This window comes from Daucus carota, chromosome 5 (genome assembly GCF_001625215.2).
Source record: "Daucus carota subsp. sativus chromosome 5, DH1 v3.0, whole genome shotgun sequence".
Lineage (NCBI taxonomy): Eukaryota > Viridiplantae > Streptophyta > Magnoliopsida > Apiales > Apiaceae > Daucus > Daucus carota.
Window position 1 is genome coordinate 4,040,001 of NC_030385.2, and position 65,443 is coordinate 4,105,443.

Consider the following 65,443-nt stretch of genomic DNA (forward strand, 5'->3'; position numbering starts at 1 on the left):
CTAGGCTCCCTGGGAGGACTGGTGTGCCCCCAACCCGGATTGACTGTCTTGATGGAGTTATGGGACTCTTCCCGAGTTGAGCATGTCTCCAGGATTGTATTCTTACAATATATCCTATCAGTTGGGATTATATTCTATCAGTGAAAATAAAATTTCGGATATCTGCTGGAACCAAAGAGCTGGGATGGAGGTACAACGACAGCAGCAGGGATACTTACCCAACTGCATTCTATACATATATAATAAGTTTAAAGTTAATTATGTTCAAATCTCTCCTATTTCTTGTTAAAGGCTAGAGTTTCATTCTTTCTAGAAGTATATTTTATCTGTGTTTTCCTATTTTGTAAAAAAATTATCTAATATTCTATCATGGTCAAATCTCTTAATTTCTCGATGGCGACTAGATTTCCATTTCTTCCAGTTCATAGAGAAATATATTTTACATGTATTTTGTAAAAAATCTATTTATAGTCTCATCAACTACTTCCTTAATTTTTTTTATCCCACTATCATAAATTACTTGACGAGAGCAAGCACACTTTAAGACAAAAAGATACAATTAGTAAATACTTAAACTAAGTGGGAGAGGCATAACCTCGCATAGTCATATCGCAGGGCGCAGGCTATGGACTTGGGAAGTAGTTTAAGTAGCACCCCACCAGGCACTTTACAACGCTTCCTTCGTTGTAAAGAAATGTACTAACTGGAAAGGGGGATAAATTTGAAGAACATGCGTTCAATTTCGAGAATTTAGAAGATCGACAAAAATGAAAGGTGATTTACTTAGGGTGACCATGCACAAATCAGAATTAAGATACTTTATCTGCATATTCATGTACATGTTTGCAGTGGCGGAACCAGAGGGGGCTAGGGGATGCTAGAGCCCCCCTAACCTCGAAAAAACAATGTATTTTTTTTCAGCCCCCGCTGAATTAGTGTGATGTTAGTATAATGTTTTTTAGCCCCCGCTGAATAGAGGGACTTATTGGAAAAAAGGGAAAAAAAAGCACTTAGTCTGAAAAGAGTCTAATTAACAAATACATTCAAACTGAGAGCAACTCCAACAAACTCCTTAACTTTTCTCTCTAAAAATAATATAAACAATCAACTCTTAAATATTTAAGAAGTAAATTACTTAAATACTTTATATATGCTCTTTGGATCCAAAGGATTTCTCTTTACTAGACCTGGAGTTGTTATCAAATGAGTTAGAGAAGTTTATCTATGATGTGAGAGCGGATAATGATTAATTTGGACTTCAAAGTATAGAGAATCTTTCTGTCATGATGGTTAAGACACACAGAGACCGTGCTTATCTCTTTAGTTTATCTTCTAGTTGAGTTAGCTCTAGTTTTACTCGTTGTCATTGCTATTGTTGAGAGAGTTTTTTCTGCTATAAAAACAATCTAGACTTATCAGCGTAATAGGATGGGAGATGCATGACTGAATGATAGTATGATGATATATATTGAGAAAGTTATTTATGCAAGTATAGATGAAAAAATATTTCAGCCCCCTAACTTTTAATCCTGGTTCCGCCACTGCATGTTTGACTTAATTTCAAAAGCACCGCTTGGATGTATAGGTCAAGAATACGTGTGAGTAAAGAAATTAATTATAAGTCTTTTAGTTTGTATAAGTTTTGGTAAGTTTAAAATTCCAATTACTTTTATAAATTATTTTTATATTTCAAAATTGATTTTAATATATAAGATCATTTTAAGAAATAATTGATTCTATTTATTAATATTAATAGTTATTTTATATCTAATATATAGATTATGAATTATCTTTCACTCATAAATAACTTGGCTTTTATAAAATATAAATACATTATTTTGAATGTTATAAAATGACTACATAAATTAGAAACTATTATTGGGCCACAAAATTTAGCCGTCGACAACCCCAAAAATCAATACAACTCTCTCCCCTCTCTGTTTTGTAAATACTACAACAAAACGGTATTTACGATCCAAATTAAGCCTAAAATCAGTAGCAAGTTTTAAAACAGGTTCCTACACTAGTCGTCCACTGGTCGAGGGCTCCCTTTTGTTGATGCTTTTCCAAATAAACATCCTCCCTTCGTCAGGTTTGTCAGGTTTGTTGACGTACTTATTTTTGCGGATTATTAGTTATTTCTAAGATTTTGGATTTATATTTTGTTGTGTTTTGTTTTGTTGTCATGTTATTTAACAATGGTTTCCATGGTGTACGAAAATTTTGTAAAGGTGGACTCGATGGTGGAATTACGGTGGATAAGAGCTCATCTTTCAAAATAAAAGATTGTTCGATTTTTAAGAGTACATGAAATTTTTTGTTGGTGAAACTGATATTTCTTGAATATTGTTGTTACGTGCTAAGGTCGATTGAAATGTTATTATTTCAGAAAAGTTAAGATGGATTGGGATATTATTATTTTTCAGAAAAATGTTCGATCAATCTTTGTAATCATTTTTAGTTTCAAGAATATTTATGGTCAATTTGAAACGCAATTGAAAACAGTACTACAATTCTTTATTTAAATTGTTTATTTATTTTTAAACAAGGTTATATTGTCAGTCGAGAGTTTGTCCTCATTGAATTTCAAATATTTTAATAAGTTGTTCTATTTATTTGTAAAAAACGAGAGCTAAAATGACACTTAATCTTAAAATCAATGTACCAAATTAAATGAACTTTTGCAGGTATTTATAAAACACGGCATGCCTCTTATTTGATGATTCACAATTTCAAAAATATGTGAACGGTGTATTTTGCAGGTTTTTACAAAGTGTAGCATGCTCCTTGTTCGATGACTCAGTTTCAAAAATATATGAACCGTGCATGACCAATGACGAATATTTATTTATTGTTTCTCTCGAATTATTGATTCTTCCTATAAAATTTTAAAATGGTTGGACGACCCGTTTAGCAATATCTTATTGTATTATAGTATTTTTCTCGAATGCTCTTTTTCAAGAGAGTCTCCCGCCTGTCTGGATTTTAATTTAATATTAAATGATCTGTTTTTCTAAATTCTCAAATTATGAGAGGACGACTACGGTATATTACTTCCTACATTGAACATTTAATAATAGATTTGAAATAGTGGAAGAGATTAATGGGTTTAATAGTATTTTATATTATTATAAAATAGATATAGTTGAACAAAATAATGAGCATGATAATGTTTTATATTATTTAAAATTATTATTTTTGAGAAGTATAGAAATAAGAAAAACATCCTAATATAGGAATTATATAGATTTGAAGGGGACGGAGGAATTAACTTTTATATAGACCATGATCAAAGTGAGGAGCAAATTTTAAAAGGAACAGAGTCGAATTATACAAGGGAGGAGCAAATTTTAAAAGAAGATTATATAAATAAATGCATCCTCCGGATGAAGTTGTAAGGTCTATATGCAAAAATCCAACACTCGTAACTTTTTTTGGGATGATCATCAAAATATATTAGGAAACTGAAAAAACTGTATAATCACCCCATGCACCCTCTCTATCCGAATTTCGGTGTCCCGTGGTCCCCTGTTTTGAATATATCTATTAAAATTATAAAGCCTACTGCGTTTTTGGATACCAATTGTCTACTTTGTCCCTCTGTTTTTTTGGGTATTTTCAGTATATTGCCACTCTATACAGCCTCATTATACTGTATAAACACGTGGCTGCCGCACCCAATCTCTCATCTATACAGCTCATCTACACAGCAGTACCAATGTACCACTAGGTTTCAAAATTCAAAAACATTATGCCCCAGCCTCTCCCGCGTGAGATCCGATTAATTTCGCCTCCTTTTCACGATTATTGGGAGCTGTTCTTCATCTTCTTCTCCGAGTCTTGGTTTTGGCTATAAAAGAGGTTTCTTCTATGCCCTTTATTACACAGAAGAGAATCTTGGTTCTTGATTTTATTCAAATCTGAATCCCACTGTGTGTATCTATATCCATCTCTCCTTCTTACTCTCATATATTCGTCTCTCATATTTTGATATATAGCGATTGATGATTGATTGTTCGTTCTTGCAGAAGCTTGATTCGAGAGTATTTAGAGGAGTATAGATCTATGATTTGAAGCGCAGCTGGTAAATCAATTCTCCGATTAGATTTTGTACAATTTATACATAGATTTTGTACAATTTTGAGACTACTGTTGCTGAGTATTGTACTACTGTTGCAGAGCTTTTTCGAGAAACTGTTACCATTCCCCAAATGCATCCCAATCCAATTTCAATTTTTAATTCAAATTCTCAAGTCTCGACAAGGTAAATTGTACTCTCTTTCTCTCATGTATGAAACATAATTTAAATTTCAGAAATAGTAATCTTTTATATTTTTAATCTAGGCCTTTCTCAGTTTTTTTGGTTGATAATGTAGTGTTGCTTCGTCTTGCAGATGTAATTATAATTCGACTAATATACATGTTATTACTAATATTCATTGTTTTGTTTTTTCATGGAATTAATGAGTATAGTAGTATTCATTTATTTGTCTTTGTGACGTGGAATGTGTTTTGTTAGTCATAAATTGTCTTTTAATTATTTGAAAAAGGATATTAGATATGATTCTTATATTTGTATATGCTTTGTGAAATGAGAATCATAATAATAAAGGTCATAATGTAAGTTTTTGAAATCTGCCCATTTTTACATATCATCTCGAAGCTGTTGTAGTCCGATAATGTTATCAACAACTTATATGTGTATCGACTTTTTTTCAGTTGATTATGACTCATGGTTGAGGAGGGAGCGGATTCGAAACCACAAATCAAATTTTGCAGATGCCCAATGTATTGTTGTTGGCTGTGTGTGATTTTATAAGAATAAATGTGTTCAGTTAAGTATGTTCTGTTATTAGTTTTGGACTCATGTTTCGTTTTAATGTTCCGTTCAGTTTCACACATTGCTCAACTTGGTCCAGTGGAACTCAGTGGAAGTACTGTTGGACAAGGTAACAAGTCATCCTGCTGTTATTGCTCTGTCTTTCTTCTCAACTAATGTCCTGAGCATCGAGGTCTCCCTTAATTTGCAGTTTCTCGGAAATCATCCAATACATGTCAAACTTTCAAAATTAATTGAAATTGTGGCAGGTAAAGCTTCTTTCCTGTTTAGTTCTTTGCGGCTCTTTAATTAGTCTAATCCAAATGACTCCGTTCATTGTATTAATTCTTCGTTTTAGAAATGCCCTGCACTTCCTGTTGTAATGTTTTGCAATTCGTTTAAGAAATCAACTATACTGTATCATATGCTATTTATTACCTAATTTATAAACATAATAATGTATGGCGGTTTTTTAGAAGAAATTATTAATTCATTGAATTATTTTAAGACAAGCTATTGATGCATTTATACATCTCTTTCTGTGTATCTGCAGATAGTGCAAGGATCGGAAACAAATAAATCTTGGCTTCCAAAACAAAGAATTGACGAGGTGTTTAGTTACCTTCAATTTATAGCTTTCTTTATTTGGCATGCTGAAATAGTTTTTTGGTTATATATGTATCAAGCACTGATTAACCAAGCACAAAATTTTCCTTTAAGGTATTACTTGATTCCACGAAGGTCAAGAAATGGTTGGAGGAGAAAGTGGCTAAACAGGCTAGGTAAGTTCCACCAATTTGAGAGTAATAATTTTGAAATGGCTGATTCTTCTGCAGTCGAGAAGCAGTGGGGAAATCAATTCAGTTTCTTAAATGTCTCAGTTCCAGAATTAAATTGAAAAGAATGTTCTAACCTGATTCAGTTTGTCTACAAGGCACAGAAAATCATCAAAAAAAAGAGAGAATCTGCAGCTGTCTTTCTCACTGGCAGATTATTAGAAACAATGAGGAGATATAGATGATGATGAATGTAGAGGTAGAATGAACACGTTTGCTTGGAAATACTCTTTTGTGTCATTTATTAAAAGGCTGAGTATTCTTCAGTGTCCTGCTTCTTTCTTACTAGAATTAGAACTGTTTTTGTGTGTTAATGTGCAGGATACTTCACATTTTAAAAACTGAGCCAGCGCAAGAAGAGTCTTTGATGGAGAGGGTGGATTCCTAGAGAATGCTGGATTATTATTGGCGTATAAGTGGCTAATTATAGGTGATATTTAGTAGAAAAGTGATCAACATGGTTCCAGTGTTGGTATACATACAATGACAAGTATATTTTCAGTTAATGACTCTAATCACTTGGAAAGTCCTTTCACATATACAGGCTTTTCATTTCTCTACATATAATGTTTGATTCCCTGGAAAATATAGTGACCGTTGAACAATGAATCTAATCATGAATGCTAATAATCACACAGTTTTAGTCCAAATATTCCTTTTATATTGTTACTCATCTTCACTTAACATCACCTGCAGATGGTCATTAGCAACGTATAATCAATCGGCTTGATGGGGCAGGGCAGCATTTGGATGCCTTTGATTTGGCAAAGGAAAGGAATTTTTTAGGTAAAAATTGAGTCTTTCTAACATGAGCTATGCATGCAGTGTCTTACTAAATTTTATTATCTACAGTTCTATGTTTGATGACAAAATCTCCAACTAAAGTTGCTCGACTTTACATTAATGAATGTGTGTGATCTTGACATTGCTACAGGTAGCATGCTCCCGGATCAAAACCACGGAAACATATGAGGAGTTTCCAGTCACATGTTGGAAACTCACGTGGTAAATATTCATGCTTATGTACACGTCGTGTGTTCGGTTTCTGCAGTGAGATGTTCCAGAATAGCTTTTGATCATGTGTTGTTTACATACATACAGGTACCGTTGGTACCTCAATAAAGTATAGGAAAGAAAGTAGATAAAATAGCAAGAATGGAGACATTTTCATAAAAAAAATATTATTCCCCCATAATTTTAATATTATTCCTTCTTCTACGACAGAAAGGCTATATGTGCAACAATGTCTTTTTTTTGAAAACAAATTCAAGCTGTATGACCGTAAAATCTCTAATTATTATTGTTCTTTTTTTTCATAGAAATTTGGCAGATAATCAGCCAAGTGGAAGCATATTACTGGAAATAGGAAGTGGTCAGGATTTTCTCTGCGAGTTTGATCATGCTTTTTTCGGTACAGCACTGCATTCTTTCTCAAATATTAATGGTTGAAAAAATAATCGCATTTGATCATGTTGTGTTCCTTCAGACTTGGAATTCTTCAGCACATTAACAATGCTGAGTTTTCGTAAATAATTAACTTTATCTATATGCAAAGCATCCCTAGCATTTGTGCTGAGTTTATAGCTTTTAAAGCTAATGTGATGTTGTCAAATTGTTTGAAGTGTACTTAAATTAATGACTTACACACTCTTCTATGCTATATGTTTTTTTTTTACTAAATAAAATATATTAAAACTGAACCGGAAGGTTACAAATCAAGGGGCATACCCCGCGAGAGAAAAACAACCTCAACATAGAAAAGAAACACAAAAGCACCGACAATAAAAGAGCAATAAGACTACAGAGGCTACAACAGGACAGCACAATAACTCAGAGAGCTTACATATTAAAATATAAAACTATGAAGTTCATAATCAAGTCTAGCAGACCTAATGAATATGGCATTTGTACTCAATTTGCTATGCATCTCCAGCCTGATTTGCTTGATTAAACTGGCAGACATAAGACATCTGATTGCTGACGCTTAAATTGTAATACAGGTACCCCTTTATGGTGCAATGGACATCGCCCTTAAACTATACACCTCTTCATTCAAAGGGAAAACCAGATGAGTTGGAGTACATGGTTCAGAGAATGAAGATCATGTCCTTAAAACATAAAGAAGCAAAAATGCCAAACGAAAGCAGAATCATGGTGTGGAAGTAGTCTTTATAAATTTTATTACAAGTATTTTATTTGTGATTTTATTTCTGGATGTTAGAAAATTAGTCAAAATATTAGTGAGATGAATATGTGAAATAGATATCTAAGAAGATGAAGCCAGTTTGGCTTTTGCCTATTTGTATTGTTTTGTTATAATTTTAATTGATTCTAATTTTCAAGTCCACGTATCACACCGATATCTAAGATGAAGCCAGTTTAAGATATATGTTTTTGTTAATTCTTAGCTCTTTGTATTGTTTTTTTATAATTTTAATTGGTTATAATTTTCAAGTCCACGCATCACGAAAGTCCTCTAAAGGATACACTATATACATCAAACTATGTAAAATATAACCAGTTGGGTAAAGAAAGTGAAAAACTTAAATTATCATTACCAATGAAGATTATTAAATTATATTACTATTAAATATCAAGATTATTAAATTATATTTTAGAAATAGGTTATATTCAATAAAGCAATTAAAATAATACTAATATTTTTTAAGCTATTTTTTTTAATTCTTTGTATTTCAAAACTCACAGGATATTATAAAATTTTGTAAAAAAATTATTTACATTTACTAATTTCTTTCATGTACTTACACAAACATATATAAAAAAATATTAATAGATCACATACTTTAAAATACAAAATCAAGTAGTGAAAAAAAAGAGAGTAAATAAATGCGTAGCGGACTAACATACTAAGTTTTGTGCCCGAGAGGAAAACAAATGGTTGTGCAAGAAGAAACAAAAAATGGGGATGTAATGGTTACCGCTCTTCGATTTTAATTAAAGTATAATTAGTTGGGAGGTACCATAAAAATACAAAGTCAATATAACAGATATGTATAAATAATTTTACTAATTAAAAAAAATCAAATTTCTCTTCACTCATACAAATTTTAATTTTATTTTTAAAATTAAAAGATCTATACTGTATAAAGTAAATCCTCCACACATATATATATATATATATATATATATATATATATATATATATATATATATAAAATTACTGAATTGGTATTAAATGATCTATGTCCATACATCATAATTAGATCAAAACTTAATATTTTAAAAATGACATACTTACAACATTACAATTTAATTTACACTTAGAAATACATTACTTTTGAAGAGTAATATTGTTACTCTAACTATAAAAATAATTTGTACGTTATATTTGTATTTAAATACGCACAATCAACAACAAACAAGAAAATTATATCAAAAACCTTATTATTTACAAAATCGAAAAAACATTTTTTTTCTTTATTAATCAAATGCAAAATTAAGTAAACATATAAATTTTAAAAGAATAATTTTTATAGGCCCATGCGGAGCGGGCAAACATACTAGTAACCGTAACTTCTGATCGGAAATCTTGCATTCAAAGGAGAATGTACGAAGTAGAAACTGCTCAAATATAATTATGCAATATAATCATGCAAGACATGATATCCGTGGAAAAGGTGGTACAAATTGTTGAATGTTGACCATTTCCATCCCCATTGACCATTCGCTCTCCAGAACGCAAATGCCTGTTAGAACTCACCACAAACGAAAGCAAAGCATTAACAATAAAATAGAACCTTCCCGATGGTCTTTGCCATTTTCCAAAACCTACAACTTAGGGGGTGTTTGGTTTATGGTTAATGAGCCCGGTTAACATGAATCGGAACCTCAATCACATGCATAATTATTTGGATTAGTTATGTGGTGGTATGGAATGGAAACCTCAATCCTTTTAGGTGGTTAAATCATATCCTTCTCACCTCTTTGAGTTTCCATATCATTCCCATTCCCATTGAACCCCATTCCCATACCCTCCATTCTCATTCCCGATTCCCATTCTCAACCTTAATCCAAACGTCCCCTTAGTTTCCTGTAGTTCTTGTTTTATCCTATAAATAAATCTCTAACAAGCTAGGCAGAGGCAAGCATAAATTATTTCATACGAGTGCATGTATGGATCGAAACGGATCTCACGACAAATCATGGGCGGATCAGTGGGACTCGAATCCAGACCGGTTTCTGAATAATAGTAACGTGAGTCATGACAGCAGAGGCAGCAAGTATGGGAAGAAAGTTAATGAAGGGCTGGGGAAGACTAAAGCTGCGGCGTACGTTGGTTTTAAGAAAATGAAGGCTGCAACTTTTGTTTGCAGCAGGTGGATCAAGCAGAAGTATCAGGCCAGAGCCAATAAGTCATCACCCAAGTGATATGATTCTTGTTCTGCAGAAAATCTGTCGTGGTTACGGGCTCTGATTGCAGAGTAGTTGTCATTTCATTGTAGATCATGGTTAGTGCTACAAATTGGATGAATTGAAGCAGCTGAGTTTAATTCTGATCCCTCGAGTTGTTACCTATTTTCGTAAATTTTATTATAAAATGCAAAGTGATGACTGAATTTTATCCGGTTTTGGCGGATTTTTTTTTTATGTTTCAAAAAAATACTTGGAACAGGAAAGTGTCCTTGAGCACCTTTTTGATGAATTAAAACAGTATATGATCACTCTATTACAAATTTGAAACTTCTGCTAACAAACTTTGCTCGTTATTTTAGAATCCATATTAGATTTCACATTATCACAATTTTCTATTTAGTTTGCCTGAATAAAATTATCATTTCATTCCATTGCTAAACCGTCTGATCGGCTTGGGAAAAGCTGTTTACTTTCTGGAATTGAGATGTATAGTAAAATCACCAGCTTTATAAAAGATTTTAACCAATTCCTTTTATATATTTTGAAAGAACCTGATTTGCAGTTGCTTGTTATCGGTCGTGAGCTAGTATTGCAACAACAAGAAGTGTGATCGCAAGAAGTGTGATTAGAAAACCAGTAAGGTCCTAGCTCCTTTCAAGAGGTGTAATTGCAAAGTTATTTAAAATTTTCGATAATCATGTCCGGCCAGTTTAATAATTACTTGCATCCAAGTTATCTTACTTGTGAATACCAGAATTACACCTAACTAATGTTGTCCATCATTATTGTAGAAGGCATATTATGATCCTCGTTGGACGATATGTGCTGGGGAGGTATATGTTTGGGTGAGGGGCCAGACTTTGAATTAGAAATCGGGTTATTATTTTGATATCATATTTTTATTGAATGATGAAATAGATATATTTAATATTAAAAAGTTGTGTTATCAGTTTTGAATTATTGAAATATTAATTTAATTGTAATTATAATATATACATATTCATTATTCTAATATTGTATTAAACATTTATAATTGATTTTTAAATAGATATGAAATATTATAGATGAAATTAATCTCCATTTTATATTAAAATGAGTAAATTGCACTTTGATGGCCTGTACTATTATTTTAATAGATAGTGATGATGAAAATCTAATGACCATGTGTGAGCTTATACCTAAGAATAGGTAAATGGAGCTTTATGTTACCAGTTGACCCCTTTTAAGTAGTTCACCCTTTGATGAGCCTCATGAGCATTTTTTTGAACCAACTCCTGATAAAAAACACCTCCAAAGACTATGCCAACACCTCCGAGGAACATTCCAACACCTCCAACAACTATCCCTACTGAGGAAAACCTGAAAAAAAGCTACTTATATGCTAGACGAGTTGAGCATAGGCAGCTACAGAATTGGGCAAGTATTATAGGATGCTCAGTGGGGAGTTCCCCTTTCACATACTTGGGAGAGCCAATAGGAGGAACCCCGAAGCGCAGAAATTTTTGGCAACCACTATTGGATAAGGTGGATAAGAGACTAGCAAGTTGGAAAGATAGGTGTCTCAATACAACATGAAGTGCTAAATTGATTAAAGCCACAGTAAATAACCTTCCTTCTTATTGGTTCAATCTGTATAAAAAATTTAAAAGAATTTGTGCGCAGATGGAAAGGAGAGATTTCTTATGGGCAAACAAGAAATTGCACCTTATGAAATGGAGCAAAGTTTGCTTGCCAAAAAACAGAGGAGGATTAGGGTTGACAGATATTAAAAGATATAACCAAGCAATGTTGGGGAAGTGGGGGTGGAAGTGGCAGACTAAAAGAGGAAAACTTTAGAGATCATTGTTCAAAATAAATATAAGCTATCAACATACAAAGTAACTGAACAGTGCTGACTCAGGACAGCTCTCAGAGGTTATGAAGGGAATTACCTCTATCAACAAAGATCCTCTAATACTCAATTTAGTGTTGGAACAAAATTTTAAATGGGTTCTAGGAAATGGGGAATCAATTTTATTCAGGAAAGATAAGTGGCAGCAAGGAGGATATATTAGGGCAGCATTTGGGAGACTGAATTTACAACCTCTTCAAATGGAAATTGGTCAACATATAGGAAATTAAAAGGATATGGCATAATCTGAATTCGGAAGGGGACAAATGGATCAGTCCTTTAAGAGCCTGGGAGTAAGATCAAGCTAAAGAAATTGAGAGGATTATAGAAGAAATACAGCTACATCTAAATGAAGACAAAGTGATCTGAATACCCAACAGAGAAGCATACCAAAGAAAATGCTATTCGAGGATTAGTGACAAGGATTTCATACTGATAGGAAAATGGAACATGCTCTGGAAAATTAAGGTGCCATAAAAAATCCATATTTTCTTACAGAAGCTAGAAACTGGGATCATCCCCACTGCATATTTATTGAAATCCAGGCTAGGAAGTGCTATTATTGATGAATGTAAAAGATGCAGAGGAAATCCAGAAACCATACAACATATTTTCTGGTGTAGTGTGGAAGCTAGATCAGTATGGAACAATATGATAGCAAATTGGTGGTCAATGGATAAACTACAAAGGGATCATCTAGGAATTGAGCTTTGAGAAACAATAACTATACAAAGGTAAATTCGTTAGTGAAGTATGGAAAATAACAGTTGTTGCGGTACTTTTGTCAATATGGTTAAGAAGATATAATATGATTTTTAGAGTAAATAGGAATCCATTTATAATACGACAAAGCTAATTAAGCTTAGAGCTCTAAAATTGATGCAAGCTGGCTTATCTTTCTCGCAGGAGCTAGCCAATATTTGGCATGTAAACACAGGGAGTGCCTACTGCAAAGAAGATACAGTTTGTAGCAAGACATGATATGGTGGAACTCAGATTTCATAGAGTTTATAGATGGTACGTGGAAGGAAATACGAGGAGGAAGCCAAGTAGGAATGTGAGGTTGCATCCTACACATAGAATAAAATCTATTATTCATTTTTTCTGACCCCTCAAAAGCTGCCTCCCCCAAGGATGCACAGAGGGAAGCCATACTCTTTCTTTTCAAAATGTTTCGAGAACATAATGTCATCCAAGACAGGCTACAGATTCGTAGTGACTGTTTCACACTGGTAGATGAATTTGAAAACATAGGAGAGGGTTCTGGAGTAATCCTTTAGATTTATACTAAAGGAAGCTATTAGCAAGCAAGCAATATTCATTTGTTGTATACGCCGGAAAAAATTTATTATTAGCTTAAGAGTTCGCAAAGCAAGGTGCGCTGAGAAATTCGACCCTGCATGCATGGTGCTAAACAAGCCAAAGGACCTAGGCCAATAAAAAGCATAGTCCAAAAGAAAACCCCACAAGTAAACCAAACCAAATTGAAGTGTCAAGACTTAATTATCCACTTGAAAGGTCTTTAAACAATTCATTCAATTCATCTAAAGAAGGGAGAGTAGTGTGTTTTCCCCAGATTCATTGAAAAGTGTAGAGCCAATGGAAGGGAAAAGGGTTGAATAACCCCATTGGAAAGTCAAATAGGCATTTTTTCATGCCATCTACGAGCTACATATGAGCAGTGGGTTTCCTGACAGTAGCCACATAAGTCATCCTACAAAATCAAAGAAAATATGGAGAGGGGACTGGTTTTCCCATCGGCGGGGTTCGCAAAAGTTAACGTGCACTGTGTGTTCTATGATTAGCCGCTCCTAAATGGAAACACGATGGGGATTGGAGTCTGATTCGAAATCATGAAGGGCGAATCATAGCTATGGTTTCGGGCATGATGGATCGCTTGAACAAAATGGATAATGAAATCTGGGTCATTTTGATAGGTTTAAGAGCTGCATTTGGAGAAAAAAGAGAAGAATCTTGAGTTGCAAACAGAAGTTGAGGCAGCGCTGCGAGAACGAGAAGAATGGAAGTGGTTTGTGTACAGAAGGCACGAACGAGTAGTGCACAACTCAAACAAAGAGATAAAAACTTGATGCTTCGTAAGAGGGTCATTGTGGAAAGCGAAAACAGACTGGTGCGTTACTTAGCAGAGGATGGAGCGACGAATAGAGATAGCTTAGTTTGAATCTACCGCCCTTTCGGAAGAATGAGGCAACTCTGGCATTTAAACATGGGGGTAGGTTTTATTGGTAAAGGTTTCATGCTCGTGGATGAGGAAGACTACGAGGAACAACAGTAGCAGCAAAATGAATGACTTGTAGGAGGATGACGTAATCTCAAGCAGCTTATGATCTGCTAATGGGGATGAGGGAAACAACTATATAATTATCTACTAAATGAGGAGGTCAAAAAAAAGTTGGCAGAAGGGAGAGAAGGGAACTGAAAGTAGGTTGAAGTTTAATTTTAAGTGTTTTAGTTGGTTGTTTAAGAATTTTTTAGTACTTGTTATCATCTTAATCATAATTGATTAAGTTTATGTAGGGCTCTGCCCATTCATCTTGGAAGTTTTCCTTTCAAGATTATTAATATAATCTTTTGCTTATAAGAAAAAACAAATGTAGGACACATTCCTAAGGCTGTTGAGAGTTTGATAAATAAGGTTGTAGAGTATTAAGTTCACTTCACATAAACATATTAAGATATTAATGAGTTAATATATAATAGACCAATATATATAACAATAACCGGGGCTAGACTTAAGTTTAAACATCAATGAAGTATGAAATATTTCTCAAACATCATAAGAACCCGGACTGGAGCCTACCATAACCCAGTGGTTCGCCACAAACCCATCAAACATAGACAATGGAACAAAACAAGAGCATAATCAAAAGAATGAAATGATAAAGATAAAGATGAACTTATATTTCATAAATTAACCGTTCATATGTAACTAGCAATATATGAACGTTAATTTATTTTTATTGTTTGTTAAATATAAATGTTAATTAACCAATACTAGCTTTTATCAATTCTTCACGGGTATATAGTTCAAAAATTGTTATTTATAATTTAAATTTAATATTATTTTATTAGTGTATTCGCATTAGTGAATTGATTTTGATTAAGTTATATTGACTTTTCTCTTGAAACTTTAGTTTTTATAATATTTTTTTATATTATAAATCGGTAATATAATATATAAACATTTTTAATATCTATATGTAAATATTTTTCCAATATTAATATCTGATAATATTTTCTTCGACCAATTTTAAAACGGGTTTTGTTTTCAAATAGAACAAATTAGGAATAGACATGTTGATACGTTTGTAATTATTTATATAATTGTTTATATATATATTTTTAAATATATAACTCGTGCAAAGCATGTGCAAGTGTATAATTAAAAATTTTATATTTATTAATTTATTTTTAACATCATTATATTTTTTTATATGACGAATTATAATATATTAAAATTTAATTAATTTTATGGACAAATTGATTATGTTTTCTTTTATAGATTTACCTTTTACAATATTTATTTATATATTGTAAAAGAGTAGTAGAAATAAAATATATTTTTATCATTTATTTATAAATATTTTTTCTTAATATTAATATATTTTATTAATGGCAATTTTACTTTTTTAACTAATTATGAATAATATTTTTCATATTATTTTATTTCTTCGTTTATAAAAAAAGAATATCATTTATCTTGTATCAGGTACATGAAGTTAGTTTATCTTGGAGTAGAAAACACTAAAATTAAGAAGATTCACGCTTATTGCTATTAATTTTATATCTGATTTTCAGTTTGTCTTGAATAAAATACATGTATTTATATGTAGTTTTTAGTATTAATATGTGTTATTGATAGTTGTTTTATTTTTTATTTTTTAACTAAAAATATGTTTTTCATATTTTTTGTTTATAAAAAATATTACTTATCTTGTGTCAATTACATGAAATTTAAAAGAATAATGATAGAATTTTGTTTTGTAGTATATCAATAGTATTTTTAGTATTTGAAACTATTTAACCATATAAAAGTAAAAGACTTCCACTTATAGTTATAAAAGGAGAGTTTTTTAGTATTGACTTTATTTTTCTTTTTTAAGTAAGGGTTATCTAGGGATTATCAAAAAAACATTACTGCAAATTATACTCATATTTGCTTATTATAGTATAATATACCTAGTCTTAAACCGTGTGAAGCACGAACAACTATATATTTTAGAATTTATTATCTATAATTTAATTTCAACGTTATTTTATTATTTATTTAGTATTGTTGGATATCATTATTTTTTTTTTGCATGGGCAATTCTCATATCAACCGTTTGACTATATTTTCACTTACAAATTTAATTTTTACAATATTTTTTTATATTATAAATTGGTAGTATAAATAATAAATATTTTCATTATCTATCTATAAATATTTTTCTAATATTAATATGTGATAATGTATTTTTTAATTAATTCTAGATCATATTTTTCATATTTATATTTTTGTTCATTTATAAGGAAAAATATATCGTTTATCTTGTACAGGCTTCATATTTGTTTTGAAGTAGATATCTAAAAATTGATTGAATTATTAAAATTAAACTTCTTGTTGCTTGTGGATATGGAATGAAATCCTAGGCTTCCGCGATTTTTATCGACGCTTTTTCCTTTATCTTGTCTTCTTGTTCTTCTGTATAATCTTTCAATCCTGATCCTTTACTCATACAATTTCTAAAAAAAGATTTCATCCGTTCGGGGATATTATAAGAAAAAAGTGGGTATTTTTTCATTTTGTCCAAAAAAAGAGGGGAATGCGCATTTGCTTGAAACAATTTCCAAATAACAGTTTTACGCCTTTGAACACGCATAGAACCTTTGATAAATTCTCGACGAAAATCTGATTGTTCTGAATAGTGTCTAAAAGACATCCAATTTTTTATACTTGCATTTCGACTACGTTTAGTAAGTTAGAGTTAAAAATAGTAACATGTTTTGTGTTTGTATGGAAATAAAACCCGTTAGAATTCGAATTATAGTGTTACCCAATGGTTTGTGTTTGATTTTGTGGAGAATAAGTTATAAGTAAGAAGAGATATTGGTTATATAATTATTTATATTTTTTTAAAGATAAAGAAAAAAGTAATTTAAGAATGACGAAAAATATGGAAAATATGTTCGAAGTAAAATCCATTAGAGTTAATAAGAGTTACGTGATACGGTGTGTATGTTTTTGAGTAGAATATATTTTTGAGTAAATACATTAAGAAGAGATATTATTCATATAATTGTTTATATTTAAGTTTTAAAAGAATAGAGTAAAACGTAATTTAGGAATGACCAAAAATATGTGACCAAATCAAATTTTGGAACTACAAATTATACTTATGTTGATTTATTATAATATAATATATATAAATAATATATCACAAGTGTTTTTATTTTTTTAAACTGTTTGAAACAGTTTAGTTATGTTAGAGTAATAGAAATCCACGTGTTGTAGACTTGTAGTTATAAAAGGAGAATTTTGTTATGTTCAATTTTTCTTTTTTAAATAAGGAAATTAAAGGATAACAAAAAACGTGCACATACAAAAAACATAACCAAATATTTACATTACAGATTATACCCATGTTTGCCTAATATAATATACCAAATGTATAAGTAGAGTTTAGATTTTGGACTCCAATCTTCCAATAACTTTTGGTCTTCGATGAACTTGGACCCTAAAACAACTCCAGACTTAGAATTGTTAGCTATAATTGCTTATATGGCAGACAAACGGTGATACATGAATCATAAATTCTTTGTATTTAGAATTATAAAAATATGACCGCTGGAATATAGCCGTCGTAATATGATCATTGGAATATAGCCATTGGAATATTACCATAGGAATATGACCGTTAGATTATAGTCGTTGAAATATGACTGTTGGATTATAACCGTTGGTATTTGAAAATAATAATAATAAAAAATATTTTTGTAATATAGCTAAGTATTGTAGTTAATTATAGGAGAGAGGAGAGAGAAACAAGAGGCTCTTAAGATTTAAGAGCCACTTAAGAGTCTCTTGGAGCAACATTTTGCTTCTCCCTCCTCAAATCTCAAGTTAGGAGCCTAAATGAAGAGCCTCTTGGAGATGCTCTTAAATAAGAGACTCTTAAATAGGCTAATAACTCAAGATATAAAGAAGATCATCAAAAATTGAGCTCCAAGAGACCCTTAGCGACTCTTAAAAAATTTAAGAGCCTCTTACCTCTCTTCTATTCTGGGAGTCATGTAGTGGCTCTTAACTTATTTTTAATAATAAAAACTGTATTTTCTCCATTACATGAATTTAAATCTTTGACATAATGGATGTAATATGAATAAAATAGGTTTGTCTAGTGTGTGCCCATGGACGCATGTTAAGAACTAAATTCTATGCATCAAGCTCATTTTGATTGGTGTGGTTGTTGTATATGCAGGGGTTCCATCATTATTATTTATTAAGAAGTAGGAGCCGATCAAAAATGAGTTAAATACATAGAATTTGGTGCTTAATATGTGCCCATGACATATCATAGAAAAACAGAATAAAATGTACAATAATGTGAGGATACAATAGTGAGAGGATATATAAAGCATTGTTGGAGTTTACGATCTTAAAATTATAATATATTACTAAGAGCCATATTTTTTATATTATTATATTTAAGAGCCTACTAGAAAATTCTTGGAGATGCTCTTACAAATACAACAAAATTTAACTAGCCATTACTTTATATTATTTTAACTATACAACAAAATTTAACTAACCATTACTTTATATTATTTTAACTAATCATTTTAGTTACTCCCTCCATCCCCTTTTACATGTTCATTTAAAAAAAACTCACATACCAATGAATAGTTAGTTCTATAAATTTATTATTTGAATATCTCTAATTAATGTCTTGAAAATGATGGAATACCCTAGTTAATATCTTGAAAATGATGGATTCAACTAAATTTTAAATGAGTCGGGCATTGAAAATAAAAATTATTGGGGATTAAGTTGAAAATTTATCATTAAATTTATTTTGAACGTGTAAATAAACATACAAATAAAGACAAAATTTATTTTAAAAATGGACATGTAAAAGAGACGTGGAGAGTATTGTCCTTGGGATGCTCTAGTAGACTACACATGTGACAAACTTTTAATTGGAATAGTACTTTTTCAAAACTAACATTTTGTTGACTTGTTTATTATATCTAATCAGTTTCTTAAATTTTGATATTGTTTTGAAGATGTTTATATTACAACATTTATATTTAATACTTATATTATTAATTAGTATTTATTTGGCTTGTTAGATATCTAGCCAAACGGTCTCCTTTGGTTAGATATATGTTTTTCAATTTTTTTTATTTATCTTCTTTTTCTGATAAATTATTTTGGATTTATCCTATTTTGAGAATCTATACTGATTTTAATAATTAAATTTATTATTATTATTTTATTGTTATTGACAGATTGTATTTGTTTTAGGTAGCGTGGTCTTACAAGTTGGGAGGTTTTCTTTTCGGACATTAAGTTTTATTAATTAAACTTCCGGAGACATTTTCATAGTTTTTCGGTTAAATAATAAGCTTTTTGAATGAATGAAACTCCTCGGAGTATTGGTGTATCTCGTTTCAAAATACATGTCCACTTTAAATATTGTTTCAAAATACTTGTCCACTTCAACTTTTTATGTAAATTTATATTTTCAAGATCAACTATATGTCACACATTATGTTCGGACTTAATACACCTTTTTTTTTTCAAAATCTATTTTTCTTAAACTATTTGATTTTTAAAAGGTGGATATGTAATTTGAAACGGAGAGAATATTAAAAAAGCATAAAATAATAAGATAAATTTTGGATTGCTTGAAAGAAATATCGGAGGCCGTGCTAAAGATTGATTTCCGTGTTGATATATATTACTCCTATTGTCATTGTCGGCAATAATGCGGACCCAATATCCGTGTTAGAAAACAATAGTAATAGTACTATAGAGTAGTTAAAGTACCCATGTGGCATTATCGTATCATATCTGATCATCGTGGATTTCTAGTATATTATACTCCCTCCGTCCCGGTCAATAGTATACATCGGGGGACGGGGGGCGCGGCACGGACTTTAATGCTTCAATATAGTATAATTCTGTAAATTATTTTTAAGATTTTCTTTTTCTGTATAAAAGTATAAATGTTATACTTTTATACAAAAAAAGAAAATCTTAAAAATAAGTTGTAGAACTATGTTTTATAAATGCCTTAAAAAGCGTGTCGAACAGTGAAAAAGAAACTTATACAATTGACTGGGACAGAAGGTGTATATTAATACTAATAATACAGTGTGGTTCTGGTAAAAAAAAATAAATAATAATAATACAGTGTGGTGATCAGAAGATAAAGAGCAGGGAGGACTTGTAAGTAGTCATCCATGGCAGCAGCAATGAGAATACCAGTTCGACAGCTCTTTATTGATGGGGACTGGAGAGCTCCTGTTCTAAATAATCGCATCTCTGTCATCAATCCCGCGACTGAGCAGATCATTGGTTCTCTCTCTCTCCCTCTCTCTCCCTCCCCCCTCTCTCTCTCTCTCTCTCTCTCGATTCTCACTTATAATTGAGGTTTTACAATTTTGAGCTTCTAATACACTTAATTAAACATTTTTTCTTGATTGATTGTTCCAATTACTGCTTTTCATCGAAGTTAAAATCTTAGGATAAGCCATAGGTTAAACCCTAGTTGGAGCTTATGATTAGTTATTTCTAGGTGTTTTTTGAATCTGATAAGTTTTAATAACTGTGTTATTGATTTGTTAAGTTCTGGTGATGGATAACTTGATTTAGGGGATATACCGGCAGCTACTGCTGAAGATGTGGATATTGCTGTCGAAGCTGCTCGAAATGCCCTTGCTAGGAATGGGGGCAAGGATTGGGCTTCTGCATCTGGGGCACATCGTGCCAAGTATTTGCGTGCTATTGCTGCCAAAGTATGTACTTTCCGATAATAGCATCATTTAAAGCATACTTCATTGATTTGATATGGGTGTAGCTAATGCTTTTATAATATATAAATATATGCTCTATCAGAGATCTTATCTTAAGGTGCATTATGAAGCAGCTGATACTTCTTTAATGACCCCATACTTATAAAATAACAGTGCCTAAACTAGATTTGGTTATTTAAGAACTCATGTATTGTGCCCGACATGAGGAATATTACCCTTTCGGTGTTTTATTGTGGTACTTGGTCGCAATTAGTATATCAGGGTTCACGGAACAACATACATCGACACCAGTAGCTGTACTTCAGAAGATTGCCCCTGTCACTGCTGCTTTATGAGACTTCTTAGGCTTGTCGCTTTTACACATTCTGAGTACTTGTTCTATTTACATGCAGATAACAGAGAGGAAAACGGAACTTGCAAAACTGGAGTGTTTAGATAGTGGGAAACCACTTGACGAAGCAGCTTGGGATATTGTAAGTCTGTACAATATGTCACTTACTAAAATATGTGCACATACACGCTCAATCGCTTATTCTGAATGTTTGTGTTATTCAGGATGATGTTGCCTCATGTTTCGAGTACAACGCGGATCTTGCAGAAGCTTTGGATGGAAAACAGAAGTCCCCTATATCTCTCCCAATGGAAACATTTAAGAGTTATACCCTAAAAGAGCCAATTGGTGTTGTTGGTTTGATTACTCCATGGTATGTGATTTCATAGTTGTACCAACTGTCATTTAATTTCTCCTATTTTATTGCACTTCGCTATGTTTCTTGAGAAATCAACAAACGCGCTCTTTTCAAGTTGCGTAAATTTTGTAAGAGAATTGGTAGATCTTAACTAAAGGGTGCAGTGCCAAAAGACATGTATAATATTCAGTCCGCGGATTATTTTTTTCGTCACTGAAAAATGTCAAATGCCTCTTTGTTCAGTGTTTAAAAAATATTACTATGTTTTATAGAAATCCCCATTTTATCAGTAATATTATATAAAACATTGTCTTGCACTATCTCCGGGCGCACTGCTTAAAATGCCTACAGTAGTATGGCATAATATAAGTTTACTGCAGCAGCAACTCTGTCCCCATTTTTCTTACATATATCAGGCCCAAGTCTCTCCTTATCATCTGGGTTGTTTTACAAAATCATTTAGAGGATAATGGTTAAGCAACCCAATAGGCAAGGGCTAGTTGGTTCATATTGATGGTATGTAAACTCTAAACCATCTTGCCTGGCCTGAGCTTGAGTAAATTACGAAAGTTGTCTGCACATTATCATGTCAATGCTCTAAAGAAGTAATATAAAGTTTTTTTGATTTTTGGTTTTAAGAACTCTGAACAAATATTATTAACTGCAATTGATTATAACATGTGAGTATTTATCCTTAATATTGCAAGGAATTACCCTATGCTGATGGCTACATGGAAGGTAGCTCCTGCCTTGGCGGCTGGCTGTGCTGCAATACTTAAGCCCTCCGAATTGGCGTCCTTGTAAGTGATTTATCTAACATATCTAATATATACTCTTTCTGTTTTTGCTTTTTGCATAGCTGAAGCTATATGTATGTTGTCCATAATCATTGATCGTTGTATATTCATTGCAGAACGTGTCTGGAGTTAGGGGAAGTGTGTAAAGATGTTGGGCTTCCTCCTGGCATTCTTAACATTGTTACTGGTTTAGGCTCAGAAGCTGGAGCTCCATTGGCCTCTCATCCTAATGTCGACAAGGTCAGGCTTTTCCTTCTGTCAGTGCAAGTACATACCCTTGTATATGCTCATTTGCCATGATTTTCTGGACTCTGGAGCTTAAAGTTTTCATAACTTGAACTGTTTACTTATGCACAGATTGCATTCACCGGAAGTACTGCTACAGGAAGTAAGATCATGACTGCAGCTGCGCAACAAGTGAAGGTATGTTATGGAATTACATCATTGTCTTTATGGAATGACTTAAATCGATTAAAGGAGTCTTCATTTTCAAACATATCCGTTTTTCTTACCGCAGCCTGTGACACTTGAGCTTGGTGGCAAAAGTCCAATAATTGTATTTGAGGATGTTGATTTAGATCAAGGTCGTCTCTTCTGAAGTTTATAATTATAATTTTGTGCTATTTTTTTACTCTTTATTTTTTGTCAAAAATATAAATTTGTCAGGGTATCAAGGTATAATTGATGAATCTCCTTATGATCTTATTAAAGATATAGCTTTGAACTAAAATGAGTAAATACTGTAGTTTCCACTTGAGGTAAAATTTTAACTATTGTTTATGAACAGCTGCTGAGTGGACAGCTTTTGGTTGTTTTTGGACCAACGGTCAGATTTGCAGTGCAACCTCGCGGCTGTTGGTGCATGTAAGTATGCATAATTAACTTATCACAATTTGAATATATGACCTTAAATCTTTGTGTACTGAGCCCTAATTGAATTTTATTGAACTCAAAGGTAAACGAAATCATTTTATCTATTAAAAGTGGTCAAATTGGTGTATTACACATCTGACATGCATTATGAATATTATGAATATACTTGCATATCTTTGTTCATGGGCTGCCCTTTCATTTATAACCACTTTGTTCGACCACTTTTCAAAAACAACCAGTTTTTTTTCGAGCTTTCAAAACTAACCAGTCTAATTCATATGAAAAATGGCGACCCAAACCAAAACAAAATCCCAGTAAGGGGCGCCCTTTCAAAGGGCGACCCATGATGCCCATATGGGCGCCCTTCCAAAGGGCGACCCCTACGTGGGTTATTTTTAAAATAAAAATTCAAAAATCGGAAAATTCTTATATATTATTTATATTATTATATTTTATAATATTATATTATATAATGATATAATATAAAAAAATCATATAATGATATTGTTTTACACGGGCGAGCCTGGCCTATTTTTTTTTTAAAAAAAAATCATTAATCGGATAATTCTTATACATTATTTGTGATATTATATTTTATAATATTATATTATGTAATGATATAATATAATATTATAGATTGTAATATTTAAATATTTAAGCTCATATAGATTGTACTTAAAAGGTAATTAATTATATATATAAACTGAAAGGAAGTTACATATGATTAAAATGAGAACATGAGATAAGTTCTCAATCCTGAGTGATGTCCACAATATAGTCGGAACCATATCCTTCATCATCATCTTCATCGTCCTCAGCGTCAGCATCATCGTCTCCACCATCATCAGCAACACCACCTTCCTCTTCATCTTCAACATCATCATCGGCCCACGGGGTAGGCATTTGTACTCGACGGCACTGATAAGTTACATTGTCCACATCTCCCCACTCCGCCCAAAATCTGGCTTCCTGACGTCCCTCGAGTTCAGCCTGCAGTGCGGCGCACTCTTCATCGATTTTATCCGCATAATAACTCCAGCGAGAATCACCACATGGGATACCCATCTCACGATGGCGTTGACAATAGAGTTTGTAAACTTCAGGGAATTTTCTCTTCTGGATATCATCTTCAGCCTCCGTCATCACCCAATCTTTGCCCCTTCTAATTCTCTTATAAACATACCTGCAGATTTTACGGAATAGAATGTTCCACTTCTTCACGTCCTGTTGATGTTGAGCCTCGCGACGTCTCTCTTCTCTGATCTCCTCTCTCATTTTGTTGAAGTCAAAGTCAGTGTGCATCCGTCCCAACGGTGGCCGAGTTTTCTTTTGTTGCACGACCGGTGGTGCCTTGCTTTTAGGAGCTGGTTCAGGTTGTTGGTTGCTTCGGTTGTTGCGCATCCCTCCCAACACAAGCTCCGGTTGTCTCCTATCTTGTTGCTGTTTGAGGCGTTTTTCGTAGCCGGGGGTCATTGGTGCTTTCCCCTTATCCATTGGTGCCTTGCCCTTATCCATTTTCAGCTTAAGTGATGAGTGAATTTTGTGTTTGTTTGGTTGCTTGTATGTGTATCAACCATAATGAAGACCTATTTATAGGCGAATGGATTATTGTTTAGCTGAATATATTTTCGGATGTGAGTGTCAATTTTGGAATTGACAAGTCCTTTAAATGAGCTGAATCTTTTCTTTCAATGCATGCTATGGTTTGGCAGTGTGTAGTCTAATCTATAGAGTGGCAGTATGAAAACGTGGGTCTAATCTTTACTGTTGATCATGTGAACCCATTCTATAAAGTGAGAAACTTTGTAGAGTCTAATCTTTACAGTGAGGCACTTTACTTCTAATGCAGTCTTTCCTTTTGCAGAACCTTTATTTTATGACCTACTGTACATCATGTGACCCTCTGCATTATCAGATACTACTGTTGATCATGTGAATATCAGCATTATGAGATACAACTGTTGATCATGTGAATATGAGCATTATGAGATACAACTGTTGATCATGTGAATATGAGCATTATTTCTTTGCAATGTTATGCTGTGCCTATAAATAGGTTCACATACAATATTAACAATGCACACACAACCATAGAACTCGCACAAGAAATAGTTCATCATAAATCATGAGTTACACACCAGGTGATCACTAAAAGCTGAAGCATTTGTTGTTGCTAATGCAGAAAACCATCATCACTTGAAAAAACCTCATTGGCAATCTATCAGAACAACAAAACCACCATCGGCGGGGTAAAACCACTCCGTTCGTCATTCATTGCAGCAAGGATCCCCGTGGCATGGTCAGATATAATACAAACCCCCAGCCTATCTCGGCATACATGTCTACGTAAAAGACGTGGAAACCAAGACCAATTTTCAGTTGTTTCCTCATCAACAAGGGCGAAGGGATATTGGTGGTTATTAGAGTCGACTCCCACCGCTACGAGCAATTTCCCATTATACTTTCCCTTAAGAAATGTATCATCAATGGAAATAACTGGCCGTGCATACTGCCAACCATCAATCATTGCTTTTAGGCACCAAAATGCACGAACAGATGTCAATGTACCCCTCTCTTTATGATGTGGAACAACCTCAACCACTATTATACTTTCGACATTTGTACTGGCCATGACATTAAGGAACCGAGGGAGCTCGTTGTAGGTTGTCTTCCAGCTACCATAAACGCTCTCCATGGCGGCCATCTTCCCCCTCCATGCTTTCAAGTAACTAACCAAATGGTGGTACTCATCATTGACCATTGTGATGATGTTGCTTACCTTCAATTGAGGGGTCTGGGAGACCTGTTCAAACAAAATATATTAACATTAACGATGAATAATAAACGATAATATTTAGACATATAATGATATCCAAGGTTGTAGGACTTACGTAGGGAGCAACCACATAGCCAATCATTTTTGCCGAAATTTTGCGGTGGTCCTGCGTGGGTCTATCCAGTAGGCATGTGTGATTCTTTGGACATTTAGTTATTTGAAATAGGCCGTGGGACTTCTTCTTCGCGGCCCTTAGCTTCCACTTGCAGTTTGAAACCACACACTTTGCTTTGTAGACCTGCGTGGTGCTTTTCTCCACGGTGAAATTTCGATCTGTCCTTATGTGTTCATGTTTTACAGCAGCTATGAGCACTTCCTTGGTAGCAAATAGAGCTCCTTCGGTCAACTCATCGTTGGCGGGATCAAACCCGAGTGACATAACTGCGTCCTTGCTGGACACAATCACAGGGTCGTAATCCTGGGATCCAAACCATGCAGCTCTAGGTTCATGAATAGACAATGCCTGTGTTTGCAAGTGTATGTTTCCCTCTCTTTCTTCATCCGAATCAGCCTCCGAGAAATCTTCACTTTCCGCAACTTCCTCCTGTGACAGATTCCACTCTGAATCGTCACTGGTGCTTATGGCTCTTTCCGAGCCATACTCTTCATCATCCTCCTCGTTCTCCAGTGCAAGAGCTATAGCTGCACCTCTTTTCGGGGTTTCACGAGGCGGTGATGGTTGTCTACCATCACCATCGTCCTCGTCCACAACCTCTTCAACAACAAAACGACCCGTATTACTAGAGCCACCACCAAATTCCTCAATTGTCCCGTAGTTGTAGCCGCTAGACCACCCTGACATGCCCTGGCTTTGTCCATAGTTCCCCCCATAATCGCCTCCAAAACTCCCACCGTAGCTTTGAACATAATTTGAAATTTGTCCAGCTGCAGCGTTTTGTCCGGTTTGTCCATAGTTCCCCCCATAATTGCCTCCAGAGTGTTGGCTCGGTTGAGCAATACTCTCAGCCTCGATAAACAATGATACGTCAATCTCTCGGGGATACTTAACATCCTACGAACATCGTCGTCCGATTTAACAGACTTGACAAAGAACCCCGAAACGAGGTTACTAACCCTGATTCAAGGATATTTCACACTAAGCTTGACATCCCAATGATGCCTACTTATATGCATCAACCCGAACACCATATCTCGCAGTTCTTCAAGTGAGCTGCTCAATTTCACATACATCATTTCTTTCGGATCTAAGGTGTAGAGAACATCGTTATCTTGTTTCATGATTTCACCTCCCTAGAAAAAATTAACGTTTACGTATCCGTCCATCTTTGTTTTGGATTTTTTGTAGTGGTTTTGGTTTTGGTGGTTTTGTTGTTCTGATAGATTGCCAATGAGGTTTTTTCAAGTGATGATGGTTTTCTGCATTAGGAACAACAAATGCTTCAGCTTTTAGTGATCACCTGGTGTGTAACTCATGATTTATGATGAACTATTTCTTGTGCGAGTTCTATGGTTGTGTGTGCATTGTCAATATTGTATGTGAACCTATTTATAGGCAAAACATAACATTGCAACGAAATAATGCTCATATTCACATGATCAACAGTTGTATCTCATAATGCTCATATTCACATGATCAACAGTTGTATCTCATAATGCTGATATTCACATGATCAACAATAGTATCTGATAATGCAGAGGGTCACATGATGTACAGTAGGTCATAAAGTAAAGGTTCTGCAAAAGGAAAGACTGCATTAGAAGTTAAGTGCCTCACTGTAAAGATTAAACTCTACAAAGTTTCTCACTTTATAGAATAAGTTCACATGATCAACAGTAAAGATTAGACCCACGTTTTCATACTGCCACTCTATAGATTAGACTACACACTGCCAAACCATAGCATGCATTGAAAGAAAAGATTCAGCTCATTCAAAGGACTTGTCAATTCCAAAATTGACACTCAAATCCGAAAATATATTCAGCTAAACAATAATCCATTCGCCTATAAATAGGTCTTCATTATGGTTGATACACATACAAGCAACCAAACAAACACAAAATTCACTCATCACTTAAGCTGAAAATGGATAAGGGCAAGGCACCAATGGATAAGGGGAAAGCACCAATGACCCCCGGCTACGAAAAACGCCTCAAACAGCAACAAGATAGGAGACAACCGGAGCTTGTGTTGGGAGGGATGCGCAACAACCGAAGCAACCAACAACCTGAACCAGCTCCTAAAAGCAAGGCACCACCGGTCGTGCAACAAAAGAAAACTCGGTCACCGTTGGGACGGATGCGCACTGACTTTGACTTCAAGAAAATGAGAGAGGAGATCAGAGAAGAGAGACGTCGCGAGGCTCAACATCAACAGGACGTGAAGAAGTGGAAAATTCTATTCCGTAAAATCTGCAGGTATGTTTATAAGAGAATTAGAAGGGGCAAAGATTGGGTGATGACGGAGGCGGAAGATGATATCCAGAAGAGAAAATTCCCTGAAGTTTACAAACTCTATTGTCAACGCCATCGTGAGATGGGTATCCCGTGTGGTGATTCTCGCTGGAGTTATTATGCGGATAAAATCGATGAAGAGTGCGCCGCACTGCAGGCTGAACTCGAGGGACGTCAGGAAGCCAGATTTTGGGCGGAGTGGGGAGATGTGGACAATGTAACTTATCAGTGCCGTCGAGTACAAATGCCTACCCCGTGGGCCGATGATGATGTTGAAGATGAAGAGGAAGGTGGTGTTGCTGATGATGGTGGAGACGATGATGCTGACGCTGAGGACGATGAAGATGATGATGAAGATGAAGGATATGGTTCCGACTATATTGTGGACATCACTCAGGATTCAGAACTTATGTCTTGTTCTCATTTTAATCATATGTAACTTCCTTTCAGTTTATATATATAATTAATTACCTTTTAAGTACAATCTATATGAGCTTAAATATTACAATCTATAATATTATATTATATCATTACATAATATAAAATATAATATTTTATATCACAAATAATGTATAAGAATTTTCCGATTAATGATTTTTTTTATAAAAAAAATAGGCCAGGGTCGCCCGTGTAAAACAATATCATTATATGATTTTTTTTGTATTATATCATTATATAATATAATATTATAAAATATAATAATATAAATAATATATAAGAATTTTCCGATTTTTGAATTTTTTTTTTAAAAAATAACCCACGTAGGGGTCGCCCTTTGGAAGGGCGCCCCATATGGGCATCATGGGTCGCCCTTTGAAAGGGCGCCCCTTACTGGGATTTTGTTTTGGTTTGGGTCGCCATTTTTCATATGAATTAGACTGGTTAGTTTTGAAAGCTCGTAAAAAAAACTGGTTGTTTTTGAAAAGTGGTCGAACAAAATGGTTATAAATGAAAGGAAGCCTTTGTTCATGTATATAGACACGCAAGTGTTTGATATTTTTAACAATGTTGTCCATTCAAGAGCAAGTTGGCTTGTCAAGTTAAAAAAACAGTAATTTCTTTTATTTAATATTGTAAGGAAGGGAAAACTATACGATATATGTATGCCTGTTATGTCTTAGTTGAATATCTTTATTATCATTTAATGATAGTTAATGTTCACAATCAATTATTATTTTGCAGGAAAACATTGCTGAAAAATTTCTAGACAGGCTTGTGAAGTGGACTAAAAATATTAAGATTTCGGACCCCTTAGAGGAAGGATGTAGGCTTGGGCCTGTTGTTAGTGGTGGACAGGTGAAATCTGGTTTCATCTACCTAAAATATGCAAGAACTACATATATAAGTGTGCACACTTCTTTATGTTTGTTGCCAAATGTACTCAGTAAAAAAGGGTTGAAAAAATTTGGGGGTGGAAACATACATGTGCACCCTTCCCTCCCTCCCCTGTGAGTATCTTCAGATAATTTGAACTGAACAGGCTCTTGTAGGTCTTCTCATTGCCATGGTTAGACACTTGACTTTGCCTTTAAGTACATTGCTGTGTTTTCAGCAGCATCTGCTTATCTCTTCACCCGGCAGTGGGCTGGGTGGTATCATACACTTAAAAGCATGTCTTGCATTGAGATAGACTATAGAGATAAATCAACAAATGTAAGCAGAAGATTATAATAATCATGACTTGCGGCTTGTGCTCACGATTGAATGGGGCTCTGGCCTCCGAGCACTATGATGTATGTATCCATGTCAATGGGAGTTTGAGATATGAATTTATGACTAGATTAGAGCTATGAATTTCATTTATAATGATATGCTGTAGTTAGAAGAGTCTCGTATCTGTACTTCATATGTAGAGATCAGCAAATCAGTTTTTGATTTTTAAGACGCCTATCAGATTACTCTACCATGATTGCATATAAAAAGTCTTTCTATTTATTTCATCCTAGACTGCAAATTTAATCACAACTTCTCGGATACTTCTTTTAATTGACAGTTTTGTCGTAGTAAAATAATTTGTAGCACAGTATAATCAAGAGAAATGGCAATGGTGCCAGAAATCAAGTACAATAAAGAAACTTATCAAACGTATGATTGCCTTTAGCAGAGATCATACTCAGCTGCTCTGTCTAATTCTACTTTTTTCATTGTGCAAATTATATGATTGACCTTTCTTTTCTGGTCCATCCTGCATATCAGTATGAAAAGGTGATGCAGTTTATATCAACAGCTAAGAAAGAAGGAGCAACTATATTGTCTGGTGGGGAACGGCCTAAGGTATGTACCCGTGAGAGTCTTTACTGTTCCATTATTCGATTTAATGTGAGTTGTGACAGTACAATTGATTTGCTGAATAATGGCAGCACTTGGAAAAAGGTTACTTTATTGAGCCAACAATTATAAGTGATGTAACCACCTCCATGCAAATATGGAGAGAAGAAGTCTTTGGACCTGTTCTCTGTGTAAAAACGTTTAAGAGTGAAGACGAGGCTATTGAACTAGCAAATGATACTCGGTGATCTCTCTCTCTCTCTCTCATTGTAAACTTATTAGTGTAGATATTGTGACATGTTTATTACTCGAGAGTCTTCTCACTTGAAGCTGACTGATCATTTTACTAAAAATTTGTAGTTATGGCTTGGGAGGTGCTGTAATCTCCAATGATCTAGAAAGATGTGAGCGTGTAACAAAGGTTAGCTTCGTCTACTTGGAAGGACTCTTAATTTTATGAACAACCCCTAAATTCTAGCTTCAAGATCCGTTTGTGTGCATAGCAAAAAACAAAAAAAAAAATAGTGATTATCACTAATCTCGCTTAATGCTAAATGTCATCTTGCCGTTCTGCAGGCTCTACAATGTGGAATTGTCTGGGTTAACTGTTCCCAGCCTTGCTTCTGTCAAGCTCCCTGGGGTGGGAAAAAACGTAGTGGTTTTGGACGTGAATTGGGAGAATGGTAATATAAAATTTCTACCATTCTATTACTAAATCTTCCTAAACTTGTAGAATATGTTCAACCGGAAATTTCCTTTTAAATGATCCAATGTTCTTTTTATATATGTTCTGTCGACTATAATATGAGTAGCACTACTAAACCTTAACAACTTGACATCAATACTTGTGTCAAACAATCTCTATTCTATTTCAGCAATCAGTAATTTTATTACCTTTACGGAAGAATCGAGTTACAATGCATAAAACTTATAAAAAAAAAAAAAATGTTCCAATGCATTACTATTAAGGAAACAGACGGTTATATAGGAGTCTGTGACTGCAAGAGTCTGTCTTCTGTTTCAATTGATCATTCACACACTTGTTTCCTTGCTGCCCCATATAACTCTAGCCTTGTTATAAGTTTGGACCCCTGACACAGTCTTGGCCCGTTGCATAGAGATCTGTGATTTTTTTGTAAAGCTCTTCTTGTTATACATATTCTGTTGACTCTGATATAAATAGCTCTTATGAATGTGAACAGCTTGATATAAGTACTACTTTAATGATCTCCTTTCTATTTCAACAATAAGTAAATTCTATAAGCTTTATAGGAGAATCAAGAACAGGTTATATTGCACATATATTCAGGCAGATATAGTCTGTTTAATTGAGTCTGCTTCGTTCCAGTAGATAGTTCACCCTTAGTTTTGCACCATATAAATCTCATTAGCCTTGTTATAAGTTTAGACCTATGGCATGGTCTTGGTTTATTGCATTAGACATATTGCATGTTCTTGCAACTCCGTGTGTGATCTCAAAATGTCATTGTTTTTCTGGACATTGAATTTAAGCATAAGCTTTTGCATTTGATGTACAAGGGATGGGTCCTTCTCTCTATTGGTTAATTAGCATGGTCAGCTGGGAAGGCGTATCCGCCCATAGATCATTGGTTTTAATCTAAATATTCAAATCTCCTTGCCTGCAGGGGACTTGATAACTACCTGAGCGTGAAACAGGTCACACAGTATATATCTGATGAACCATGGGGATGGTATCAGTCACCATCACCATCAAAGCTCTGAAATTTCCACAGGGGAAGGATAAACCGTGGTACATCACTGATCACCAATTGTTCAGTTGTTAGTGACAGTCCTTGCATGGAAGATGTGGAGAGCTATCATTAGTTCAACTTTTAATTTTGTTGTGTATTATCTTAAACTAGTTGAATTATTCAGGATAATACGGTTATGTCATCAATAATAAACATCATTTCTGATTAGTTCTTTGGGTTGATAATTCTCAGTACAACTATTCTTTACGGTATATGGTTGTGCCGAACTAGATAAGAAGCGAGGTAAATAAATTCACTAGGAGTATCAAATTTAGATTTTTATGGGTCAGTTGTTATGGGTAGTGGACCACTGCAGAGGCCATGCTCTTTCCCATGCGTTGAATAGAAGTGCTTCATTTTAGATAATCTTAGATATATCCTGGTACTATGACACTTCCCCATTTCAATGGGAATCAGAGGAATATTCTAATGAAAGGTCATAATATTCATTTTACTTGCTAAAAACTATTAGATACCTTTCATTATCCGAATCCAAAACTTTGAAATTTTATCATGTTTATTAATCTGTAGATGGATAGTGTGAGTACTTGCACGTATTCTAGGATACAAACTAGCATTTAGACACGATTGGAATCATTTGCAAGAGGTGCCCTGGCCAATGGTGCTCTGCGTCCAGACTCTAGACCTCTCAAAAGAAAATTTAAGATATCGAAATCAGAATCATCTATGCATGAATCTAAGGTTATCCTTTTTTTAAGTTGTCCAATTTTTATTTTCATCGATCAAATTGAAAATTTTTTAGTCAAAGATTAAGAATAATTAATTTTAATATTTAAAAAATTGAAAAAAGTATTTAAAATAAATTGTATATACTTTATAATAAAAATAGATTTTTGAATTATGTAACATATATAAAGTTCAGAATTTTGGTCAACTTGTCAATTAAAAAATCAAAAGTGGACAACTGAAAAAAAAATACTTCATCCATCTCATTTTAATAGTATCCCTTAAAATATTAACACATATTAATATTAAGAAAAATTAGTTAAATTATATATTTCAAGTATTACCTATTTATTGTATTAAATCTGCGGGGAATTATCTTGTATACTGTTTTTTCAATCTTATTTTCAAAAATACTACCTTCTCCAATCTTATTTTCAAAAGTACTACATTCTCTAAAATATTTTGAAAAATACTAAGCATCTTCTTAAAAATATTTTCCAAAAATACGGTGGTTGCATATGCAACCATATATGCACTACAATTCCGTTGTAACTTACAATTTTCAGTTGCATTTAGTTACATATGAGGTTGCATTTAGTTGCATATGAGGTTGCATTCAGTTGATTTTATTGCAATCTAATGGCCCCGCCAGGGCAACCCATACATCAGTTGCAACTTACAGTTTTCAGTTGCATTTAGTTGCATATGAGCTTGCATGCAACCTCATATGCAATGGAAAACTGTAAGTTGCAACTAATGTATGGGTACCCCTGACGGGGCCATTAGATTACAATAGAATCAACTGAATACAACCTCATATGCAACCATATATGCAAATGAATTCTTGATTTCAAGTTCTAGTTTTCAAATGTCATTTTCGACCTCATATTTAAAATCTATATATATATATATATATATATATATATATATATATATATATATATATATATATATATATATATATATATATACAACTTACAGTTTTCAGTTGCATTTAGTTGCATATGAGGTTGCATGCAACCTCATATGCAAAAGAAAACTGTAAGTTGCAACTGATGTATGGGTGCCCCTGGCGGGACGGGGCCATTAGATTATAATAGAATCAACTAAATACAACCTCATATGCAACCATATATGCAACTACAAATCCTGATTCCAAAAATGAGGTCGAAAATGACATTTGAAAACTGAAACTTGAAATCAGGATTTGTAATTGCATATATGGTTGCATATGCAACCACAGTATTTTTGAAAATATTTTAGAGAATGTAGTATTTTTGAAAATATTTTAAAGATTGTAGTATTTTTGAAAATAAGATTGGAGAAGATAGTATTTTTGAAAATAAGATTGAAAACGTGATTATGAATAAAAAAACCCTAAATCTGCTACTATCATGCAAATACATATATTTTTTTAAAAGGTTTGAAAAATAATGAGTAGAAATATGATTTTTTTACACCTCCACTCCAATTACGTATAAAAAATCAAAATAATTATTGTTATAGAACTTAGAGAATATTATTTATATAAATTATGGTTTGTTAAAACAATTTTATAAACTATATGCTACTCTTTCATTTTGTCAATTATGATTTGATTTATCTATTCCCTACCACCTTTTCCCTACATGCAATAGGTTGAGCTGACCACCAAGAGTACACAATATATAATAAGTGGCCATGTATTTTTGACATAGCTATTATTATTGTTGTAACATTCGTTCTGAAATAAATCTCAGAGGAAATTCTTATCAATAAAAATATCTCAGAGGAAATAAAGCTCGGAGGAAGCAAGATATAGGGCCTGTTTGTTAATGAGAAGTAGCTTCTACTTTCTGGCTTCTACTTTTCTTGACCCGTTTGTGTAAAGAAGTAGAAGCATTTTTAAGAAGCTGAGAATCCTAACTTCTGTCTCACAGCTTCTGCTTCTTTTCCAAACACTTTATTAACTTATCTACTTCTCACTTCCGCTCCGCTTCTTTAGTTTAAGCAACAAGTCACTCCTTTTAAGTTTGACCAAACGGCCCCATAAACCAAGTAAACACTGCGAAATGAAACAGCTACGGAAGCTTCTTGGTTGTTCGGTTTAGTACATATCCAGATTTCCTAACCAAGCATTATGCATTACGTATGTATAATGTATGTATCTATCTACTACTCCTCTGTAGATGTATTTCTTACAGTTACCGACAAAAAATTAAATACAGAGAAATGGATAAATTAAACAGCAACGTGATACATACATGCACATGCTACATTGCTGTCTCAACACCCCCACTCTTTACCCGTACCAATTATTTCTAATCCCTCATTCTTACTGTTTGTTTCTTCTTTAGATCTCTTTTTTTTAATCTTATTCATCATCGTCCACTTTTTTACATACACACTCCAAGGCCTAAGCTTTACTTGTAGAGTTTTGTAGCTTATTCTTGAAATTCAGGGGAATTGACACACACCCATATATTTGTTTTGTGTTTTAGTGTGATTTGTTGAGAGATCTGGGTTTTTGTGAGGATTATTATGGTGAGCTCAGATGAGAGGGTTGTGGCTGTGATCATGGTGGGTGGCCCAACTAAAGGTATTTCTTGTTTTCTTTGTTTGATTCTTTTGTTTGTTTTGTAATCTCATGTTGTTTCTTTTTTGTTGTGGGATTTGGATGGTGGGTTTTGATTAGAATTTGGTCTTTTTGGATGGGAATTGTTGTATTGTTGTGGTTTGATTCTTGTTTGTGCTTCTGAGGTATGCCCTTTGGTGAATTTTGTATTAAGATGTTGATTACCATGTTTGTGTAGGGACTAGATTTCGGCCATTGTCGCTGAATCTTGCGAAGCCACTCTTTCCATTGGCAGGGCAGCCAATGGTTCATCATCCAATTTCTGCTTGTAAAAGGGTATGTATGATGCTACTGTTTTAGTATGCCAGAACATTGGTCTAATTCATAATTTTGGGTTTTTTTCATTACTTGATACTTGTTGAGGGAGGGAGGATAGATTTACTATTTAAGCTCTTATGTGCATTTTACTTGTCCACGTCGTAGATTCCAAACCTTGCACAGATCTATCTTGTTGGTTTTTATGAAGAACGGGAATTTGCCTTGTATGTCTCCTCAATCTCGAATGAGCTGAAAGTGCCTGTTAGGTAACTTCATTGGCTATTCAATTTCCTTTGTAGGTTCTAAGTATTACATGATGATTTAGCAAAGAAAGAAAATGATGATTGAATGTTAATGTCTGGAGTTTGTCCTTAGATACTTGAAGGAGGACAAGCCACATGGTTCAGCTGGCGGACTTTATAAATTCAGAGATCTACTTATGGAAGACGACCCGGTAAAGTCTTAAAGCTATATCTCTTCTGATCTTGTAATGAGTAGAAATCGAAGAAAAAAATTGTATTGTTATATACACTTTTTGCAAATTTCAGTTGACTGATTTAAGTTTTCTTGTTGCAGTCACACATTTTCCTGCTGAATTGCGATGTTTGTTGCAGTTTTCCACTCCCAGAGATGCTTGGTAACCTGTCTTCTTTTAAATTTGCTCATATTTTTTTATCGTGCTTGCCATTCTAATCCAGTGATAAATGCTTTATTCATACTTGTAATTTTCTTTGAAGTTGGTAGATGATATCAGTTTCGTCTTGAATATTAAAAGTTCACCAGTTTCCTTTGACTTTTCTTCAGAGGCCCATAAAAGATACGGTGGGATTGGAACAATCCTAGTAATCAAGGTCAGAAAGCTTTTGTGGAAAATGTCAGAATCAGATTTGTTTTAGGTTTCTAGCAACTATTTTCTGCCTTAATTTTTGCTCCTATGTTTAGGTGACCCTGTCATCTTTTGTGCATAGGTTTCCCCGGAGACAGCCAATGAGTTCGGAGAGTTGGTGGCTGACTCTACAACTAATGAATTGTTGCATTATACGGAGAAGCCAGAAACATTTGTATGTATATAGACTAACAGATATTCGCTTGCATCCAATATCAGCTCAATGATCTGTTGAATAATAAAGTTTTATTTATATTCTAGTTTCTGATGATTTGCAGGTGAGTGATCGAATAAATTGTGGTGTTTATGTATTTACACCAGATATATTCACTGCCATTCAAAATGTTTCTTCACAAAGAAAAGAAAGAGGTCAGTCATTAGGACTTGATTACTAAAAGGCTACGACCGTCTCACATTCTAAACATTATTGTATTGTATATATGTAGTTCTAACAGAAAGCAATTGATGATCGTCAGATTATTGGACCTTAATATTAACAGATCACGTGGATGATGTATAATGAAAAAGTTTGAATTCTATAGTCTAAGATTACTTTTGAATTATATGTGCATCACCTGGCTGAATGTTGTATTTGTATATACAACATTCAGCTTGAAGTGGGAAAGTTATTCCCGTAACTTGAACCGTGTGAAGATAAAGTTTTCCTCATTTCAGTGTTCCTTTAGTGATACTGTGGCATGGGATTATTAAAATGAACAATCTTTCTGCCTTCGAAATCATTATTTGCAATTAAATTGTGAAGAGAGGATATGTATGCAAACCGATGCTTGGGTCGAGGAAAGTACTTTGAGGAATGATATTCTGGTTCCAAATTCCATATGTAGGTGTTAATTACCTGTCAGGAAACATTGAGTTTGCTAAATAAATAGACAAGGGGACTGGGGTGTTTCTGATATTTGGGTGAGAAAATGTAGTTGCACTTTATTGCCATTCCTTATGATGCGATCTAAAGTTTCACCATTTGCAGCTAATCTCAGACGTTTGTCCAGCTTTGAAGCTCTGCAGTCAGCAACAAGGTCATAATTTCTACTCCATGTTCAGTGCTAAGTTCTCCCTTGCTTGTATATACAATGAAATTTAATACCTTTTATAACTATATTATTTCACAAATATATATTTGTGCATCATTTGGTACCATTAATAATAAAATTTTATGCTGTGAGTAGGCGCTTGCTAGTTTAATTATGAGTTATCCCAGAAGATAAAAGAGTTTTTATTCAGTTTTTTTTCTTTGCCTACAGGCTACATGGTAGTTTTTTTCTGTATAAAGTATGTTTGCAGCTGAATTTCTGTAGCTTTTCATATTTATGCCGTGAAACTGTGATGTGCTATTATTTCTTACTGAATGTGCTATTATTTTTTACTGCTACATCTTTTCAAGTAGTAATTATAACATCTCAAAAAACAGGCGTATACTGCCTTGAAGTTCAATGGCATTGGAGAGACTAGTAGCATAAGTTTGATGCAGATTAGATGGAATTTATTAACATACTGTTGGTCAGTTGGCCTTGCCTGGACATTTTATTAAAAGCATAATGTGATGCTTATTGCTTAGTACTTGGTAGCACGGGCTCTCGTGCTCCTTTCATACTGACGAAGCTTGATGCTTGGTCTAGTCTCCAATCTAATATATTGTCAGGAAGTTGGTCCAGTAAAGAAAACGAAAAAAACTGTTACAGTTTCTCTCTCAGAGATTCCCCAACTAAGCTGAACTATTATAAAGGCCTAGTTGGATTTGTCCAAACCTGAAACCTCAGATCCATGCTGATGCAGTGGCTTTGCTTGTCATGGAACTTAATGATCAATTCCCATTATGGTTAACCTCTATAAAAACATATACATGTAGACGTATACATACATTAAGGCGCAATAAACAGTACCTTTTGCTATCAAAACAGAATTAAACAAGTGACTAGTCCGTAATTCAGGACAACTAATATTGCAAGTATTAGCTTTAATCCTCTTACATATTGATGTAGGTTTGTAGCTTCCTATGGCAATCGGGGGAAATATCTAAATTACTTTTCTGACATAAGTGAATTTACAGGAGCCTTCCAGCAGATTTTTTCAGATTAGATCAAGATATTCTAGAACCTCTAGCAGGGAAAAAACAGTTGTATACTTATGAAACATTGGACTTTTGGGAACAGATCAAAACTCCCAGGTAAGCTAAATTTCCATTGGTCTAAAAAAAGATACCATGCGCAATAATGTAATGTTCCGGTTGATAAATTGCAGTATGTCGTTGAAATGCTCAGCCTTGTATCTAAACCAATTCCGACATAACTCACCCCATCTTTTGGCAAGTGGAGATGGTACAAAAAGTGCCACCATTGTTGGTGATGTTTATGTGCATCCATCAGCAAAAATTCATCCAAGTGCTAAGGTTGTTCTTTTCCACTTTGTTTCTGACTAGCATTAAACTTGCACCATACTTGCTTGTTACAATCTTAAATCATCATATGAAGTGCTTGCCAGTTTATTCTTTCTTATATGTTGTTACTTGAGCATAGAATTAGAAAGTATGTGCCAGCTTTATAATATACTTTCCTTGGCCCTGAGACTTGCATCTACTCTTGCTTTGGTTGCTAAATTGCATCCTGAGAGGGCATATAGAAACTCATATCGATGATAAAGAGGAGACAAGATAGTTCTTTATAATCAGTTGAATGCTGTAGGATAATTCAAATGTGTTGTGCACCCTTTAGATGGACATGTGGAGCGTAGTACATTAATTTTTACAGACATCTTGCCTTTCTTTCTAGTTTGTAGTTTCTACCATAATTTCCCACGACTGTTTCTACTTTGTCATTTGTATGATGTGTGTCTGGTCACTAGTCTTAAGAACCTAATGCAGCTTTAAGAAGATATTTTAGTTATCCTGATTTTGTGTATCACAAACTTGAAGCAGATTGGTCACAACATTATTGTGCTTTTGTTATCCTGATTTGTGTTTTTTGCATATTTTACGGAAATATTAACTATTTTACAAATCATTACAGATTGGTCCCAATGTCTCAGTTTCTGCCAATGCACGGATAGGAGCTGGTGCCAGGCTTGTAAGTTGTATCATTCTGGATGATGTGGAGATTAAGGTGTGTGACAAAATTACATGCGTCGCATTTTTAGAATTGGCACAGAGTTACAAAAATTTAAGCTGTGTTCTGTAGGAAAATGCAGTTGTTATTCATGCAATTGTTGGGTGGAAATCTGCTGTAGGGAGGTGGTCTCGTGTCCAGGTATATATGTAGTACCATAACAGTTATTGTTACTTTTGACGATATAATATGGGTGTTTAAAATTTACAGACTTGGTTAGCTTATAGTCTTATACTAACGCAAACTTGGAGAGATCTAAATTCATATCCATCTGCCTCTGCACATATAGCATTCCGCATTTACACTCTTATTGAGTTTTGAAAGCACTACTAGGTTCAAATCATCACAAAAACGGAGCTTACATAACACGACTAATTGGATTCCAAATATGATATGAAAAGCTTACTTAAATATCTTGCAAATTTTGGTTTCAGGGAGGAGGAGATTATAAAGCGAAGCTTGGAATTACAATACTTGGTACCTTCTTGATGCCTTCTCATATTAATTCTTCTGACATACATTTTATTTTTCGAATGAGAGCCTCAACATCTGAGAAAATATATATTAATCCAGGTGAAGCCGTAAATGTTGAGGATGAAGTCGTCGTGGTCAATAGCGTTGTTCTTCCAAACAAAACCCTTAACGTTAGTGTTCAAGAAGAAATAATATTGTAACTGGGAAATTCCATTGTATCTACCCGGCCTTCATTCGTTTATTTATTTGTAAAAATCTAGTACACTGTTCTTATGTACTATCAAACACAGCATATATATTGTTGCAACATGTTCTGGGGTTTACCCTACTGTATTACCACATTTTTTGGTTAATAAAATGCTTCTTCTTCATTCCAAGCTCAGTTCTATTATAATCCTCTGGTGAAAAACAATATAGGTGAATACATTATACGTCCTCGCATCACATCTTCCCTTAGCATATCATTACATGATCGCCTTTTGTTTCCCGGACGTTTTTTTAGTTTTTAGCATTTCTGACAAAGAGATTCTGATAACTCTGTTAGAAACCCCTACACAAGTTGATCTTAGTTTCAGTCATATTGTTCCTTTCAGTTCTAATCTTGGTTTCAAATTCAGAGGAAACAAAAGTGAAGAAGAGGGTAAGTTAGTGTTAGACAATCTGTGCAAAAACCAACAAAACAATACGTGCGTTTGTGTGTGTGTGACAAAACAGTAGGCGTAAGGAGACAAAACAGAATGAAGGATATATGAACGGAAATCCGAGTCCAGTGCGTAACTGTCTCCTTAAAGCGTATTTCGCCCTCACCGTGTGTGATGAACGATCGCCTCCCAGGATAAAACGGATTGAACGATGCAGTAAGCACCTTCGACGAACAAGAACAAGACTGAGAACTATCACCGACGCGGCTAGGGTTTGTATGCGAGCGGCTGTGGGTTTTCGTATGTCTAAAACCCTAAGCTATAATGAATATATATAGGCGATGCAAGGCTTGTGCGCTACGCTTCACAATTAATTAAAACGGTTTAATTAATTTACGCGGTTATAAATTAAATCCGAAATCAAATCGAATTAATTTAAAACCAAACAATTAATCCGAAATCAAATCGGAATTAATTTCTGTCAATTTAATTGAGCCCAAGCCCAGTGGAAAAATTAAATTCAGCAAAACTAGTCCGTAATTCTTCGGGCCCAAATTTTGCTGCATTCGTGTCCGCAGGTCGCACACGCGGAAAAGCCCGAGGCTTGCGAAGCCACGAAACTCCCCTCGAAATCCCACAATTTGCACCCCCTGCGCGCACGTAGGTGGTGGAGCATAACACACTAACACAAGTTAAACACTACAAGAGTGTTCTACTATATAAACCCATTAAAGGCCTATATTCTTTTCTATGTGGGATACTAGTTCTCTTTTCCATTTTTCCACTACCAAGGAAGCAACTTTGGATCATCACAACTCATCCATTCCTTAGTCGTTTTGAGTGAATAAACATGCGTTGGAAAGCTCTCTCGGAGGAGAACATAATCCAAGCATAACCCGCCACGAGCACGTAGCCGAGCCTCACTCAAATTGGTGCTCAAAATGACAAATTTCCAACAGTTAGAGTATTTGTGGCTAACTAAAAGTTATAAACGCGCCATAGTTTCTTTTCCACCAGAAACTTTACTTGGATCTCACAATACTGCACTTCCCAACTATAGCGGTACCTTGTCACTTAAGCCAAAATCGAATAATTAATTGGCTAGTAAGACAATCTGCTTTACCTTGTGCAGAAATTCAGGCAGCACAATTTTCAACTTTTGGGAATTTTCAGTCATAGATCTAGACATCTGGTGCTCCCTTTGGTTGCATGAGATAGTATTATTAAAATCATTAAAAATCTAGAAGCGAAGATTATATGCGAACGATATAAGAAAAGTGCGCCAAAATTAGTATGACAAGTCCGGAGAGTAAAATTAGTGTGAGAGTTATCCTGTGAAAACGGGACCTTGCGTTGATCCAAAGGGTCACGGATTCAAACCTCTCCCGGGCACTCATCCGATTTAAAGAGACAATGAAAAGATTTCACCAAATGGGATTGAGTCCCAAACTATGCATATCACAAGAAGTTCCTACCTACTTGGTTTTATCGGTCAATAAGTCTGATTTACATACCTATGTTGGCTATAGAGCTATTCAATAGGTTCCGAGACAAAATCTCATAGGTTGGGGTGTCTTGTAATAAGTTTTTTTTCACCAAACCGAGAGTAAAAGACAAAATTTAAGCAATCAAATTTAAATGGGCAATAAACAAAAAACCATTCACGTATAGCACAGATTTCATTTATAACACAGGTAGTCAGGTACTTTTCAGCTTGAAATCCACAAGGATACAGTTTTGAGCGTCACAGAGCCAAATGGAACGCAATATACAGTTCAAACAAATAGAGTAATTTTTAAGAGAATCACTAGCCTTTAAGTAAGCCTAAGACTGGACACTGGACAGTGGAGTGATGGATTATAAGTATTGTGCGAGTAGAAGACCAGAGCTTCTGCACTCAGAACCAGTTATGTACTGAATAATTCAAAACTTATGTGTTGCCTCATAGTCTAAGGCTTGAACATTTCCGCCCAAGGGGAATGACACCTTGGATGCCCTTGCAAAGGTTGGAACAAACTATGTTCTTTTGTTTATCTATGGTTCATGGCAGGTTTAGGCATTAGCAACACAAGGACTACAACATGACAGCCTATTTTAAGGACTTCGTAGGGGAAAATTTACGATACATGCAAAAGACATAATAGAGACATTCAATTATTATTGATGTAAAGCCCAACTGCTTGAGCTTTAACCATGTATAATTCCCTAAAATCAGGAGTACCTTGTTTTTAGAACTAAAAAGAAAGCAGAACATCCAGGGTGTCTAATGACATGGAAGCAAATGAATGATGTAACAGATTACAATTCAAAGTATCCAGAGGATGGCCATTAGAAGCTGATACATAGAGCAATAGCATATGCATTCAACATCTTCCCATCTCTTCTTCGTCATCTTGAATGCAAACTGTAGGTGCCTATGTTCTAGTTCTGACTAATATGAATCTGAATTTCTAGCAGCACATACAATGATTAGGACTGCAGTTGTATTGGATTCTTTCCAGCTACTTCAGAACACCAAGAACCCCAAGCCTCCATATAATGACAAAATAGATCTCTCAATGCTGAAAGAAACATCACAAGGTAATAGTCTACTATCAGTAAATAAAAAACAGATTTCAGCCAAGTTATAACTACATGTGGCATGCCAATATTTGTGTGAATCACCTCAAGAGTCAACAATAATTCTAAGATATTGAATTGATTCATTTTCCTTAGAGAATGAAGCAATACCTTGGTTATGATACTGAGGAGTGTGAGCTTTGGCAAGACTTTCCCAATCACGGGGCTGCTTTCTCTCATCATTGCTTGAAGGTTGGGTTTTGAGCACATTTATAGGAGCAAAGGGACCATAATGATAGTTTTGGACATTCTGTAGTGATCCCTTTTCCGAGTCACTCACATCAACAGCCTTTTTGGCAGTCATGCATTCAGCGCGTATCTGTGATGGTGTTATAGTTGCCTGATCTGCAGCTGTATTAAGTGATGGCGCCCCCCTGCATCTTTTGAGACTGGTGTTTGTCAGCTCAGTTCCAAATGTCCGTTTCTTGCTCTCAAGAATTAGAGCATTAGTTGATGCCATTTGAGATTTTCCCTTCATTCCCAGCCATCTGAAGGCAGGTTTCCTTGTCTCTGGGTGATGAGTCTGCATCATTTATTAAGTTAGGATTCAAACAAAAATGTAGTTCTGAACATCTTCCAGATAAAAGTAAACTAAAATTTTACCTTCTCAATAAAGTTCATTGAAGACAATACATTTGCTATATCATAAAGTCGTCTAACCTTAGCTGTAGAATTGTCTTAAGAAAAGAACGTTAGTTAAATAGTTCTCAGTAACAACTCATTATATTTAAGGGGAAAACAAGGAAAAAATCATTACTTCTCATCATTGACATATCATGAGCATCTCCAAGCAATATCTTTGCAGCTTCATCAAGGGAGATCATCTCCACCTAAAATTTTTTTAAAAAAAATAACAAAGAAAATTATGGAGCTCATCAGACATGCTTATTCACAAAGAAAAAAGCTAAAATAAATATTAAAAAAACCAGCATACTTCTGAACACAGGAAGAGCTTGACAAAATTCTGTGTCAGCAACCCCAAAGATTTCTCCTTCCGCTCTGCAAAGATTAAAACTTAAACATAGGCCAAGGTCTCACAACAACACTTACATATCACCAAAAACTATGATAATTAACTTCGTATTGACATTATGTGTATTTGTCATGTGAATTTATCAACACAAAGTTGCTTAGGTATGATTGTGATAAGAACAAGGAGAAAACTGCAAAACCATACCAGACTTAGATGCCCCTAATCCTGGAATTTTGGGGACCGAACTTGCATTTGATTTATCAGTCTGACTTGAATTGTTGGAACTTTGAAACTTTTCATCTACTTCATCATCCAAAACCTATAATATAATTACAACTACCATTAACAATGCTACAACTCATAGCTGGAATCACAAAAATGAAATTGACAGTAATATGTAATACAGATAAAGGAGGAGTCCTCCGAAGTTCCAAGAAATGAACAAGCCACACACCTTAAAGGGAAGAGGATCTTCAAACGAGGTATAGCTCTCCTTGAGCCCTTCTTGCTGGTAAATTAACAGGAAAAACAATCAGCCAATTGCAAATACAAATGAACTTCTAACTAAATAGGTCATTCCGATAATCAAGTCTCCTATAAAACAGTAATTGGATAAAGTAAACACCTTAAGCAGCTGCAGCGTTTTAGGAATGACTCCAAACCCCTTCCAAGAATAACGATTCTTGGCCTTCTTCGTGAGAAGCTGCACAAAAGTAAAGAAATTCAAGACAAACACCCTAAACTTAGACGCATTAAATTGAAGAAAAGTCGAGGAATGACAGATCTTACACCAATACTTTCAAGAACATTAACGATATCATAGATCCGCCGCCTCTCCACACCTGAAAACATCACCAATTATACACCAACACTTGAATTCATATAATTCACATGTTTACAAGAATTTAATAAAATGAAGACAATCCAACATACAAAACATAGCGAATTATAAGAAAAATCAAAACTTTATTTTGAATATTATATATATTCAAGAATTCGAGAAATGAAATAAAAGGAAAGTGATGGGAGGAAAGACCTAGACGCGCAGCAGCATCGTCAAGTCCAATTGTGTCGATGCCGTCTCGATCATACAAGCTCAAGAAACTGGAAAAAAGATAAAATATATCGGAAAGATGAAATTATATAGATGCATAAAGAAACTAAACACACACACAGATATATATAGAGAGAGAGAGAGAGGGAGAGGGAGAGGGAGAGGGAGAGGGAGAGAGGAGTACTTGGAGCATAAAAGGCCAAGAGATTTCTGTTTGCGGCAATAGTTGGAGTCTCTGGATCCAGAAGGAACGCAAGAAGATGAATCTTTGGAATTGGATGAAAGCAGCGCCATTTCTCTCTACAGATCTGAGAGAGAGCGAGAGAGAGAGAGAGAGAGAGAGAGAGAGAGAGATGGGGGTGGGGGTGGGTTTAAAAGAGAGAGAGATTAGGGGTTGTTGAGGTTGGCGGGGTGAAGGGAGAATGAGTTTGGGAGGGATAAATGCGAGGGTTTCCGCCTCTTTAAAATTTTGAATTTCTAATTCTGTACCGCCATTCCATCCCCCAACCCCTCACGTGTCTTTATTTACCTGCCTTGTGTTTTTACTTTTACGGTTTTACCCCCCTTTCTATTCAAAATCTACAAGCTCCAACCCAACGTGTTTAAAATTACTACTACTACTAATCTACTCTAGTCTGTCGTGTTGATGCATGAGGCTGACTCTTCAGCACGTGCCATGATTCTACTCCTTTTAGGTTTCGTTTGGTTTCACGTAATACAAGTGACAGCCCATGTTTGGTTTCTTGTAATTAGTTAACTAACCCTGAATGTTTGGTTTTTCATAGAGTCATAGCTGAAGTAACACTAGATATTTGATGAATTGTTCTAATTTCATAGATGACGTAACAACAGATATTCGATAAGTTGTTCTATTTCAGGTTTGGCTTCTGATAATTCAGTTAAGTAAAAACTAATATGAGATAAGTTATTTTGTTTTATCATAAAACTATACAATCTCTGAAATTAGAAATTTACACTTGTCACGTGTTTAAAGTTATGTCAAAATATAACGTTAGTTATAATTTATACTTGTTACGTGTTTAGAATTACCCAAAACGTAACTCCAGTTATATAAATTTCAGGTGTTTAAAATTGCGGGAAACCCAACTCAGTTGCATAGTATATTCGTGTTTATCAGTTATATTAAATTTAACATGGAATAAGTTATTTAGATTATTTAACATGGAATAAGTTATTTAGATTTTATTTCAGTTACATAGAGTTTGACATGAGATAGGTTATATTTGTTTATATCATTTTATACAATTCAATTATGTAGTAGGGTTGGACATTTATAATATTTTTAATTTTATATATATATATATATATATATATATGATATAGGTTTTTACATTTTAAAATATATTTTATTATATATATATATGTATAATTAATTTCTATCAGTTTAGTTATGTGTTACTTTTCTCTATATTTTGTTATAGAAAGCAAATTTTATTTTTTCTATAAAGTTTGATCCTAAAAATTGGTTTGTTGATTTGTTTTTCATTAGTTAGTTAATAAATAATTTAGAATTTGTTACTCAAAGTTAATATATAGTTTAACTAATATTTTTGAAATATTTATATCATATTTTTCTAAAATGATTTCTAATATAACTATTTCAAACAATAATTATAAATATTTATATTTATAATTTATATATAATATTACAATATTTTTGAAATGGTTTTTAGTCAATAAATTTATTTTTCACTAAAAAAGATTTTAAATATATCTAAAAATTATAAATATATTTGTTTTTATTATTTATTTCATATATGTAATGATAATTGCTTATATATATATATATATATATATATAATATTCAAGTGAGAATAATATATATATATATATATTAATTTGTTTATTTTTATATACTATAATTTTAATTAAAATAAATATAATATAATAATATAATATAATATTTTATTATATATTTTGACGCAATTACATTGTCTTAGCCGTATATATTTATTAGTTACATAAGGTTTAATATAGGATAAGTTGTTTCCCTAGTTTAATATACGATAAGTTATATTATTTATTTATATGACTTTTATACTATTTGGAATGAGAATTTATTATTTCTATGTGAATTATGAAAATGTCTATATATAGTAAAGATGTTGGAGACTTGGAGTTGCTGCAAAACATAAATTTAGTTATGAAAATTTTGGGTGGCGTTTTTTTTTTTTTTGCCAAGAAGTAGATAGACTTTCATTACTTCAAATCATTCTCAAGTACATGGATAATTTCTGGAGAAACTTCGTTTGCTTTCCAGATGCGATCAGCTACAGAATAACTACAGCTTGCAAAAGCATGGGCTAGGTTATTCGCTGAACGCTTTGGGTGGCGTTTAGTTACACATGATTTAACATGTAATAAGTTATTTCCGTATTTTTTCCACGTACATAGGTTTAGCATGAAATACTTTATTTCCACTTTTTTCCAGTTACTTAGGATTTAACGGCGGATAAGTTATGTTATTTATTTATATGACTTTTATGTAACATGTTGGAATAAGAATTTAAAATTTCTACTTATGTCGGAGTTGCTGCAAATCACAAATTCTAGTTATGGAAACTCCAAGTGTTTAGAATTTCATTAGTGTTTTGGTTATACAGGATTTAACATTGAATAATTTATTTTCATGTTTTTCCACTTATCTAGGGTTTTTCTACTTACACAGGGTTAGCATGAAATAATTTTTGTCGGCAATTTTTCCCGCAGCCATAGGGTTTAAGAATAGGAATTTATTCTTCCTATCTCATTTATGAAAATTATATTTTTACAGTTGCGCCAAAACACAACAATTTGCATAGGATTTAACATTTTCAATCTATTTTATTACATATATGTAATATAGGATTTCACATTTTAAATCTATTTTTACAAAATTTGATAGTGAAAATGGTTTGCTAATTTTGTTTTTAATTACTCTCTTGGTCCAATTATTTTGTAGAGATGTTTATTTGAATATTGAAGTTAAACTAAACTATTATTTGTATTGCATGGAAAATATAAGCACCACATGTAATTAAAATTAATCTACTAAATAATATGAAAACAAGAAAAAATCATTTACGGGGACAACAATTAAATTCTAAAAGAATTATTAAAATGAGACAGAGACAATAATTAGTTAATCAAGAATTTTCTAATCATAGTTAATATATGTTTTAGATGACATTTTTTTTCAATATTTTATATCATAAATTTTTTTGGATTTATAATAATTCTATTTCAAACAATAACTATTATATTTACAATTTATTTATAATAACAATTTTACAATTTTTTTAATGGTTCTTGATCAATATGATTATTTTTCACTAAGAAAGATTTTAAATAATTAAAAAAAATATAAATATATATATATATATATATATATATTTTAATTTTTTTATTTAATATATATAATGATGATTTATATGTATGTATGTATGTATGTATCAGATTCAAGTAAGAAAAAATTGAGTCCTTGTTATTTACAAGTAGTTACAAGTTGTTTACTACTTTTTTAATGTAACATGAGATAAGTTATTTTATTAATAATATGAACTTTATATAATATATGAATAAATTATTCTTCCAATTATAAAAATTATACTTTTCAAAAAATATCACTTAGCTAAATTTTTTTAATCTATTTTATTATATATATTTATATTTATATACACATATGAGATATATGTATAGAGTTTGTGTAAATGATTGCAGCAAACTATGCAAACTAAGTACAAAACGGCAACTCCATTAATGAACCTCCATGCTTACATGATGAACTAGCAAGAGAAAGAGAGATCAGAGAAAGAAGTAGTGTTTGAGAAAATAACCGAATTTAATTGGTTTTTTTGACAAAACCGAATTTAATATTGTTTGTTACAAGGCTTGAGTTTATATACTCAGCTAGTGAAAGTTTGACTAGAAGTAAATTTTCAAATGACTACTTCGCATAAGACTTTTGTCAGAATGTCTGCTAATTGCTGAGAACTGGGTACACTATAAGTTGGATGAATCAACCTGGACTTGTTCCCTAACAAAATGACAATCAAGAGCAAAGTGTTTAGTCTCTTGGGATGATAGCTGCAATGTCTATAGCAGCTTGACTGTCATTGTAAACAACAGTAAGCAAGGATTGAGAAACATGCACTTCTGATAAAAGAAGATGCATCGAAGATAAATCACAAGAAGTATCAGCAATAGCACGTAAGTCATTTGCAATGGACTTAGAAATAACTTGTTGTTTCTTAGATAGCCAACTAACAAGAGAGGAGTCAAGAAGTAGACAAAAATCACTAATACTTCTACCAGTATCAAAACATGAACCTCAATCACTATCACTGTAAGCATGTAACTGCAAAGATGAGGAACTGGAAAAATAAGCCTTGATAAGGAGTTCCTTTTGAGTATCTCAACACCCTCTACACTGCAATGAGATGAGGAGCCTTTGGAGCCTCAATAAATTGACTGAGATGATTGACTATATAAGCAATATCAAGTATAGACACAGTCATATACAGAAGTTAGAAAAATTATGATGGAAGATTGGTGTTGCGATGGGGGAGTGCATGCACCAAATCAGATTTCGACACATCATTTAGATAAAAATAAATTTTTGAGGCAGCTAAAATTTTCCTTAATATTTTTGAATTTTTCAAAATAAAAATATAACTCAAAATCGTACCAGAGAGTATAGCTTTTCATAAGATTTCTCAAAATCGTTTGGACTTCAACATGCATAAAAAAGGTTTTTTTTAAAAAAAAATCCCACTAATTCCAACAATTTGATGTGCAAGATTTTATTAATATATTTGAATATCTGCATATTACAAAATTTGAAGTATAAATTAAAATTTTAATTTGTAATTTAATTCTCTCATGTTTTAATGTATTACTTAAAATTCAAATCAAATACACAAATTAATTTATGTAGTTACCTCTCTTATATATTCTGATAAATTTGATTTCTGGTGTTTGTCCTGTGACTGTTGTCTTCCTTGTCAGTTAACCACTATGTTGATACTCCTATAGTCCTATGTACAATTCGCAATACAATTTCTATGGAATTAAAAATTATTGTTTTATTTTTACCCTTTGTTATTTTGCACAAATGGTCGCATTCATTACATAAGCAATAGCATACTCCCAGGTCCACATTTGCTTACTCCGCGGTGTTTTATTTTCAATTTTGAATTAGGTATGCTCTGAGATCCATATCAATATAACTTATACAGGGGTTAGATTTAGAGTTTAAACCATAATTCAAGTTCTGGTTCTGGCAACGGTTTATAGACCACATTACCGAAACTCGAAAAATAAGGTTAGCAATGAACAAGGTGATCTCATCCTCGCCAGAAGAACTGAGATAATTTGTCGCAATGTTAACTTGCGTAAACCTTTCAAGATCTCATTCAAGATATCAATTCAGTAAAGCCCTTGCCACCAAACTGGAATGCAAAAGCAAAAATTATCAACCAATATGTTCTTGCTTCTTAAAACAATGGTAGTAATTACCATATTAGTGTTGAAAACATATCAATTATGTACGTAGTACTAATAGGCTAGATTAACTACCAAAGAAAAGCATATAAAACAGTCTCATAGGACTGTAAACAACTTTCTTCTTGCAAACGTTCTATACGTTGAAGGCTCAGAAGCATGCATCAGTTGTCAACTTTGAGACTCCCCAGCAGGCTCCTCCTACAAATTGACACATGTGGCCGTGGCCTTTTCTTGACAGTTCATTAAGGAAACTCAGTGTAAGCCTGAGGACTGAGGATCACCTTTTCATTTAACTGATACAACAAATTTATCAATATAATAATATTAGAGTTTATAAACCAAATACCTTATCGTTGACAAACAGATATAATGGGTGTTGCCATGTCAAACGAACAGATAATTAGAAATAAACTAAGAATTATGATATTGTGCTGTTCTTTACTTCTGGTGCTAATAGTCCCGTATTATTTTCACAACAATCTCAACATCTAATACTACAATTATTCCACAGAAACATTACTATTTTATAAAGAAATCTCAAAAGATCTGCCTAGGAGGATATATAATGATATGATCACTTATTAACTTATGTTTGTTCTTTTCAACATTCCACTTGCATGCTATGTTACTCTGACCAAGGTACGAAGTGTTGGACACAATATGTATCCAAGTGTCAAACTCGAAAAATCATAAAACTGGGACACGGGGACACTATCCTATATTCGGGACACGGGTATGAGGACACGACATAATACATTAATAAACAAGTTTGGTAAGTAGATACCTTAACAAAAAGTAACTATCAAGTTCTTATCATACAAAATTTTGCAAGATTTTTGCAAATTAGGGATCTTCTCTACTTGTTTTTTACTCTAGCTTTTTTTTTTTTTTCCTTTTTTCTGGTTTGCATGGTATATTTGACTTATATGTGGTATCTTAGTCGGTCAAAATGTTCCCATTTCAGTAAAAGGATCCGACACGGAATAAGCGTCATGCCCGAGTGTCCAGATGTCGGACATGGGTACACTACCTAGAAAGAAGAGTCGTAGTAACATAGCTTGCATGATTCACCTCTGGCATAGTTCTATACCTGAATTAAAAACTCTCAGCCTGCTTTATTTTTTATTATAAAAAATAATTAAATCACTTCAACATCAGCAGTCCTAGTTATTTGCAAGTAGAAAACAGGTAGCAAAAAAGAAGTCTGAACAATTCCACAATGATGTGACTATTCTGTCTTTATTTCTATTTTAATGCCAGAAAGCATCAATCTTTAAACAATTCTATTGGAGTCTTGACTCTTGAGTCTCTTTACTCTTGATCCTGCCCATCCCTATCAGTAGCTTGCATCAAAAACTTGGGATACAAAATCCCTGACTTCAGATTATTGCCCAAATAGACTTTAAAGTTCAACAAAAAGCAAGTTTCGGTTGTTGTTACTAACCTTTGTATGACAACCTACACTCCGACAAGCAATTAGTTATTGCGTTAGCTGTTTGAAGCTTGTGTTGTGTTCATAAAGCTCCAGACTTTGGGCGACATTTGAACAACCTGGAAGAAGTATCTCCCCCATAAAAGCCAAATCATATATTGCAAAATAGCTGCATAAAGAGTGCATGTGATGCATACATTGTGCACTGCAAATCTGTTTTTCATGAAATACATTATCATGTGGTCGAATAATTCTAAATAAATAACTTTAGTGTGATTAGATGTCTCAAAGCTCCATATTGGAGCTTTAAAAGTTCAGAAAAACTTGGACACTCTAAATCTCATGGCAAACCCATCTGGGGGGGGGGGGGGGGGATTTTATTTCTTCTGCAGATCTGCTCTCAAATTAGCAATCCAAAGTCGATTAGGTTTCTGTATTATTCTGTCTGAGAGTTTTTACTCTCTTACTCTTACAAAATGTCACTGACAAGAGTAAAAAATTAGCGATCAATGAAAAGCAGGATAGTTCATAGTAATGGCATACCTTGTTCCTCAATTGACATATAGCAAGAACAATCGATGCAAGCCAATTCACAAGGTCTGGGAGGCAAAACCAATGATAGGCTTCACAATCTGAAGTGCCGAGGCAGACAGCCCGATCTACTATGCAATCTAAGAATCTCTTTTGCAAACTCTTGATGGCCTGTCAAGAGAAGGCCGTTCAACACCCTATTATATGTAAATTTTCGAGGCAAGAACCCTCTATCAACCATTTCAATCAACAACTTCCCAGCAACCAATAAATCATCTGCCGTCTTCCTGACAAACATTGCACTTATTAATACGTTATAAGTATCCAAATTAGGCAAGCACTCGCCTGCACTCATTCTCTCAAACACTTCCAACGCCTTCTCAATTTCCCCATTATCACTATAATACCTAATAACAACATTATAAGTCTGTACATTTGGTTCACACTCGTCATTCTTCATTCTATCCATATACTCCATCGCCCTATCCATCTTCCCTGCATGGCACCACCCTCTAATCAACACACCATAAGTCGTTGAATTCGGCAAATAACCTTTTTTCACCATCTCCTCAAACACCACATTTGCATTCTCAACACAATCTTTCTTACACAAAATCTGAATAAAAGCATTATACGTTGCAACAGACGGGAGTACTCCCGCATCTATCATCTCATCAAAAACCTTCCGCGCTCTTTTCACCTCACCCGCCACTCCCAACCCATGAACTACCGTAGTATACGTAACAACATCAATCTCACATTTCCTCCTCTTCATCTCCAGAAAAAATTCCCATGCTTCCTTCACTTGCCCCGCCCTAAAAAACCCCTTAAGCATCGTATTGTACGTACAAAGACTCGGTTCCAAACCCCTCTCGACCATTTCCCTCATTATCTCCAACCCCCTTGGCGTCCGCTTGATCAAACAAAACCCATTAACAAGCACATTATAAGTAATCGTATCCACCCGAAACCTCCCCTTAAAAGCCTTAAACAAATTATACGCCATCTCAGCTCGCCTCGACTTACACAAAACATCAAGAAACATATTAAAACAATTCAAATCCTGTATAACACCATGATGATGCATTGACAAGAACACTTTAACAGCTCTATCAGGCTTACCAGCAGCCACCAATCTCTCAATCACAATTGCAAAAGTCTTCGGGCTCGGGCCAAGCTGCCGGGTCTTCATCCGGGTCATCAGGGTCCACAAGGTCTTGTAGTCACGAAGCCTCGCAGCAATGTCAATGGCGTGGTCAAAGGCGGCGGCGGAGTGGGTGTAGGAGTGGTGGCGGTCCAAGAGGGTGAAGAATTGGAGGGCTTTTGGGCCGTGGTTCCAGAGGCGCTTGAGGGTTTTGTGGACCAGGTCTTGGGTCCAGTCTGTGGTGTGGGCTTGGAGGGTCTGGGGGAGGGCTTTTGGGTCGGTTTTGAGGATGAGATTGGCGAGGGTTATGTCTTGGGATGGTGATGTGGTGGTGGTGAAGTGATGGGACGGTGGCGCGTGAGGAGCGAGTGGGATGAAGAGTTTTGTTTGTCTGAGGAATCTGTGGTGTTGAGGTAACATGTCTTGACAATGAGAGTTTGTGTTTGACAGTTAAGGACCTTAGACTAAACTCGATGAACATGGATCATAAATTTGATTGATTTTTAAACTAATTTAAATATTGGGTATGTGATTAACACTTAACAATAATTATCTAAATTTTGAAAATGTTCATAATAACTTTTACATGATATAAATTTTATTTTTTGTTTCTTCTTAAACAAGAACACCAATTTACAACTCGTGTATCAGCATAAGAGTTTGTGTTCTTGTTTAAGAACACCATGATATCCTTCAATAGACTCTGTAATTATATTGCAGACAGTTTCGATTGTTAAAATAACCATAAGGGGTACTATTTTAAATTTTATTCACCACAGGAAGTCAAGAAATATGACTGATATCCACACCTCTTGGTTATTAATCAAAGGTTGCGAGATTCATCTTTGCAGAGATGATTCTTCTACGAGATCAGCCAGAACAACCAACTGATTACTTGATTTTCATTGCGGGTGCATTTACTTTTGGGTTAATGCTCTAATTGGTCACTGTACTGGACCAAAACTTTCAGTTGGCCTACCGAGCCAAAAAAGTTTTCATTTAAATAATAAAGCACGTAAAAACTTTCAATCACGAGATTAAGCAAAAAAAATATTTCAGCGCCGTTAAACATGTCTTTGACTTTAACGGAAAATGTTAACTTTAACGGAATTTAAGGGTTAATGCTCTATTTCGTCACTCTACTTGATCAAAACTTTCAGTTGACCTACCGAGTCAAAAAAGTTTTCATTTAAATAATAAAGCACGTAAAAACTTTGAATACGCTACTTTGTTTGATACGTTGAATGGGAGTGGGGATTTTGACGGGATTCAGTCGATGTTTGATGAGTTGATTCTTGATTCGGAGAAGAGTGGGATATCTTCTACGTTTAGATGCTGCATCCAAGCTCTTTCAGGAGATGAAAGCGAAATGCATGCGTCCTGGATACGTCAATGAAGGTGTACATGGAAATGCAAGGGTTTGGGTTCAGGCCATCTGCAACCATGTTTGTTTTTTTAATCGATTGATTTGTTGAATCACATGCAAAGTCTAAGAAGCTTGAGATAGCAACTTCGGTCTTTTCAGATATGGAGAAGGCCGGATTTCTTTCAACTCCATCTACCTATTCTTCTCTTGGAAATGCATGCTGCTACTGGCCAAATAGATTTTGCCATGAAGCTGTGTAATTCGATGTAGTATGTTGGTCTAAGATTGGGACCCAGTACTTATACTTTCTTGTTGACGCTGCTAGCTAAAAAAAAGCTTGTAGATTATACACCGATGATATGAACTACACTGCAGATGTTGGCGAGCTAATAAGAAAAAACATTTATTTCCAGATTACTTGTAAAGACGTCATGTACTTGATAGGGCAACTGAAACTTTTGATTGGGTACAGTGATGAAATAGAACATTAACCCATTAGAAACTTAACGGAGACTGACGGAGTGGCCTATTTGAAAATTTTTAATGGTACAATTAGTTGACTGAAAACTTTTTTGACTCGGTAGACCAACTGAAAGTTTTAGTCGAGTAGAGTGATGAAATAGAGCATTAACCCATTTACCTTTTGAGTATGTTGTTGAATTTCGAAATAAAGTCTCACAGTTTAGTTGGATCATTTATTTTTCATATTCAAATGGACACAGATAACTATTGATGCGCCAATTTCAGCCCTAACTGCCTCTTATACGACTACAAAGCTTATACAGAACAAAGTACATTTATACACGACATTGTTCTTGTTGGACTTCTCAAATAAATCTTCATCATCTCTGTATTCTTAACCAGAGATGAAGCCCGAGATCAAAATTGGCTTAAATCACCAGGTCACAACCCCAACTAGACTTCACCAGGCTAAAACTATGGAAGCTAGTGTAATTGTTTTTCCGCAACCTGGTTGTTCACATCCGGCTCTGACATATATCACTAGCTCATTCTGCGCTCAACCAGTGACAGCAGAAAGTATCACAATTTGGCTACATTCAACTGACTGGGGTAGAACAATCCAGTACCGAACATAACTGCTGATTGCTAAATTGCCATCTGTTTGCTGACCTAAACTCCACTTGTCATAAGCTCTGGTTTGCTTCTCCTTTTTGTTCCCTTCTCTACGTTCCCATTTTGACTTCTGTTGCTGTTATCTATGGTTGCTCTTTTTTCCGGAGGAAAAGGGGAGTTGCTTAGAGGAATTATATCTTCGCCTTTTATGGCTCCTAAAGGTGAGTCCTTGCCAGATAAAATACGTTTAAGCTGAGGCCGCTGACAGATTATTCGCCCTTTGTTCCACCCAGGAAAAACAAAAGAAGATGAAACATTATCCTTCAGGAAAGAATAGGCAGTCTTCGCAATTGGAAAATCTCGTGTTATTGAACTTTTTTCCATCTGGCCTCGTCTGCATCACAATTAAAAGAAAACTATAATGTACAATAAACTGCCTTACCCAAGTCCAACAACAGCATTAAATCCACTTCCTAATATTGTAGCAAAAACGAGGAATTTACAAGTTCTCCACTACTTAAGTTAACCAAGCCAGGGGACATAACATAGGCAAATCGCCTAATCCCATCTTATTATGTACCTACTACAAATAGGTGAAGTACAATAGAACGTAAAAACTCCCACCTTAGAGTGGGGAATCTAGCTCATGAATTATTAGAAACATTAAGAAAGGTATCTAGCAATAAAAAGAAGTAAGAAAGGTGAAAAAGAGAACTAGAGCGTTAAACCATAGCCGGACCGCCTCAACCAACTGAAGCCTTGAACTACATTTAACAGTACAACCCCCACCCATTTATATATTATTAGAACTTCATGCAAAATAGTAAAATTAAGCAAAAATATTAGTATCTTGCTTAAAAATTGCTCTTCTTTTTTAGAAGCAAAATCACTAGATGAGTTCTGTTAGCATCAAGCGGTTTAAAGCATTAAACCTGCCTTTATTTAATTTTTTGGCATATCTAATTCTGTATTTTTTACTCAATATGGGTCGGTAAGCTTCATAGCAGCGCAGGAGATGATGGGACCTGATGCCACTTACCTATCCAGCTGTTGCTGCATATATATAGAAAACTCCACACACAACAATAGTACTACGAATATCAAGGAAAAGTCTTTCTTTTTCATAAAGAAGAAAACACAAAAATGGAAAGAACACGCATGGAAATAAAGCATGAAATACAAAAAAATGTAGAACTTACACCACCACAGCGGTTGCCAATTGAGGAAGATCCTCACCCCTAGAAACTTTTTTGACCATGTCGTTCATCCAAACTGATATTGCTGTGCAAGCACCACCCGGTGACATCCTGCAATGGTCAAAACACTCTATGAGAGGCCATAGCCTGGTAATGCATACAGAGAAAAAAGTTCAACAAATATATCCAGCATTACCTATGTACATCCACAGACCATACAAGTTTGTTGCTACGAAAGAGTTCAGGATATAGCCCTCGCTTGGTTGCTTCAATTAACACTCTTGAAGCTCTTTCCTTCTGGCCTAGCCACCAAAGCGCTTCCAGAAGTGTGTTGTAAAACCTCAAACCTAAACCGCACCCCTCAGTTTTGAGTTTGTCGAAGACATACTCTACCATTTGCCAGTTAGAATCATCATCATAATCTCCTTTAATCATCTGGCCAATCACTTGGTGGACATTGGATACCTTTTGTGTTACCATCTCATCCAACAACTCCGATACACTGTCCCACCTGAAAAACAAGGATTACCTGGTGAGTAAATTCAAAAATGGCACATAAATATCAATGATCTAATTTATTTTGTACAACAGTGACCGATAACCTGGTGAAAATATTCAAGACACATGGATAATGAGCTAACATTCTCTTTTACAACAGTGATTCAACAAATCAAAATATAATTCTATTAGAGGCACTTAATCATTCATTACAATGACTTATTTTGACTTTACGCACCTTGTAAATTATTTTAGAGTTGTAAATCTAGGTTTGATTGCTGATAGAGATTGAACAACTTCTAGATCATCAGCAAGCCCAAATAAAGTAGATATAATACTCTTAATTAGATCTACTAATGTAAAAGGGCATGCGTCAACAATTATGTCAACTTAACATTGTTGCAGTTAAAACTATGAAATATGAATTCTCTGATCTCTGGATTAAGACCTATAATTTCATGAAAGTTAATAACGTGAGGTCGAGGAGAGCCAGTACTGAGAGGGCACTAGAGTGGTTTTCAGAGAGCAATTTGATGATTTACTTTCTTTACATCTAAAACGCAGGGTAGAAAGTTTCAGGAAGTATATTAGGTTAAATATCTTTACATCAAAATTCATATGTGCTTGTGCTAGTTGTACAGTTTTGAGCACTATATCTAAAACAAATATGATTTCCAATGTATTCCTGAAGAGCAAACACGAAAATGAATTTCCATGAAAACACACATATGCTTCAAAGTTGCAAAAAACAAATTGAAGTTATTAAGCACACCAGTCAAACTTTAACCATTATCATTCTGGATATGAGCTTTGAACTACCTGTATACTAAGTATATTGTTTTCTGGTCATCTGGTCAGTGGTAATGAATCACGAAATTTTAATTTTTAGTTGCATTGTTGGAATTAATGCATAGAACTTTGGCTTTAAAATGGAATTCTCTGCATCTTTCAACCAAATTTGGACGACTTTGAACACTAAGAAGAAAATTTATCATTCTCCATTTCAGGAATCAACAGAATGCTACCAAACAGAGATGAGATGTCTTATGGTTTCCGAGATGAGCGTATCTGTAGTTTGCTAGTTAGAGTTTAAGGAGCTTATTTAAACAGGTATCTATGTTCAAATAGTAATCACAATTTTAATTTTATTTTTTTCCAATTAATAAAGAGATGGCTTTGTCTTTTAGAAGGAACTCTTTAAGATTCTCAAGGTTGTGATTTAGCAAGCCTCTGGCTGACGCCCTTGGAAAAAGAAGAGTTAAATCACTCTATAAATGTCCTAAAAAAATAAATTAAATTAACATTATTCATAACTGGAGTTAAAGTTAATGCCTAGAGCAAGTCTTAAGGTTAATTAACAGCCCAACACGTTTAACATACAGACCAACTTTATTCTGCACTTAATCATATATTTTTTGTGGAAGCTTTATCTGTTACAAAGCTAAGGATTTCCATGTTGGAGTTGTTACGAATTAATTTTGCGCTAAACATTTTCATATCATGGAGACTTGAAGACAACTCTATCATGAGAAACAAATTGAACTAAAGTTTTTCTGAAGAAACAGATGAAATATGTTATTGCTATTGCATGAAAATAATGTAAATAAGCGCAGTAGTACATAAACTGGCCAAAATTTGACATGTGTGGTTGACAATATAAAAATTATCAAACACTTTTTCAAATAAACAATGGATAATCTCTAGCCATATGAAACTAACCTGTCATTCCTAGCGCAAATGGCTATCAACATGCAGTAGCACATAACAGGGGGCAATATGCCGGATTCTTTCATTTCCCGAAACTGCTCCTCACTCTCATCAACCAAACCTGCGAAACAGTAAACGCTTAAAACAGCCTCAAGGGTTCGTTCGTCAGGTTCACATCTTGCTTTTTCCATGTCAACATATGCTTTTATAGCCGCTTCATATTGGCCTCCTTGTCTAAATCCTTCAATGACACCATTGAATGAATCAGTACTCCTTTTAACACCGTTATCAACCATCCTAGAGAAGATTGCTTCAGACTCTTTGTACAGTCCTCCCCTTGCAAACACATGAATCAGAGAATTGTAAGTCTCAATGGTAGCCTTTCCCCCTACTTCATTCATCGTATTAAAAGCAACTATAGTTTCCTCATACAGTGCGGCTTGCCCATAAGCTTCAATAACCCCAGTATAAACCTTCGGGCTAGGGACCAATCCTTTCTCATTCATATCAAGCAATACCTTGTTGGCGTCTTCATAAAGCCCTCCTTTTCCACAAGCGAAGATCAAACTTTCATAAGTCTCCATGTTCGGCTCAACGTTCTCTTCTAACATATCATGGAACAAAGTAACCACTTCCTTGAAATACCCACCTTCTCCAAATACCTGAATCAGTATATTGTAAGTTGTCGCATCCGGCTCCGTATTGCTCACTTTCATGTCAAGAAACAGCCCACGAACCTCATCATACCTCCCATTCTTTCCATACAAATTCAACAGAATACTATAAGTCCCAGCATTAGGCATGCACCCAGCAGCCTGCATTTGCTTAAACACACCCATTGCTCCATTAATTGAACCTAAATCTGCATACGCCTCTAGTAACACATTATAAGATGTTATATCAGGCAAGTTCCCGCTAGACTCCATATCTTTAAGTAGCTCAGAAACCTTTTCAAGCTTACCCAATTTACCAAAAGTCTCCACTAAATAACTATAAGTAGTAATATCAGGCTCTACACCGCCATCATTCATAGTCCTAAACACCATTTCCGCCTCATCACCTAAACCCCTACTAGCACAAGCACTAAGCAAAGTATTATACGTGACAAGATCCGGTTGTATACCATCATGCCTCATTTCTGCAAACAAACCCAATAACCCTTCCCAATGATACCCCCCTCTAGCACAAGAATTAATCACTGTATTATAAGTCAAAATATTAGGCATCACTTTTTCTTTCTTCATCCTATTCAATAGCTCTAAAGACACCTCATACTTCCCATTCCGCCCATACGCATTAATAATCGACGTGTACGAGAAAACGCTCCTCGACACACCTTGACCAGGCATTTCATCAAACACGTCAGAGCATTTATCCAAAAGCCCCTCCCTCCCCAAAACCCCAATTATAATCGTATAAATATGCTCATTCGGCTTACACCAAATTTGCCTCTGCATATACTTAAACAACCTTAAAGACCTTTGCCAATCACCACGATGCGCAAATTCCTTAAAAACCTGAGCAAAATCATTAAGACTAAGCTTATTCTTAAACGCATCGAGACAACGAGCTATGCTACCGCGTGGAGGCAAACTAGACAACTTATCAATAAGCGTTTCGACATCATAAGTATACTTACCCTTTTCGACAGTGACTGAAGGGGTTCCAAGAATGAGCTCCCCGCGGCCTTTAGCTCTCAGTGGAGCTGAGGAGATTAACAAAAGCCTTCGATTATCGGCGAAAGATGGTTTCTTGAAAGGAAAAAGAGGGGTTTTAATTAGGGTTTTAGCAGGGAAGAAGAAGAAGATAGGGGGGAGAGAGTGTTGAGTGAGGGTCATTTTGGTCATATGGGTCTGAACATGTGAAGAAAACAATTGGGTTTCTGGGTTTAATTCAAGGTTTTCAAAGGTGAAGAAGACAGGTGTGTGTGTGTGTGTGTGTGTGTGTGTTGGAGAGGGAGGTGAATTTGAAGGTGAGATGTTGAAGATGGAAAGCACAGGGCTTGAGGGTTGTGGATAACAAAATTAACTTTGGCGCTTCAAACTTTACTTAACTAACTGTCTCAATTAACAAGTGATTGAGGGTTGAGGGAGAGATGTGTAAATGTGTAATATTATAGCAACGTTTAAACAATTTTTAGCAATGAAATTGATTGATTTATTTATTACAGATTAAAATTTGGATTTTATTATTTTTAGAACTGAAAATAATATATTGAAATGGAGTTAGATTTGGCTTTTGATGATATGATCTTTTGTTTAATGTTTAAAACGAGTTCAATTCTGTTAAAATTGGAATATGGTCTGACAGGAAAAAAAAAACGAGTTAAATGATAAAATGATTAACATCTCATTAGTCATTCAGGTCATATTTCGGTTAGTTTTAATTTAAAAGTTAACGACATGATTTTGATACTTGTAAACAAGTTTAATCACCGGAGACCCCTGGAGATCAATGATGAAGTTAATATTTTTTGTCGATTTCATTGAAGTCTAACTTATCAATAGATTTGTTATACGAATAATTCGGATATCAATGTGTCAATATCCGAATTTAAATTTGGGATCTGAATCTGTATCCGAATTTAAACTTGTTTTTAAAAAATATTCGAATTGGACGTATAATATCGGGATCCGTTTTAAATTATCTAGTTTTTTAAATTTAATGAAAAAAACTTAAATAATTTATTTTATTCTTAAAATAAGAGTTAAAATATGAAATATTTTTTAATATAATATATAAATATATGATATATATATATATATAATATTTTTTTAAAAGGTTTACGCTTAAATACGTCTTTGAAAAAATTTGTAAATAATTAACAAAATTATATACAATTAATTATAATTATTATATATTATATATATATTTTTTTATTTCTTGATTCGAATGTTAGCGGATATGATATGTTGTTAGGATAAAAATACGAGATTCAACTTCTAATGCAAAACACACACAAAACAATATATTTGATGTGGAAAACCCACGTCCCAACTTATATTATTAATCAAAACCATTATCAATAATACAATCAACCAAACTTGGATACTCAAGCCTACTACTTAAGCATCCGCCCGCAAGCGATAATTAAGTCTACATCTTGAGCACACCTATCAAATACAATATGACTATGTATATATAGCCATCTCAAACTTAGACAAATCAGAATCTAACTCTAACTTTGAAATACCTAACTGCAATTGAAATCCAGTTCTAAAATCTTCAACTCAAATCAGAATCCAATTCCAACTGGGTCTTCTAACTTTGTGAACAAAACATACCTTTTATAATAATTGTCTAAACATACAATTATAATCGTTATATATTTTGGAACACCAAAGTCCATATGCTATCATTGTAATGGGCTGATACCTAACATATGCTTGTATCCATACTGAAACTATGGAATATAGATACGGTTAATATTTTTTTTATTTTGAATATGGAAGATATCCGCTATTTTTAGATAGAAATGCAGATATTTCGGACGGATATCAAATATTTTGTATTTTCTTGCAAGTAGGTCATTAAACTCAAAATACATGTAGTCAAAATCATTAAACTATTTAAAACTTTCAATCAGGTTTATGTCGTTAAAAATTGAACAAAAAATTAACATGAAATACTAATATACTCTTTAACATCTAAAACACCATTGAACTCAAACTCGACTAGGTCATCTAATTCGAAAATCTTACAATCAAGTCATTAAAATATATGATCATTTTATTTTTTTTATATCAAAATATACATATTTTGATTAAAATTTGGAAGAAGTTTTATATAGAATGATGTGTGACCTTATATATAAACAAACATATTACTAAATATATTGTATAAATTTTAGCTTGATTTCTCTACCAAAATTTTTAGAAACTATTAGCATAATAATAATGTATTTTATATAAATAATTAACATACAATTTTTTGACAAAATAATAAGCTACATAACACTACTAGAAAATCTAGAATATACATTACACATTAGACATCAGTTGAAATTTTAGAGATGTCAAAAGGTCCTTTTAACATCATTTTCGCTTAATCTAATGTGTTTAAGTACTTTAGATATGAGTTATTTATGCAACTGATGTGTAAGATGTATTTTTAAAAAAATACACCATTCCCACTCCATTTCCCCCTTATCAAAAATTTCCCTCCTTTGGAAAATTTCAACTCCCTCCCTTATAAAATTACATCTCATCCCCCCCACCCAAAACAATTTCATCTCCCCCGATTCATTCATAACATTAAAACATTAAAAATAAACCATTCAACAACAAACACGTATATAATCAAAATTAATAAAACAAATCATAACTTTAGAATAGTAACAATTAAAATCATTAAAATTAAAGCTATTCAACAACTCACATAAAAATAAAATCATTCAACACATTAAAAACATAAAAGTGAAATTATATATCTAAAACAATATAAAATTAAGACATATATACTTATCAAAAAACATACTCCCTCCGTCCCAGCCATTTGTATACAAATGGTTGGGACACGGGGATCAAGAAAAAGTGTAAAAATTGAGTAAAGTTAGATGAAGAGTGGATATAGTGGTGGGACCCATTTATATTTAATAATAGATTTGAGATAGTGGAGGAATGTAGTGTGTGTAATAGTGTTTATATTATTATAGATAGGAGATAGTGGAAGAAAGTAGTTGGTGTAATAGTGTTTTATATTATTAAAAGTTATTATTTTTTGAATGTATACAATTGGTGGGACATCCCAAAAAGGAAACTGTATACAAATGAATGACAGGGAGGGAGTAACCAAACATTCAGTATATGCACATTTTACTCAAAATCCGTCCTGATAGTATTAAGAGCTCAAGAATTCCTAAAATAGTCCCGACATCTAAATCCCACTTTCTCAGGCGCTCCAAATTTGTAAACCCTCGATTCTAACCCGCTTCAGTCCCATGATTCCTTCCCCTACATCTCGCTAGTCGCTGCCGCTCAGGTTCGAGGGCTCAAAGCTTCATCTTAATCAGTGGATTGAGAGCTTAATTATTAAGTTGGTAAGCTTTGATTGGTGT

The 65,443-nt window shown here is 34.0% G+C and overlaps 5 protein-coding genes and 1 long non-coding RNA gene across 19 annotated transcripts; 3 read left to right on the forward strand and 3 right to left on the reverse strand.

Moving 5' to 3' along the window:
• Nucleotides 1-3,655: 3,655 nt before the first annotated feature.
• LOC108220681 (uncharacterized) lies at nt 3,656-8,028 on the forward strand. Of its 7 annotated transcripts, none has more exons than XR_001806774.2 (14): nt 3,659-3,932; nt 4,029-4,084; nt 4,180-4,264; nt 4,720-4,788; nt 4,893-4,949; nt 5,031-5,088; nt 5,373-5,429; nt 5,540-5,601; nt 5,754-5,854; nt 5,977-6,156; nt 6,352-6,441; nt 6,590-6,756; nt 6,975-7,066; nt 7,656-8,028. It is a non-coding gene; the product is annotated as an uncharacterized LOC108220681 (long non-coding RNA). The 7 variants fall into 7 exon arrangements; XR_001806775.2 differs by having other exon boundaries at nt 3,661-3,932; nt 5,977-6,085; XR_001806776.2 differs by having other exon boundaries at nt 3,656-3,932; nt 5,742-5,854; nt 5,977-6,441.
• Nucleotides 8,029-20,323: 12,295 nt separating this feature from the next.
• LOC108223075 (aminoaldehyde dehydrogenase 2, peroxisomal) lies at nt 20,324-32,777 on the forward strand. The gene is made up of 15 exons (XM_017397138.2): nt 20,324-20,504; nt 20,802-20,944; nt 21,355-21,435; nt 21,518-21,666; nt 22,359-22,451; nt 22,565-22,688; nt 22,806-22,871; nt 22,966-23,032; nt 23,236-23,312; nt 29,752-29,865; nt 30,766-30,843; nt 30,930-31,081; nt 31,198-31,258; nt 31,414-31,520; nt 32,484-32,777. Exons 1-15 carry the CDS (start codon nt 20,390-20,392, stop codon nt 32,578-32,580), a joined length of 1,524 nt encoding a protein of 507 aa, XP_017252627.1. The 5' UTR covers nt 20,324-20,389; the 3' UTR covers nt 32,581-32,777.
• A 2,758-nt stretch (nt 32,778-35,535) lies between these two features.
• On the forward strand, nt 35,536-41,024 carry LOC108224064 (uncharacterized). Of its 2 annotated transcripts, XM_064094127.1 has the most exons (16): nt 35,561-35,702; nt 35,739-35,874; nt 36,089-36,186; nt 36,334-36,434; nt 36,544-36,622; nt 36,745-36,805; nt 36,973-37,019; nt 37,137-37,229; nt 37,333-37,423; nt 38,043-38,091; nt 39,123-39,239; nt 39,314-39,461; nt 40,078-40,170; nt 40,246-40,314; nt 40,608-40,650; nt 40,747-41,024. In XM_064094127.1, the coding sequence occupies exons 2-16, from the start codon at nt 35,817-35,819 to the stop codon at nt 40,845-40,847; spliced, it is 1,248 nt and encodes a 415-aa protein (XP_063950197.1). In that variant the 5' UTR covers nt 35,561-35,702; nt 35,739-35,816; the 3' UTR covers nt 40,848-41,024. The 2 variants fall into 2 exon arrangements, with proteins under 2 accessions (XP_017254101.2, XP_063950197.1); XM_017398612.2 differs by having other exon boundaries at nt 35,536-35,874.
• A 2,402-nt stretch (nt 41,025-43,426) lies between these two features.
• LOC108222041 (E2F transcription factor-like E2FE) lies at nt 43,427-46,356 on the reverse strand. 4 transcript variants are annotated; one of them, XM_017395927.2, is made up of 11 exons: nt 46,119-46,355; nt 45,917-45,984; nt 45,670-45,722; nt 45,506-45,583; nt 45,335-45,388; nt 45,085-45,199; nt 44,842-44,906; nt 44,665-44,737; nt 44,511-44,572; nt 44,019-44,430; nt 43,427-43,849 (listed from the first exon to the last, which is right to left on the reverse strand). In XM_017395927.2, the coding sequence occupies exons 1-11, from the start codon at nt 46,226-46,228 to the stop codon at nt 43,758-43,760; spliced, it is 1,182 nt and encodes a 393-aa protein (XP_017251416.1). In that variant the 5' UTR covers nt 46,229-46,355; the 3' UTR covers nt 43,427-43,757. The 4 variants fall into 4 exon arrangements, with proteins under 4 accessions (XP_017251416.1, XP_063948932.1, XP_063948931.1 ...); XM_064092862.1 differs by having other exon boundaries at nt 43,617-43,849; nt 44,842-44,909; nt 46,119-46,356; XM_064092861.1 differs by having other exon boundaries at nt 43,617-43,849; nt 44,511-44,584; nt 44,842-44,909; nt 46,119-46,356.
• Nucleotides 46,357-51,360: 5,004 nt separating this feature from the next.
• Nucleotides 51,361-55,047, reverse strand: LOC108222929 (pentatricopeptide repeat-containing protein At1g74900, mitochondrial). 3 transcript variants are annotated; one of them, XM_064094748.1, is made up of 3 exons: nt 53,415-55,047; nt 52,884-52,990; nt 51,361-51,732 (listed from the first exon to the last, which is right to left on the reverse strand). In XM_064094748.1, the coding sequence occupies exon 1, from the start codon at nt 54,964-54,966 to the stop codon at nt 53,497-53,499; it is 1,470 nt and encodes a 489-aa protein (XP_063950818.1). In that variant the 5' UTR covers nt 54,967-55,047; the 3' UTR covers nt 51,361-51,732; nt 52,884-52,990; nt 53,415-53,496. The 3 variants fall into 3 exon arrangements, with proteins under 3 accessions (XP_063950818.1, XP_017252405.1, XP_017252404.1); XM_017396916.2 differs by having other exon boundaries at nt 52,884-53,040; XM_017396915.2 differs by having other exon boundaries at nt 52,884-53,084.
• A 1,540-nt stretch (nt 55,048-56,587) lies between these two features.
• LOC108222928 (pentatricopeptide repeat-containing protein At1g74850, chloroplastic) lies at nt 56,588-62,450 on the reverse strand. Of its 2 annotated transcripts, XM_017396914.2 has the most exons (5): nt 62,027-62,449; nt 60,400-61,904; nt 58,379-58,693; nt 58,186-58,293; nt 56,588-57,380 (listed from the first exon to the last, which is right to left on the reverse strand). In XM_017396914.2, exons 2-5 carry the CDS (start codon nt 61,842-61,844, stop codon nt 57,044-57,046), a joined length of 2,205 nt encoding a protein of 734 aa, XP_017252403.1. In that variant the 5' UTR covers nt 61,845-61,904; nt 62,027-62,449; the 3' UTR covers nt 56,588-57,043. The 2 variants fall into 2 exon arrangements, with proteins under 2 accessions (XP_017252403.1, XP_017252401.1); XM_017396912.2 differs by having other exon boundaries at nt 60,400-62,450.
• Between the last annotated feature and the right edge of the window lie 2,993 nt (nt 62,451-65,443).

Excerpts from the sequence above, each read along its gene's own strand:
- LOC108223075 (XM_017397138.2), top strand. The coding sequence starts at position 20,390 with ATGGCAGCAGCAATGAGAATACCAGTTCGACAGCTCTTTATTGATGGG. Across the intron at positions 20,945-21,354 it reads TGCGTGCTATTGCTGCCAAA|ATAACAGAGAGGAAAACGGA; the intron begins GTATGTACTTTC and ends ATTTACATGCAG. Across the intron at positions 31,521-32,483 it reads GGACGTGAATTGGGAGAATG|GGGACTTGATAACTACCTGA; the intron begins GTAATATAAAAT and ends CCTTGCCTGCAG.
- LOC108224064 (XM_017398612.2), top strand. The coding sequence starts at position 35,817 with ATGGTGAGCTCAGATGAGAGGGTTGTGGCTGTGATCATGGTGGGTGGC. Across the intron at positions 39,240-39,313 it reads GAACAGATCAAAACTCCCAG|TATGTCGTTGAAATGCTCAG; the intron begins GTAAGCTAAATT and ends GATAAATTGCAG. Across the intron at positions 40,651-40,746 it reads GCTTGGAATTACAATACTTG|GTGAAGCCGTAAATGTTGAG; the intron begins GTACCTTCTTGA and ends ATATTAATCCAG.
- LOC108222041 (XM_064092861.1), bottom strand. The coding sequence starts at position 46,228 with ATGGCGCTGCTTTCATCCAATTCCAAAGATTCATCTTCTTGCGTTCCT. Across the intron at positions 44,910-45,084 it reads ATTAGGGGCATCTAAGTCTG|CAGAGCGGAAGGAGAAATCT; the intron begins GTATGGTTTTGC and ends TTTTAATCTTTG. Across the intron at positions 44,431-44,510 it reads CAATGAACTTTATTGAGAAG|ACTCATCACCCAGAGACAAG; the intron begins GTAAAATTTTAG and ends TAAATGATGCAG.
- LOC108222929 (XM_064094748.1), bottom strand. The coding sequence starts at position 54,966 with ATGTTACCTCAACACCACAGATTCCTCAGACAAACAAAACTCTTCATC.
- LOC108222928 (XM_017396912.2), bottom strand. The coding sequence starts at position 62,234 with ATGACCAAAATGACCCTCACTCAACACTCTCTCCCCCCTATCTTCTTC. Across the intron at positions 58,694-60,399 it reads ATTTGCGCTAGGAATGACAG|GTGGGACAGTGTATCGGAGT; the intron begins GTTAGTTTCATA and ends CTTGTTTTTCAG. Across the intron at positions 57,381-58,185 it reads TTGGCAACCGCTGTGGTGGT|ACGAGGCCAGATGGAAAAAA; the intron begins GTAAGTTCTACA and ends ATTGTGATGCAG.